This window comes from Anomaloglossus baeobatrachus, chromosome 6, assembly GCF_048569485.1.
Source record: "Anomaloglossus baeobatrachus isolate aAnoBae1 chromosome 6, aAnoBae1.hap1, whole genome shotgun sequence".
Classification (NCBI taxonomy): domain Eukaryota; kingdom Metazoa; phylum Chordata; class Amphibia; order Anura; family Aromobatidae; genus Anomaloglossus; species Anomaloglossus baeobatrachus.
In genome coordinates this window covers 99,658,721-99,730,809 of record NC_134358.1, presented here as the reverse complement: position 1 = coordinate 99,730,809, position 72,089 = coordinate 99,658,721, and the positions used below count along the sequence as shown (strand labels likewise).

General features: G+C 49.6%; 1 long non-coding RNA gene across 1 annotated transcript; it reads right to left on the bottom strand.

Annotated features, from left to right (window-relative positions):
* Positions 1-24,541: 24,541 nt before the first annotated feature.
* LOC142244091 (uncharacterized) lies at positions 24,542-69,337 on the bottom strand. The gene is made up of 3 exons (XR_012724435.1): positions 69,267-69,337; positions 27,736-27,886; positions 24,542-27,650 (listed from the first exon to the last, which is right to left on the bottom strand). It is a non-coding gene; the product is annotated as an uncharacterized LOC142244091 (long non-coding RNA).
* Between the last annotated feature and the right edge of the window lie 2,752 nt (positions 69,338-72,089).

Sequence of the window (72,089 nt, the reverse complement as noted above, 5' to 3'; positions counted from 1 at the left end):
CCTGCCGTGTGACGTCGCAGTGACGCCGCATGACCCGCCCCCTTAACAAGGAGGTGGGTCGCCGGCCAGAGCGACGGTCGCAGGACAGGTGAGTCCATGTGAAGCTGCCGTAGCGATAATGTTCGCTACGGCAGCTATCACAAGGATATCGCTGCTGCGACGGGGACGGGGACTATCGCGCTCGGCATCACAGCATCGGCCTGCGATGTCGCAGCGTGCAAAGTACCCATTAGATCCACCCCCTTAACATTTGCTACTTGTAGCTACTAGTTAGAAAGAAGTTCCTAGACAGTCTCCAGAGATTGTGTACTAGGGAAGCCCCCTACAGAAGAGAACAATGTATATGCAACCCCCACCAAATCAAGGACAATAGCTACTGCTGAAGCCTGATTGCAATATGATACAGGCTGGGGGGATATAATGTTACAATATGCACTCGAGCATCTTAGGCTATGTGCCCACGCTGTGGAAAATGCGCGGATTTTGCCACAGATTTCTCACGGAAAAGCCGCGGATTTTCCAGAAATCTGCAGCACAGCTACTCCCCAGCCATTTCTATGGCATTTGGGAAATGCTGAGCCCACAAAAAAAATGGGAAATCATGCGGATTTTCGTGCGGAAAAATCTGCAGCATGTCAATTATTGTTGCGGATTTCTCCGCAGGGTCCCATATACTTACCTGCCTCACCGGAGTCACTTTCTCCGTCCGGTGTACAGCAGCGCGGTGGATCCAGGTATAGGAAGGAAGAGGTGGGCGGGGCCTGCACGAGCACCGGTCATGTGACAGCCGGAGCTAGTTCAGGCCTGCCCACCTTCTCCTGCAGACGCTGACAGAGTGACCCGGCCGCCGGAAAGCGAGGTGCTGCGTGATGGAGGTGAGTATGAACTCCCGATCACTGCAGCACTTGTTCTGCATTGAGGATGCAGTGCCAAAGCCATGGTACTGTATCCTCAATGCAGAATGCCCGCACTATATCCGCAGGACATTCCGCAGAATGGAAACAGACAAAAGTTGTGGTGCAGTTTCCTGGGAGCTCCTGCGGAATGTCCTGCGGATATATCCGCAGGACACTGTCCCCATGGGCACATAGCCTAAAGCGGGCTTTACACACTGCGATATCGGTCCCGCACAACATCGCCCAGACCCGTCACACATACTTACCTGCCCGGCGACGTCGCTGTGACCGGCGAACCGCCTCCTTTCTAAGGGGGCGATCCGTGCGGTGTCACAGCGACATCACTGAGCGGCTGCCCAATAGCAGCAGAGGGGCGGAGCTGAGCGGGACGTAACATCCCGCCCACCTCGTTCCTTCCGCATAGCGGCCGGGAGGCAGGTAAGGAGAGTTCCTCGTTCCTGCGGTGTCACACTGAGCGATGTGTGCTGCCGCAGGAACGAGGAACAACCTCGTTACTGCTGCAGTAACGATTTTTGAGAATGGACCCCCATGTCACCGATGAGCGATTTTGCAAGTTTTTGCAACGATGCAAAATCGCTCATCAGTGTCACACGCAACGGCATCGCTAATGCGGCCGGATGTGCGTCACCAATTCCGTGACCCCAACGAGTTCGCATTAGCGATGTCGTAGCGTGTAAAGCCCCCTTTAGTGTCCACTCATCACTAGCAGGCAGACATTATTTCAATATTATTTTTCTGTAAATTTTACTATATTTGCAGGTAAATAACATTTTTGGAGGTGACAAGTTTCCTTTAAAGGGAATCTGTCAGGTCCAATATGAACCTAGAACAAGGAGCAGTTCTGTGTGCATATTGCTAATCCCTGCCTAAAGGTACCGTCACACTAAGCAACATCGCTATCAACATCGCTGCTGAGGCACAACTTGCTAGCGATGTTGCTGTGTGTGACATCCAGCAACAATCTGGCCCCTGCTGTGAGGTCGCTGGTTGTTGCTGAATGTCCTGGACCATTTTTTAGTTGTTGCTCTCCCGCTGTGAAGCACACATCGCTGTGTGTGACAGCGACAGAGCAACAACTAAATGTGCAGGTAGCAGGAGCCGGCTTCTGCTGACGCTGGTAACCACGGTAAACAGCGGGTAACCAAGAAGCCCTTACCTTGGTTACCCGATAGTTACCTTCGTTACCAGCGTCCGCCGCTCTCACACTGCCAGTGCCGGCTCCCTGCTCTCTGCACACGTAGCTGGAGTACACATCGGGTAATTAACCCGATGTGCACTGTGGCTAGGAGTGCAGAGAGCAGGGAGCCGGCACTGACAGCTGAGAGCGGCGGATGCTGGTAACGAAGGTAAATATCGGGTAACCAAGGGAAGGTCTTCTTGGTTACCCGCTGTTTACCGTGGTTACCAGCGTCCGCAGAAGCTGGCTCCCTGCTGCCTGCACACGTAGCAGAGTACACATCGGGTAATTAACCCGATATGTACTGTGGCTATGTATGCAGGGAGCCAGCGCTAAGCGATGTGCGCTTGTAACCAAGGTAAATATCGGGTTAGTTACCCGATATTTACCTTAGTTACCAAGCGCAGCATGCTTCCACGTGTAGCGATGCTCCAGCGATCCCTGCCAGGTCAGGTTGCTGGTGGGATCGCTGGAGCGTCGCTTAGTGTGACATCTCACCAGCGACCTCCTAGCAACTTACCAGCGATCCCTATCAGGTTGTATCGTTGTTGGGATCGCTGGTAAGTTGTTTAGTGTGACTGGGCCTTAACTGTCCCTGTATACACTAGCATAGATAAAGAAATCTTTAGAAAAAGTATTTCTAAAGATCTTATATTGTATGCTAATGAGCGAGGGGACTAGTCCCCTGGAGTTAGTTCCCCTGGCTAGTAGGTTCCATTAGCATGTTAGTAGACCCCTGTGGGCATGCTAACATGCTAATGAATGTGTGTTGCAGATGGGGAACAGACCATAGCAGAGGGCTGCTCAGGATGCTCGGATATGGGATCATTACTATGGCTCGAGAGGCAGCCGGATCCGGGCTCATGCAGCCGTCCATCCTCACAACTGAATAAAAGGGTTATTTACAGGGGAGAGTTTGTCAGTGACGCTACCCATGGGTTGCGGTGATTGTTGGTGACACCGCCGCTGCCTTGGTATGGGGCACCCGGGTAGGGAAGGTGTTGTCCCGGGGCCCAGGTGTAGGTGGAGTGCTATGCTGGGACACAGTCTGCAGGCTGGACCGGATGATACCGGTGTACTCACTGTTTTTGAATAACTCACACAGAGTCCAGATGGTAAACCAAGTGCCGGATACCAGTAGCCTCCGGAGGGGTGTGCTCGGGTTCCGCACACCGGGGTAGACAGGACAGGGGCCCTTCCTCCTGCACTTCTATGTTGTTCTCTGGTGTGTTGACTAGTCTGCATAAAACAGGAAAAGTCCACTCCCGGTGTCTTTGCTGTGGGAGCTGTGGCCCGCGAGATCTGACCCTTAGGATTTTTACAGGCTCTTGCAGACGCCCTATCCCCACGTTGGGTTTCCGTCTCGCTCTATCTGGGCTGCTGGTGGGACAAGACGTGGAATCTTGTCCCCTGCTGGCTAATTGACAAGGTGCTTGAAGCTGTCCTTGCCCCAGGGTCTAGGCACCCCGACTATGCACGGCCTCCGGCCCGGATTCCCGCTGTTGGCACCGGCGGGCTTCAACCCTGCCCCGGTCCACTTAAGGTCTCCTGCGACCGGATCTCCGTCTTTTGTGGCCCTGCTCTGCCGTCTGCCTCCTAGTTAGCTCAGGTAGTCTGTTAGTCCGGGAGCTACAACCCCCGACTACCACTTCACTCCTCTCACTTCCTCACTCCACTCTAACTGACTTGTTCCCTCCCCGCACACCTCAGGACCCCTAGGTGGGCGTCACCATCTGCCTGGCCCCGCCCACTGGTGTGTCTCTATTGTTCTGGGGGGGTGACTAGGCTTTTGTGGCTGGTGCATGTACCTGTGTGTGATTGTGTTGGAAGGTCAAGGAGGATGGAGTCCTGCACCTCGTAGATGGATGCAGTTTTTTGTGACAACCTGATTTTGTCAGGGTGTCACATGTGCAGCATCAGAGGATGATCCCACTCACCTCTCCGACTGCCATCGCAGCCCGACACTGGATTTCGGCTCAGTGAGCATGACCCTGGAGTTTCAGTCATGGGCACTACTTCAGTTTAAAGCCAGGACATGTACACCCGGCTTCATGGTGCGCATGACCGCTACTCCGGGGTCATGTGCACTGAGGCAAAATCCAGCATCGGGCGGCGATGGCAGCAAAGAGGTGAATGAGATCATCCTCTGATGCTGCACATTCATTAGCATGTTAGCACGCCCACAGGGATGTACTAACATGGTAATGAAACCAGCTAGCAAGGGGAACTAATGCCCACGCTCATTAGCATACGATATGAGATCTTTAGAAATACTTTTTCTAATGATCTCGTTATCTATGCTAGTGTATACAGGAACGGTTAGGCAAGGATTGGTCCTGGGTGTGTGCCGAACCCCGTGCCAGCAGCCATCGCTGCTCGGATCCGGGCCTGCTGGGGTGGTGGCTCGAGGGTCTCCGGACCCGGGGGTCTCGCGGACACACCAAATAAATGGGGCGACGTAGATGTATGGGCTAGGCCGTATTAAGTTCGTGACGCCAGCCACAGTGTGTGGTGAAGTGGGACACCACCGCTTCTGTTGTAGGGCACCCGGGGGAGATGTTGTGCAGCCAGTTGTTAACCCCTCCGTGGGTAGGGATGGTGGCCCCGGGACCCGGTGACTCGGTGCAGGGGATAGCGACCGCAGGGAGTGTTTGTGTACTCACAGTTAATAAACCACACAAGTCTCTGGTGAACCAAGGTGATGGTGGCTGGTGCCGCGGCCGGTTGCATTCAGGTCCCCCACCCGGTTGGTGGTCTCTATCCTTTTCTCTACACTGTTTTGTGTTTGTGTAAGGTGGACTTTCCTAGTGTGAAACTCAGGAGTCTGCTCCCGGCTGGATGTGGCCTAAGGAGTCGTGCCCGCAGACGCTGGCCCGTGGGATCTATGGGCCCTGGCGGTGACCTCTTATCCCTATCGGTGGGCTGTTGTCTTCTATGAGGGACTTTCAGTGGGACAGGTCCTCTAGTCCTGGCCTCAATCGGTGAATTAACCAGTCCACTTGGTTCCGGTTCTGGCTTCAGGGTCCGAGTACCCCCCTTTGTTCTACGGTTTCCGGGTCGGTTAACCGTGTCAGCATCGGCAGGCTACGATCCTGTCCCGGTCCACCTCAGTTCTGCCGAGCCGTCTTCTCGTCTCCTGCTGACGGAGACCACCGTCTGCCTCCTAGCCAGTGGCAACAGGGCTCCTACCCTGGTACCGTTCAACTTGAGCTTTCCTGGTGGAGCTACACTTAGCTCCAGCCCACACTCCTCTCCAAACTGAACTACAAAGCTTAACTGCCTGTTTCCCGCCCAGGGCTGTCTAGACCCCTGGGTGGGCGTGTCCCAACTGCCTGGTCACACCCACTGGTGTGTCTGTCTTTCCCTAAGGGGCGGTTACTAGGGTTTTCTGTTGGCTGTGTGTTTCCTAGTGGGGAAGGTGTTGTGCGGGGGTCTATTTGTGACTACCTGGTTTTGCCAGGGCGTCACATTCCCCCTTGGTTTAATACAGACCGTCCGCGGGCTGTCCGACCACCACCATTTATTGAAGTGGAAAAGATAAAAGAGTAAACAGTTTACAATTATAATAACATATTTACAATTAAGTATATTTTAGTTTCTTCCCTTACGGGATCCATGTTACTTTCACGTTGCACATTTAAAACCGGAACGGAACGGACCGGGTCCTTCTCACCTCACCCACCCAAAACAACCTAGCCCTGATGCCACCTCTAAAACACAGGTTGGCACCCCTTGCCCAAGTCCAGGGTAGGTCCGGGTGTTGCCCAAACGGGCCAGGTAAAAAGTTCCTTACCCGGCAGTCCTTTTCAAGGGCCCCACATCCAGGGGACCCCTGACCTGGAGGGTCGTCACCGGTTTTGCTGGAGACAGGGCCTCAGCCGACTCTACCGCAGGGCCATCCTCCAACCAGCCTCTCCAGACACTGCGGCATGGTGAGAAGGTTGGTCGGGGGCTATTTACAAAATCGAAAAGTTTATGGGCTGGCCTGCAAGTTCAAAGCCATTGTCTTTTTAACTGAAACACGGAACTGTAACGGGTTCAACAGTCCCAACAGGGGCTTTGCAGGGGAGTTAGCCGGGAACCGCTACCACTGCTGCATTGGGCCGTATGGCTCACTTGGCCCCCGGGGGAAATTCCATCGGGAATGGAGGTGGTATAGCAGGTGATGCCGCTGCTCTGGGGAGCAGTGCCGGGCGGCACTCTCCCATCACGTAGGAAACAGGCTCCAGCTCCGGATAGGTCAACGAGGACGAGACGGTCTGGGTACCTTTCTCCCGTCGTGACACTGCGCGGGTAGCTCGGCTCTCACGGGTCCACACCACGGCCACCATTCTCCGGACCTCCGCTTTCCACTTCAGCACCTGTTGCAGAGACTGCGACCGCACCCGGACACAGAATCTCGCCAGCTCCCGCTCCAGCCAGGCAGCGGTCCCTATCGGTAAGCGACCTGACTTGCATTCCTCCGCAGGGAACTCCACTCCACTCTGGGGCGCCGCTGCTCCAGCGGTCGGTGCGGGGACGGCACCAGGTTTAGGAGCAGACATCCTCCCGCTGCTCCCCCTTGGTCTTTTTGCTGGCACTTCTTTCTGTGGCCTGTTAGATTCGTTTTTCGACTTCCGGCTCACTTTCAGGCCACGTTACCAGGGGGCGGGGCTTTGGCTTTCATGCACTTTTCTCAGGGAAGAAGACGCTGGGCTGTAGTTTTTGCGCCCAAAATGGTGGCAAAATGGCGACTTCTGAAAATTTTTCAACGGATCACCGCTGACTATCCAATACAAGGCGCACTTCCACAAGGTAAGTGGATGGGTAAGTATCCTGTTCATGACGCCAAGTTTCGGGGTGTGCCGCCCCCGTGCCAGCAGATCCAAGCCTGCTGGGGTGGTGGCTCGAGGGTCTCCGGACCCGGGGGTCTCGAGGACACGCCGAATAAATGGGGTGGACGTAGATGTAGGGGCTAGGCCGTATTAAGTTCGTGACGCCACCCACGGTGTGTGGTGAAGTGGGACACCACCGCTGCTGTTGCAGGGCACCCAGGGGAGATGTTGTGCAGCCAGTTGTTAACCCCTCTGTGGGTAGGGATGGTGGCCCCGGGACCTGGTGACTCGGTACAGGGGATTGCGACCGCAGGGAGTGTTTTTGTACTCACAGTTGATAAACCACACAAGTCTCTGGTAAACCAAGGTCATGGTGGCCGGTGCCACAGCCAGTTGCATTCGGGTCCCCCACCCGGTTGGTGGTCTCTATCCTTTTCTCTACACTGTTTTGTGTTTGTGTAAGGTGGACTTTCCTAGTGTGAAACTCAGGAGTCCGCTCCCGGCTGGATGTGGCCTAAGGAGCCGTGCCCGCAGACGCTGGCCCGTGGGATCTATGGGCCCTGGCAGTGACCTCTTATCCCTATCGGTGGGCTGTTGTCTTCTATGAGGGACTTTCGGTGGGACAGGTCCTCTAGTCCTGGCCTCAATCGGTGGATTAACTAGTCTGCTTGGTTCCGGTTCTGGTTTCAGGGTCCGAGTACCCCCTTTGTGCTACGTTTTCCGGGTTGGTTACCCGTGTCGGTATCGGCGGGCTACAACCCTGTCCCGGTCCACCTCGGTTTTTCCGAGCCGTCTTCCTGTCTCCTGTTGACGGAGACCACCGTCTGCCTCCCAGCCAGTGGCACCAGGGTTCCTACCCTGGTACCGTTCAACTTGAGCTTTCCTGCTGGAGCTACACTTAGCTCCAGCCCACACTCCTCTCCAAACTGAACTACAAAGCTTAACTGCCTGTTTTCCCGCCCCCGGGCTGTCTAGACCCCTGGGTGGGCGTGTCCCAACCGCCTGGTCACGCCCACTGGTGTGTCTGTCTTTCCCTAAGGGGGGGTGACTAGGGTTTTCTGGTTGGCTGTGTGTTTCCTAGTGGGGGATGGTGTTATGCAGGGGCCTATCTGTGACTACCTGGTTTTGCCAGGGCGTCACAGGTGCATATTGGAACTGACAAGTTCCCTTTAAACTGTAATAAAAACTCTAAAAAATGTTGTCATTGACGCCTATGGGTAAGTCACGTGTTACTTGTTTACGTCTATATTTCCTATTCTTCTGATGTAGTTCAGAGACTTAGGCGGGCTTTGCACACTACGACATCGCAGGTGCGATGTCGGTGGGGTCAAATTGAAAATGACGTACTTCCGGCATCGCATGCGACATCGTAGTGTGTAAATGTTCGATGATACGATTAACAAGCGCAAAAGCGTTGTAATCGTATCATCGGTGCAGCGTCGGCGTAATCCATAATACGCTGACGCGATGGTCCGATGTTGTTCCTCGCTACTGCGGCAGCACACATCGCTGTGTGTGAAGTCGCAGGAGCGAGGAACATCTCCTACCGGCGTCACCGCGGCTTCCGTAGGATATGCGGAAGGAAGGAGGTGGGCGGGATGTTTACATCCCGCTCATCTCCGCCCCTCCGCTCCTATTGGCCGCCTGGCGTGTGATGTCGCTATGACGCCGCACGACCCACTCCCTTAATAAGGAGGTGGGTCGCCGGCCAGAGCAACGGTCGCAGGGCAGGTGAGTGCATGTGAAGCTGGCGTAGCGATAATTTTCGCTACACCAGCTATCACAAGATATCGTACCTGCGACGGGGGCGGGGACTATCGCGTGCGACATCGCAGCATCGGCTTGCGATGTCACAACGTGCAAAGCCCGCCTTAGTGTGAATGGGACATAAACGTGTGCTGCTTTGGAAGATCTTAACATTACATTTTAGCTGATATTGGTTTCTTAAAACTTGCAGAAAAAAAAACTATTTGCGTTTTTTTGCTATCTCAGGTCCATTCCTCACAACATGATTTACACTCCAGTTTTTTTTTATATATTTCATTTCTACATTCACATAAATGAAATGACATATAGACCTTCTGGTAACACAATACGGGAAGTAATATGAGCAATTTGATTCAGTGGCTATGTCAGCAAATTCATGTCAGCAGTTTTCTAAACTGTATGATGGAGGCACCTTACAGGAGCAAGTGGCAATACCTCTCAGTCCTATTTCACTGTGCATTTGGTTGGAAATTCAGGCAGAAATAAAACGTGTCAGCAAGGTACAAAATAGATCAGCAGAGAATTTAACAGATGCAATTGGCTTTTTGGAGGCTTCGACATTTCCTTAGAACAGGTAATTTTAAACCCAATGGAACTGAAAGACAGATGCTGAGGGATTTACTTGACCTGTGAAACGCAATTTCCAGTAGGCAAAAGTCGCTTGTGTAGGTGCTGGAGCTCTCAGTTCATTTGTAAGAAATGAAAGCAGCTTGTTTTGTCCTTTATTCCTGTTTTTTCCGACTGGGCAGAGATTACACTGTGATCAAAAAATCAAACCTTCATTACTACCTGGCTGTATTTAAAGGGATTTTCCAGGCACCAGGCAAATTTCTGCAGTCCCCCTGTGTGATCACAGATTGCAATGCACTGCACTATCACAATTTACCTTTATTCTCAGCACAAATGGCGATCACTAGATCACGAGTGTGTGATTTGCATGTTTCCAGTCTTCTGCTGACGAGATTCTTCTCCAGTACCCACAAAGGTCTTTTAAAAGAAGCGCTTGAGAATTTAGGGACCAAATGTTTTTAGCTGTCTTGCGGTAAGGTAATGATGTGTCGGTTTGTTTGCGACTAACAGATCACCATCTTACAGCAAGGCAGCTAAAAAAAAAAGATCCGGCTCCCTGCTGTGACTGACAGGAACTGGATCCCCAGTGAGAGCCAATAAATTCTTTTAACAGCTCTCCCTGGGCGTAAAATTTTGGGGTTTTGGTGGGGAAACCACGCCCACCTGAACAAACCCCCGCCCACTCAGCAAATTAATTGGCCTGTTGTGAGTGGGTGGGGTTTATCCACGGGTGGAAGGGGTTTCAGCGGCGTTAACACAAGCTTAAATATGTGTTTAACTGCGGTGAACACATATGTAATAGGGAGTGTGACGCCCTGGTCACGCCAGGTAGTCACAAATAGGGCACCGCATTACACCTTTCCCTTACAGGTAACACACAGCCAACCTTAAAAACCCTAGTCACCCCCTAAGGGCTTGATAGACACACCAGGGGGTGGAACTAGGCAGTTGGAAGACGCCAACCGAGGAGGTTTAGACAGCCCGGGGCGGGGAAAAGAAGAGTTCAGTGGAGTGGAGTTCGGGGAGAGCAGTTTGAGAGTTCGAAGAGAGTGGAGGTCAGGCCTGTGTTTGGACCTGGGACAAACTGACAGGTACCAGGGTAGGAGCCCTGGTGCTTTTGGCTAGGAGGCAGACGGCGGTCTCCATCTGCAGGAGCTGGGAAGACGGCTCGGTGGAACCGTGGTGGACCGGGACAGGGTTGTAGCCCTCCGATACCGACCCGGGGAACCGACTCGGAAACCGGAGCACACAGGGGGGTACTCAGACCCTGAAGCTACGTCCAGAAGCGACTGGAACTGGTTAATTAACTGATTGCGGCCAGGACTAGAGGTCCTGTCCCACCCAAAGTCCCGATTGAAGGCAACAGCCCACCGAGGGGGATAACAGGCCACCGCCACGGCTCAGAGATCCCACAGGCCAGCGTCTGCAGGCAAAGGGCTCCTTGGGCGACAACCAGCCGGGAGTGGACTCCTGAAGTTGCAAGCAGAGGCAGTTCACCATTATAAACAGGTGCAAGAGAAAGACAGAGACCACCAGATGGGTGTGGGAACCCGAACGCAGCCGGCTGCGGGCACCGACCACCATCACCTTGGTTTACCAGAGACTCGTGTGTTTTCTAATAGTGAGTACACCAGCACCCTGCGGTCGCCCATCTCCCTGCGCCGTCAAACCCCAACGGGTCCCGGCGCCACCATCCCTGCCTATGGAGGGGTTAACAACTTGCTGCACAACATCTCCGCCGAGTGCCCCGTAACTGCAGCGGTGGTGTCCAAACTCACCACATACCGTGGGTGGCATCACGAACTCCGTACGGCCCAGCCCGTACATATACATCCTACATCCACCATCCCATCACCCCCCTTTTTACTTGAAGTGACTGCGAGACCCCCGGGTCCGGAGACCCTCGAGCCACCCACAGAAGGACCGAATCCGAGCAGCTCGGCTGCCGAGAGCGGGGTGGTACACCTCAATTTCTGGCGTAACGAACAGGATACTTACCCATCCACTTACCTTGTGGAAGTGTGCCTTGTATTGAAGTCAGCGGTGATCCATTAAAAAATTTCCAGAAACCGCCATCTTGCTGCCATCTTTTGACGCGAAGATTCCCACCTAGGGTCTTCTTCCCCGCGAAAAGAGCGCGAAAGCTGAAGCCCCGCCCCCTGGGAACACGGCCGAAAAGCAAAGCCGAAAGTCGCAAAACGAAACTTACCGGCCAAAAAGAGGAGTGCCAGAAAAACACCAAGGGGGAGAAGCGGGAAGATGTCGGCGCAGAGGGAGGCCGGCGGAGCGGTGCCCGCCACCGGAGTGGCGGGGTCCAGAAGTGGTAGAGGCAGAGTGGCTTTTGATGCGGAGGACCGGAGCCCGAACCAGCTACCTGCCGGAACCGCTGCCTGGCTGGAGCAGGAGTTAGCGAGATTCTGCATTCGGGTAAGAGCCCAAATGCTGCAGCAGGTGCTCGACTGGAAGGCGGAAGTCCGGAGGATAGTTGCCATTGTGTGGGCCGGTGAACAAAGGGCTGCCTCAGCCATGCCGCATCAGGATAAAGCTACGCAGACCCCCGTGCCGTCCCTCATTAGCTGGGAGCTTGGAGCCTGCCAGCACTGCGACGAGTGAGCCCCGTGTAGCGCAGCTCCTGGAGGAAGCGGTGCTGTCCATGATTCCACCACCATTCCCATTGGAGGCTCAGAGTCCAGGGATGTACTGCACCTGAATGGGGAGCCTGGTGTCCCGGCGAGGATGGAGCAGTACGGCACTCTGCAGTGGTAGCAGCACCCTGTAAGTTAACTCCAAGTTTACAAGTTTTAAAGTTGGAAAGTTTTAAGCAAAGGACTCACTCCCATTATGCAGCGTGACCTTTGTTGAACGTCTCCAAGTTCCCGGGAGATGCCATCCTGCATACAGGGTGGAAGGAAAGGAGGATCTTGTCTGATTTGTTGAACACCGCTGCAGTCGGAGCCTCAGAGGGCGCCATCAGGGGTCGGAGCCCCTGGTGGGGGACGACAAGAAGTTGAGTTGGAGTGAGGACAGTCCCGTTTGCAGAGTCCGGTATGAAGGAGCAATCGTACCCGCACTGCAGGCAGTGGAAGACGGGATCTTTATGAACAGTGTCGCCCGTGGATGACAGTGGCATTGGGGACCTGTGCTGCCCTGTAGTGGACTGTGGGAAAGTTGCCAGGAAAGTCGCACCTGCAGTGAGTCAAGTGTTTTAACCAGACCACCCTTTTCATCATCCTGCAGTCCCCGGAGAGGCTGGTTGGAGGAAGGACCTGCGGCAGAGTAGGCCAAGGTCCCGTCACCATGGCAACCGGTGACTATCCTCCAGGTCAGGGGTCCCCTGGACGTGGGGCCTCTGAGAGAGAGACTGCCGGGTAAGGAACTTATTATCTGGCCTGTGTGGGCAACACCCAAACCCGTTTCCTGGACTGGGAAAAAGGGGTGCGCACCAGTGCTTAGCGGTGGCACTAGGGCTAGGTTTGCTTGGGTGGGTTAAGGTGAAAAGGACCCAGTCCTGTCCCGGTTAAAAAAAAATGTTTTATGCAACTTTTAAGCAACCCGCCTCCCATAAGGGAAGAAAAACAAATATTCATATAATGTAAATATGTTAGTATAATTGTATATGTTTTCTATCTTTTTCAGTTTAAAGCAAAATAAACCGGTGGTGGTTAGACAGCCCGCGGACGGTCTGTGTTTAACCAAGGGGGAGTATGACGCCCTGGCTGGGCCAGGTAGTCACAAATAGGGCCCCACATTACACCTTTCCCTCACAAGGTAACACACAGCCAACCTTAAAAACCCTAGTCACCCCCTAAGGGCTTGATAGACACACCAGGGGGCGGAACCAGGTGGTTGGAAGACGCCCACCGAGGAGGTTTAGACAGCCCGAGGCAGGGAAAAGAAGAGATCAGTGGAGTGAAGTTCAGGGAGAGCAGTTTGAGAGTTCGAGGAGAGTGGAGATCAGGCCTGTGTCTGGGCCTGGGACAAACTGACAGGTACCAGGGTAGGAGCCATGGTGCCTTTGGCTAGGAAGCAGATGGCGGTCTCCATCTGCAGGAGCCGAGAAGATGGCTCAGTGGAACCGTGGTGGACCGGGACATGGTTGTAGCCCACCGGTACCGACCCGGGGAACCGAGGAACCGACTCGGAAACCGGAGCACACAGGGGGGTACTCAGACCCTGAAGCTACGTCCAGAAGCGACTGGAACTGGTTAATTAACTGATTGCGGCCAGAACTAGAGGTCCTGTCCCATCCAAAGTCCCGATTGAAGGCAACAGCCCACTGAGGGGGATAACAGGCAACCGCCACGACTCAGAGATCCCACGGGCCAGCATCTGCGTGCAAAGGGCTCCTTAGGTGACAACCAGCCGGGAGCAGACTCCTGAAGTTGCAAGCACAGGCAGTCCACCATTCTAAACAGGTGCAAGAGAAAGACAGAGACCACCAGACGGGTGGGGGAACCCGAACGCAGCCGGCTGTGGGCACCGACCACCATCACCTTGGTTTACCAGAGACTCATGTGTTTTCTAATAGTGAGTACACCAGCACCCTGCGGTCGCCCATCTCCCTGCACCGCCAAACCGCAACGGGTCCTGGCGCCACCATCCCTGCCCACGGAGGGGTTAACAACTTGCTGCACAACATCTCCCCTGGGTGCCCCATAACTGCCGCGGTGGTGTCAAAACTCACCACATACCGTGGGTGGCATCACGAACTCCGTACGGCCCAGCCCGTACATATACGTCCTACATCCACCAACTGTTAAGGCCAGGTGGAAGGGCAGACCCAGGAGGTGGATCCACTGGGCCGAACTCCTTGATGATGGTAAGGGGTCCGGTAGCTGGAGCACTACAGGTAGCAGGGCAGTCCGTGCACAAGAGTATAATGGAGAAGTCCCTGGGACCACGGAGTCACTGATGGTAGTCCGGGTGACGGAGCTCAGGTTCGGAAGCCGAGATGATGTCAGGCGGAGTCCGGAACCGTTGGAGCGAGATGACGGGTCACCACAGGGGTCAGAGATGGTACGGACTGTCAGGATGGCAGATAGGCAGCGTTCGGGGTGCGGGATTCGGCAGGACCGGATGGCGAGGCAGGATCGGCTCTAGAAGAGAGATACGTAAGTATGGCAAAGAGACACAAGGAGACCTGACTCCTAGCTTGGAAAACACGAAGATCAGGCCCCGCCCACTTGGACATTCAACCCCTTTATACCCTGAACCTGTGTGCTTCATTTCCTGTCAATGGACGCTGGGCCTTTAAGAAAGGGTCAATGACCGCGCGCGCGCCCTAATGCGCATGCGCGCGGCCCGGGTGCCAGAAGCCAGAGCAGGAAGCTGGGAGGAGGAAGCAGCAGAGCCGGGCTGGGGCTGAGACGCCGACGGGCGCCGGGAGCGGGGACCAGGACGCCTAGGAAGCGCCGGCAATGGGTGCTGGAGAGTGGGGAGCGGCGGAGACCGGACTGAAGAACCGGGGAGCGAGCCAGGGGAGCCGGGGAGCGTGACAGGTGAGCCGGGGAGCAGCGCAGGGGACCCGGGGAGCGTGACAGTACCCCCCCCACGCCCCCCTCCCCGCAACCGGGACAGGAAGGCACGGATCAGCGGAGTACCCACATTCTCCCGGGGCTCCCAGGACCTATCCTCAGGACCATACCCTGCCCAGTCCACCAGGAAGAACTGTCGACCCCGTACGGTCTTCATGGCCACGATATCCCTTACCGCATAGATGTCGTCATCGGCAATAGGAGGAGGAGCCGAACTGGCAGCAGCGGAGAAGGGACCAAGGACAACCGGCTTGAGCAGGGAGACGTGGAAGGAGTTGGGTATCCTCATCGTGGCCGGGAGCTGTAGCTTGTAGGAGACCTCATTGATCTTGCTGAGGACTTTAAACGGCCCGATGTAGCAAGGACCCAGCTTGTAGGATGGTATCTTCAATCGGACGTACTTGGAAGCAAGCCAGACTAGATCTCCAGGAGAGAAACACGGAGGGTCCAGACGTCTCTTGTCTGCATGTCTCTTCATCCGCAGGGAAGCACGCCCAAGGGACGCCTTGACAGAGTCCCAAATGGTTGCAAAGTCACGGGCTACAGCATCAGCAGCAGGGACATCCGAAGAAGGAGATACAGGCAATGGGACGGAGGGCTGGAGTCCGTAAACGACATGAAAGGGAGAGCTGGAGGAGGACTCACTGACGTGGTGGTTATGGGAGAATTCAGCCCAAGGAAGAAGCGTGGACCAGTCGTCGTGATGGGCGTTGACGTAGTGTCGTAAGAAGGAGGTCAAGATTTGATTGACCCTTTCCACTTGGCCATTAGACTGAGGATGGTAGGCAGAAGAAAAGTCCAGAGTCACTCCCAGATGTTTGCAGAGAGCCCTCCAGAAGCGGGAGGTAAACTGTGTTCCTCTGTCGGACACGATGTGTGATGGAAAGCCATGCAAGCGGAAGATGTGATGTATATAGGCGTCCGCGAGGTCCTGAGCAGAGGGCAGTCCAGCCATAGGGACGAAATGAGCCATTTTAGAGAACCGGTCCACCACGACCCATATGACTGTGTGTCCGGAGGACAATGGCAAGTCCGTAATAAAGTCCATTGCAATGTGTTGCCACGGAACTGAGGGTATAGGCAGAGGCAGAAGACGGCCATATGGCAGGTGTTTGGGCGTCTTGTTCCTGGCACAAGAGGAGCAGGCAGAGACAAAAGCAGCGACGTCCGTGCGAAGGGATGGCCACCAGTAATGACGTACAATCTCACTCCATGTTCTCTTTTGACCGGCATGACCGGCTGTTTTCGAGGCATGGCCCCAGTGTAACACTTTTTGCCTATCAGTCTCAGAGACATAGGTCTTTCCGGGCGGTATCTGGGCCAGGGTGACAGGAGCCACTGGAATGATTTTACTAGGACAGATAATGGGCTGGGATGTCTCCTCCTCCTGCTCCATGGGCATGAAAGACCTGGACAAGGCATCAGCGCGTACATTCTTGTCCGCGGGTCGGAAATGGAGCTGGAAATCGAACCTGGCAAAGAACAAGGACCACCTGGCTTGCCGTGGGTTCAGTCGCTGAGCGGACCGCAGGTATTCCAGGTTCTTGTGGTCCGTGTAAATGATTACGGGGTACACTGCTCCTTCCAGAAGGTAGTGCCATTCCTCCAGAGCCAGTTTTACTGCCAATAGCTCTCAGTCACCGATGGTGTAGTTGCGTTCAGGCGCTGAGAAGCTCTTGGAGAAGAAACCGCAAGTCACCATCTTCCCGGAGGAGGACTTCTGCATGAGCACTGCTCCGGCTCCCGAGGAGGAGGCATCCACCTCCAAGGTGAACTGGCGGTTTAACTCCGGACGGTGGAGCACAGGAGAGGAGGCAAATGCCCGCTTCAGGGAGCCAAACGCGGCGTCGGCCGCAGGTGACCAGTCCTTTGGATTAGCCTCCTTCTTGGTCAAGGCGGAGAGAGGAGCGGTCAGAGCAGAGAAGTGAGGAATGAACTGGCGGTAGTAGTTGGCGAATCCCAGAAAGCGTTGGATTGCCTTCAGTCCAGAAGGAGGAGGCCAGTTGAGAACGGAGGAGACCTTCTTTGGATCCATCTGCAGTCCGGTATCGGAGATGATGTAACCCAAGAAGGGGAGAGAAGACTGCTCAAAGACACACTTCTCATACTTGGCGTACAGACGATTCTCTCTCAGTCTTTGTAGAACCAGCTGCACGTTCTCTCTGTGGGTCTGGAGATCCGGAGAGAAGACAAGGATATCATCCAGATACACCACCACACAGACGTAAAGTAGGTCCCGGAAAACGTCGTTCACCAATTCTTGAAAGACTGCTGGTGCGTTACACAGGCCGAAGGGCATCACGCAGTATTCATAGTGCCCATCGCGAGTATTGAACGCGGTCTTCCATTCGTCCCCAGAGCGGATGCGGACCAGGTTGTAGGCACCTCGAAGGTCCAATTTGGTGAACACACGAGCTCCTCTAAGCTGGTCAAACAATTCGGGGATGAGCGGCAGAGGGTACTTATTTTTTACGGTGATTTGGTTCAATCCCCGGTAGTCTATACATGGGCGTAGGTCGCCCTCTTTCTTCTTAACGAAGAAGAAGCCTGCTCCAGCAGGAGAGGAGGATCTCCGAATGAATCCCCTTGCCAGGCTCTCTGTGATGTAAGTAGACATGGCCCTTGTTTCGGCTGGAGACAATGGATATATCTGTCCTCGAGGTGGTGTTGTTCCAGGGAGCAGGTCGATGGCACAATCGTACGGACGATGTGGCGGAAGTACCTCAGATTCCTTTTTATCAAAAACGTCCGCGAAGGACCAATAGGCCGAGGGCAGTCCCGGTAGGTTCTCTGGAACCGGAGGTCGTCGGATGGGTTGTATGGTCTTCAGACAGTTCTCATGGCACGAAGAGCCCCATCGGGTGATTTCACCAGTGCCCCAGCTGACTGATGGCTCGTGTGTCCGTAACCAGGGAAGTCCCAGCAGGATTTGATGGGACATGTGTGGGAGGACGTAGAGAGCGATGTTCTCGGTGTGCAGGGCACCGATGCCCAGTTCGACCGGCCTGGTGATCCAGGAGATGGTGTCAGAGAGGGGTCTCCCATCCACAGAGGCAATCACGAGGGGTTTGTCGAGTGGAGTAACAGGCACCTGGTACTTGTCCACCGTGGCCTGCTGGATGAAATTGCCTGCTGCCCCAGAATCGAGGTACGCCTCAGCCGTGAACCGCGTCTCTCCCGTTGTCACTTGCACAGTCCACGTAACCGGGTCTGAGAGAGTCCCAGCACCTAGGGTGGCCTCTCCTACCAATCCTAGGCTTTGGAGTTTCCCGGCCTCTCTGGACAGGAGCGTAGCAGGTGTGTGCCCTCTCCGCAGTAGAAGCAGAGGCCCTTGGCGAGCCGCTCTGCTCGACGTTGTTCAGACTGCCGCACACGGTCGATCTGCATGGGCTCGTGGATGGAGACACCAGATGCCGTTGACTGTAGTACGGCGGGCTTCTGCGGGGGAGAGGAATGCCGTACCGGACGTCTCTCACGGGACACCTCTTTGGATCGCTCCTGAAAGCGGATGTCCACTCGAGTCGCTAGGGTAATCAGGGCATCCAGGGTGGATGGTACGTCACGACCCGCCAGCTCATCTTTAATTCGACCCGAGAGTCCTTCCCAGAAGGCGGCAGTTAGGGCCTCGTTGTTCCAGCCAAGTTCCGAAGCCAAGGTGCGAAAACGGATTGCGTATTGACCCACCGTCAGAGTCCCCTGACGTAACCGGAGAAGAGATGAAGCAGACGCGGAGGCGCGTCCGGGCTCGTCAAAGGTGCCACGGAATGCCTGCAGGAACTCCTGGATGTTCGTGGTCATAGGATCCTCCTTCTCCCACAAGGGGTTCATCCACGCCAGTGCCTCACCCTCTAGATGGGACATGATGAAGGCGACCTTGGCTTGGTCGGAGGCAAACAAATGCGGCAGCTGCGTGAAATGGAGGGAGCATTGGTTTATGAAACCCCTGCAGGTCTTGGGATCTCCGGTGTACCGAGGTGGTGAAGCCAAACGAAGTCTGGAAGCATTCGAAGAGGCTGCCACGGGGGCTGGAGCCGTGGATTGGCTAGTGGAAGTCGGAGATGCTGAAGATGTAATTGACACTTGTAGCGTGTTCAGGCGGGCGTCCACCGAAGTCATGAAGTTCAGCATGCGGGTCTGGGTCTCACGCTGGCGTTGGAGTTCCTCCTGCAAGGCCGCTAGTGCTTCAGTGGGATCCATGGCCTGATCTTACTGTTAAGGCCAGGTGGAAGGGCAGACCCAGGAGGTGGATCCACTGGGCCGAACTCCTTGATGATGGTAAGGGGTCCGGTAGCTGGAGCACTACAGGTAGCAGGGCAGTCCATGCACAAGAGTATAATGGAGAAGTCCCTGGGACCACGGAGTCACTGATGGTAGTCCGGGTGACGGAGCTCAGGTTCGGAAGCCGAGATGATGTCAGGCGGAGTCCGGAACCGTTGGAGCGAGATGACGGGTCACCACAGGGGTCAGAGATGGTACGGACTGTCAGGATGGCAGATAGGCAGCGTTCGGGGTGCGGGATTCGGCAGGACCGGATGGCGAGGCAGGATCGGCTCTAGAAGAGAGATACGTAAGTATGGCAAAGAGACACAAGGAGACCTGACTCCTAGCTTGGAAAACACGAAGATCAGGCCCCGCCCACTTGGACATTCAACCCCTTTATACCCTGAACCTGTGTGCTTCATTTCCTGTCAATGGACGCTGGCCCTTTAAGAAAGGGTCAATGACCGCGCGCGCGCCCTAATGCGCATGCGCGCGGCCCGGGTGCCAGAAGCCAGAGCAGGAAGCTGGGAGGAGGAAGCAGCAGAGCCCGCCTGGGGCTGAGACGCCGACGGGCGCCGGGAGCGGGGACCAGGACGCCTAGGAAGCGCCGGCAATGGGTGCTGGAGAGTGGGGAGCGGCGGAGACCGGACTGAAGAACCGGGGAGCGAGCCAGGGGAGCCGGGGAGCGTGACAGGTGAGCCGGGGAGCAGCGCAGGGGACCCGGGGAGCGTGACACCATCCCATCACCCCCCTTTTTACTTGAAGTGATCGCGAGACCCCCTGGGTCCGGAGACCCTCGAGCCACCCACAGAAGGACCGGTTCCGACCAGCTCGGTTGCCGAGAGCGGGGCGGTACAGGAGCTATGAACGATCCTAAAGAGACGGCTCTTTTTGGAAGCTGCTCATCTGGGTCTTTATCCGGCTTCTCTTGATCCTGTTCACTCTGACCAGCATCACACGCTGCACTATCAGTAATAAGTCCACCACCAGTTAAAACTGTAACAACGTTACTGACAATTTGCTTACAACACAGCTTCCACCTCTTAAAAAGGCAGTTTTTACACCAAAATCTTTCACAGGCATTGCTTTCTTCACAGAACCCAGCGCTTTTGCTACAGCCATCAAGTAGGGGAGGGAGGGGCACTCTGTCTTACTCTTTATTAACATTCCGGTTTCGTTCAAACGAGAGGACTTCAAGAACCCTTGCTCCCACCGTGTCAGGGACCCCACTGGCCCCATTTCCTGTCAGCACTACAAACAGCAGCCGGCTAAGGAAGGTAGTGCACTTCTCTTTTCCCTCTGGCTTTACCTTCTGTAACTGAGGGGTTATCACTTTACTTCAGTCCACTTTATCCTTTCTCTCTTGTCTCCTTCCTCTGCCTGGACCCTCCACACCACACTGCTCCACTCTGCTACATCTGACCCTGTACGTCCTCTCACTTATCTCATTCCTTCCCTATCTCCCTGGAACAGGAAGTTCCTTTTTCCTATATCTCCTCCTGTGCTGGGGAGAGTCCTCTTGTTTGAACGGAACCAGAATGTTAGTAAAGAGTAAGACAGAGTGCCCCTCCCTCCCCTACTTGGTGGCCGTAGCGAAATCGCTTGGTTCTGTGAAAGATTTTGGTGAAAAAACTGCCTTTTTAAGAGGTGGAAGCTGTGTTGTAAGCGAATTTTCAGTAACGTTGTTACAGTTTTAACTTTTGGTGGACTCGTTACTGATGCAGCGTGTGATACCGGTCAGAGTGAATGGGATCAAGAGAAGCCGGATAAAGACCCAGATGAGCAGCTTCCAGCAGATACCGCCTTCACACCCACTCCATACACCACTCTTCTCCCGTGTCTGTAGCATGCTGGGGTGGGTTGAGGACTGCAACCGTCACCCAGGATTGTCCCTCCCTGGTAGATTACATTTGGCGCAGTCGGCAGAATAAATCTCCTCCTGTGCTGGGGACTGTCCTTCCCCTTTTAACCCATACCAGCCTAGCACTCCCTTACATTCCCTTACACTGCAGGACCAGGGACCCAGTGTCACCTAGTGGCGGCCTGCTAAATTTACCAGGAAAAACACACATAAAAATACATTACTCTAAAATGTTTACGTTCAGATCATAACATCTTAAGGGGCAGCAGGACACTGGACACCCTCTTACAAAATAAACACAACATGTAAGAAATTACAGAGAGACACTGCTTAAGTGCAAACGAGTTTATACGAGGGGCTGCTGATAAGTCTTTGGCTTTGTGATTTTTTTTGTTCCTATGTTAACGAATGTTACATCGCATGAAAGCCTTATGTGTCTAATATATGTGTTCAAAATTTTGTGTTTGTTGGTTATGGCAACAGTATTCTACGCACATGGGAAAACAAAATTGCGGAGTATATTGCGATATTCACAGCAACTGAGAGCAGAGGAGCGATAAAATTCTTTTTTCTGCAAGGAAAGTCCATGAAGGATATTCATAGGGATATGTCGCAGACATTTGGAGATCAATGCCCTTCATATTTCACAGTTAAGAACTGGGTTGCCAAATTTAAAAGGGGCAACTTCAGCACCAATGATGAGGAATGTCCTGGACGACCGAGAGTAGTTGTTGTTCCAGAGATCGTCGATGCTTTGCACAACCTCATACTGGAGAATCGACAAATTTCAGCTAAAGCAATAGCAGACATCATGGGGATTGCACGTGAACGTGTTTGTCAATGAACATTTGGACATGAGGAAGCTGGCTGCAAAGTGGGTCCCCATATGTTTGACAACAGATCAGAGAAGCATGTGTGCCGTCCCCGTGTCAGCAGCCGTGCAGCTCGGATCTGGATCCGCGGTGGCTCGAGTGGTCTCCGGACTCGGGGGTCGTGCGGCCACCCAAATGAAGGGGGTATTTACAGGGGATTGTGTTAAAGTTCGTGACGCCACCCATGGTGTGTGGTAATTAGGAGTACCAGGCAGGCAGGTGTTAGAAGAACCCTCCACGGGTAGGGCGGAAATGCCCCGGGAACTCGGTGATGGTGCTTGGGGAGTGCCGTGGGGAGTGAAGGGGTCACTTGCGTACTCACTCAGTCCACAGAGCTGACACCGACAATTGGATAAACCAAGTTCTGGACACCGCTGCCGCCGAGGGGAGCTAGTTTGGGTCCCATCCCCAATGGTGTTGCCTGGTGATCTGTGACCTTACTCCTGGCACTAAGTTCTCTTTTCTTGTGGTCCCAGTAGCATAAAACTAGTTGGGTCCCGCTCCCCGGTGTGGCTAACTGTGGGAGCTTGCTCTCAGGGTTCACGCTTGGTATTTTCTGGAACATTTTTGTGGAAAGTCCTATCTCCCTCATTGCGCTAGTACCCCGATTTTGGAGCGGGTGGAGAGCGGATCTTGAAGGCTCCGTTCTCGTCGGGTAAATTGTCAGGTTGCCTGAAGCTACTCCCTGACCTAGGGTCCACGTACCCGTCGTGCCCTGGCCCCAGCCCAGTGATGGTACAAGACCGCCGGCTGTCCTCCTCGACAGTTCCATGCCCCTTGTCACGATCCCCTGCGACCGGGGGTCCAGCTCCTACTAGGCCCATACCACCATCTGCCACCTAGTTGCTTCCAAGGAGCCCGGCTTCTGTCCTCCTCTCTCAAACTCCAAACTTCAACTGAACTCCCTCCTGACACTCCTGCCCCCCCCCCCTTAACTAACCCCCCAAGTGAACGACCCTATTCCACACAGGCTGTCTACTGGTGTGTCTGGTGGGTGTGGTGCAGAGTTTACCTAGGACTTTAATTGACTGATGTTGGCAACAACATGTAGTGTGGGACCCATAACCAAGGAGGAGGTGGATATTGCACAGAAGGGTAGATTGCACAATACCCTCTGACGACCTGATAGTCCAGGGCGTCACACATGCGTCACACATGCGAGTGATAACTTCCTGGTCCCTGGTCCATTTGTCAGCATTTCCGCACTGATAAGAACTTCCTGGAAAGACTGGTTACTATGGATGAGACCTGGATTTATTTGTATGACCCTAAAAACAAGGAGCAGTCAAAAGAGTGGAGGCACAGTGGTTCTTCTCCTCCAAAGAAGTTCAGGGTGCAAAAATCAGCCACTAATGTGATGGCGTCTGTGTTTTTGGATAAGGAGGGCATGCTGCTAGTGGACTACCTTCAAAAAGGTTTCACCATCAATGCAAGGTATTACATTGAACTTTTGGACCAATTGAAGGCAACTCTAAAGGCCAAAAGATGCGGCAAGCTGTCCAAAGGAATCTTGTTCCTGCAAGACAATGCCTCCGCTCACACTGCAAAAGTGACTACAGCAAAACTGGCAGAGCTGGGCTTCCAGCTGGTTGTCCACCCCCCTTATTCACCAGATCTAGCTCCTTCCAACTATGATCTGTTTCGAAACCTGAAGAAACATCTCAAGGGTACCAAATTTCACACCATTTCTGATGATGGCTGCTACGGATGCCTGGTTTGAGGCACAACCGAACTCTGTCTTTTTGCTAGGCTTACAGAACTTGGAACACCGATGTAGGCTTAAAACACACTTCCGCAAAAAAACGTACGTGTCTTACGGTCCGTTTTTCGGGTCCGTGTTCCATTTTTTAGGGGCGTTTCTCCGGTATGTATGGCATCCGTGTGATGGCGTATGTGAGTCGTGTGTGCGTGTGGAATGTCCGTATTGACATTAAATACGTACGTGTGCAGTCCGTGTGCCGTCTGTTTTGTCAGATCTGTATTTTCACACAAATAACCTTGTTAGACCATCATAATGTGCTCCTGGTGTGTTAAATTGGTCAATTAACTTCCCAATTTGGTTAGTTTGCGTAAAAAACCTTTAAAAACATGGATTCTGAGCTCATGCTCACATTATACACACTCCAAAATGTCTCTCTCCAATGAAGCAACCATGTATTTGCTCTGGTTGATATCTAGGAGATTTGGGGTTAGGCGACATATGATTGAAGAAGAGCCACCACTGGAGAGAAGGATGTGGATTCACCCCCTTGTGAAGCTCAGGAAAACACATAGGCATTTTAATATTCTCTATGGCGAAATGCGGAAATTTCCACCAAAATTCCAAGCCTACTGCCATCTCACCATGAATTCATTTGACAACATCCTTGGCCTTGTGTACCATCATTTGAAGCATCAGGACACGTGTATGCGCCTCAGCATCTCCCCTGAGGAACGACTGCTGGTGACTTTACGGTAGGTGTTGTCATGTATACTCATGCTTTATCTGATATTTTGGAATACATGTTAAATCTCAAAGGCATCATTTTGTTGAAATTATGTAATTTTAAATTTAGGTATTTGTTGAAAACTTATATAGATCAAATAACCTCATTGTAATCTTAAAATATGATCTGATAGCTCACATCTACCATTTTAACTCTACCAAAATTAAAGAAACAATAGTCATAAATCAAACAATCTTGTTTATTAAACAGAAAAGTAAATATTTTTCCAATATGTAAAGTAAATATCAACACGTATGTTTTTCCAACAAAAGCAATAAAATAATAGTTATACACAGTATCTCGCCAGTCATTGGATGACACAAATATTAGTTTTGGAAAACAACTTTCATGAATAGTCAAAGTAATGTCATTTTTTTTTCTATTTCAGTTACCTTGCAATTGGGCAATCCATCAGCAGTCTACATTTCGAATTCTTATTGGGAAGGTCTACAATTGGCAAGATTATCCTGCATACCTGCACTGTGCTATGGGAGACCCTTAGGCATCATGTCATGCAGCTACCTTCAACACAGGAATGGATGCACATGTCAGATGAATTTTTGGAGAAAACAGCGTTTCCTAATTGTATTGGCGCCATTGATGGAAAAAACATTAGAGTGAAGAAACCACCGAACTCTGCATCAAGATATTTTAATTATCATAAGTTTTTTTCTGTAGTTATTTTGGCCATGGTAGATACAAACTACTGCTTATTATTTGCTGATATTGGGGCCTATGGCAGTGCCTCAGATGCACGCATTTTCAGAAGCTCACGTCTAGCAAGACGATTAATGTCTGATAGTTTAAGTTTGCCTGCACCAAGACCATTGCCTGGTAATAATGGCCCTATTGTTCCTTTTGTCATGGTTGCAGATCAGGGGTTTGCATTGTCTAGGCATTTGATGCGTCCATATCCCAGAAGGGGGCTGGACAGATCAAAAGCCCTATTTAATAGCAAATTGGCCAGAGCACGTTGCTATGTTGAATGTGCCTTTGGCATTTTGGCCTCAAGATGGCACATTTATCAAACCACCATCCAACTCCAACCAACCACCATCAAGGCTGTCATTAAAGCTACAGTAGTGTTACATAATTACTGTAGATAACATGAAAGCAATGACGAAGACATTGAGGAGTTGCCTGCATTAAATGCACCATTGGTAGAGAATGGTATTGTTAGAACCAATGTGTCCACTTCTGGTCTACAAGTGAGGAATCAGTTTAAAGATTACTTTAGTTTAAATCGCCAAAGTCATGTATAAATTTGACATTGTTATAGTTTATATCACTTGTTTACATAAGCACAAACACATATGTAATACAAAAGAGAAAATGACCATACATAGGTATTCTTTGTGGTTTTTTGGTTGGTTGGTTGTGTTTGTGGTCCCAATAAGCTATTGGGATTTTACTTTATTGCTATAAAATCAGGTTTGGGTTTTTTTTGCAAGTAACTGAAGAAGTGGGAAACGCGCGTCGGGATAAAGGACGGTCACGCCAATCTACATCACAGTCAGGTCAGTGTATCTCTACATTGCCGTAGATTTCCCCAGTCACTCGGTGGAGGTGATTGTCTGGGGCACGGACGCTGTTGCCACTGCTTGCTATTTTACTCGCAGTGGAGCCACTAGAGATTCACTTTAAATATATTGGCAGGATGATCCTTGTACGTTTTGGTAGGAATCCCTATGAATCTGGGATGCATAATATCATCTGCAGCAATAATTAACTAGTCCATTGCACTTCAATATAAATTACATAGCCAGATGTTTGCACAGCGGTTATGGCAGGGACTGTAGGAGAGCTTTAACAATACAAACACAGGCTATTGGATGTATTATCGTTAATTAGACAGCAGTGTGGAGGCCACTGTCATAATGTTGGTATGTTGACATGTCCAGTGTGATAAATCTGATATCTCTTGTTTTGACACATATGATTGTTAATTTTTATCTGATTCAATAACGTTAAGCTTTTCAGGTTAAAACACGGTCCCTAATGGTTCTTTGTGGTTACAAATTCTAACAGGCAGGTAATGTTATTGAAGTGATAGAGTAATTGCTATTGAATTTTTTAAAAGGAAAACACAAATATGACCCCATGCATATAGAGTAAGTAATGTGTTACATTTTGAAATGTTTTCCGACCAGCAATACCCTAGAAAACATACCAAAATGTATAATAATACATACAATATCACATTATGATTCAACTAAATCCTCTAGGCTAGTGATGCTTTCCTGTGTAGTCTCTATTGCATTGACATCTACAGAATATGTTTGCTGCACAACACTAGATGTTGTAGTGAGTGACTGATCAGTGTTTCCACTAGTAACAGTTGTTGTACTTGGAACAAATAATGATGCAGTTGTTTGAGCAGATGGAAGACCAAGTGTAGGTGGTACATATTGATGTGTTGGAAGAGGCTGAGTATGTGTGTATGTGAAGTTAGTTGGGTAAGTCTGATGTTGAAAGTACTGTTGTTGTAGATTATTAGGAACATAGTAGGATGTTGGTTGTTGAAACATTTGAGGTAGTCTATGAACATTACTAACAATACTAGGATAGTTCAAAGAGGTTTGCATTGGTGTCTGTTTGGGTACTTGTGGGACAAATGATGGCTGTTGAGATGGCCTTTGTGTCATTAATGTACCTGTTTGGTGTTGGACAATTGTTGGCCTAATTTGTACATCACTTCCCATAGAAGAAGATGGACACTGTATATGTATTTGTTGCACTACAGGATTTAGTTGAAAATTAGAGAAATGTTCTTCAGTTTGGGTTTCCACAGTTTGTTGGGTTGTGTTTGTGTGTGGACCATGTGGATTAGCTCTCCATTGCTCTATCACTTCAAAACAATATATGGGTTCTGGCTCACGTTGGGTAGCAGATATTAGTGTTATTAAGGACGCCCTCAATCTGTCCTGCCTATCAGGTGCAACCAATGCAAGAGAGGGAGAAAGGGAGCTGCAAAATTTCTCTCCATCACTCTCTGGTATCAGTGAATTCATCATGTGTATTATTCTGGTATCAATGATATCTGGCAGGGAACGTAAATCTTCATAACGCCTATGTCTGCGACCACGGATAGATTGTGCTACTGTGCGCATGGTATTAGTTGATATTCTTGGCTGTATGCCTGCATGTTGCTGTGGACTACTCTCTGCAAGAACTGGTGAAGGGCCACTTTGTTGCCCTGTAGACTGGCCTGGAATTACATTAGTGGATTGACTTGTTCCCAAACCTAAATCAGAGGACATTTCTTCTGCGTCTGGCTGGCTGGTGTTGGGGATTGTTGGTGGTTGATATGAGGTAGGCTCCATCTCAGAAGCAGAGGTTGCTGTAATACTGCTGACTGGGCTTCCTCACTATGTTCAAGGTTATCCTCTGTACTTTGAAGAAAGAAAAAAAAAATAAATAATTAATGTGTGCATTTAGAAAAAAAAAATACCATGTGATGTAATGGTTTAAACTTACTTTGGTACTTCCATAATGGGCATGAGGAAGGTGAGTCTTTCATAATGGACATATTTTTTCTTTTTGGCTGCGGCAGCTGTGGTTGCCACTGGGTTATATTCTCTTCTGAACTGGTCACGTGCTGAGCGCCATCACCGTTTAACAAGATCCACTGTTTAAAAAAAAAAAAATTGGTATACTAAGGTCACAAATTATAACAATTGAATAATAAAAAACCCCAAAAACATTATTCTTCTATTGCAGCAATTTAAATAAAATGGAACACACATCCATGTGTATGAAAACAACAACCCATAACACTCATTTAGTGACATAATAACACAATAAGCATGAGAAAGAAAACAAGATCTCCAGTAAAAAGATTAAACCACTGTATAATCATTTATCTCCTTTTTTACTTACAAAAATAAATACAAAAAAAACCTACAGTAAGCCATGAGAAACAAAATGTCTATAAACCCATGAAGTGCCATACGTTCCTCAAAGATTTACCATTATACACTACACATTACTGTTACCATTCCAGACATGGTGACACCAAGGGACATGCATAATAAACCAAACATGAAAATACAACTCAAAATGTATAGACATTTCACAGCACATTTAGAATAGAAGTAGCAAAAAATTGAACACAAAAATCTAAATCAAACATGTTTAATAATTTTTGCTTGACCACCCTGAAATGCCTTTTGTACACGCATAAAATGCTTTGCAGGCCACATATATGTCGCGGGCGGAGGAGGGGACGCCACGCTCTCCCTCTGCTCGGGTCCGGCTGGCGCTGCGGCTGCTGCGGCCTGCCGCTGCTCGGTGGCTCGAGCGATGGGCCGGATCCTGGGGACTCGAGCGGCGCTCCCTGCCCGTGAGTGAAAGGGGATTGGTTTTTTGGATAGTTTATTGTCCGTGACGCCACCCACAGTTGTGGTGATTTGTTGACACCACCGCTGCTCTGTATGGGGATCCCGGGAGTGATGGTATGGAGCAGCTAGATGTTAGTCCTCCACTCCGTGGGTAGGGGGTTGGTTGTCCCGGGGCCCAGTGATGAGGTGGGTGATGAGGGATGGCGGGGCCGGTGCAGGGCTTGGTGGGGTGCAGGGACGCGGGGGCAGCGCTGTGCCTTGCGGCACTGTGGTACTCACTCAGCCTGAGACAGGGACACAGTTCTCGGTAAAACACACGGCTGGAAAGACGGTTCCCACGGACGGCTGCACTTGCTGTTCCCCAGTAGTTGACGGTAACGGTCCCTTTTCCTGCACCTGAGATGATGATGGTAACGATGGGTTCCCACCGGTAACCCGCTCCCCGTCTTGGATATGGGCCGGAGGAGCCCTACTTTGCCCGCAGGCGCTGGCCCTGAGAAACTGGTGCCCTGGCGGTGGCGGTGTCTCTCTCCAACGGTTGGACTGTTGCCTTCAATCGGGACTTGGTTGTTGGGAGACCCAGAGGTCCCCTTCACTAACGGATTTGGCAAATTCACGGTGACTCCTAGCCTTGCCGGGATCCGAAAGGCCCCTGCCACTGGTGCTGGCTTCACTTTGTATACCGCTCCGGTACCGCCGGGCCACCACCCGTCCGCGGTCCTTTCGGCAACCTCCAGTCAGCCGCTCCTGCGGACAGTCACCGCCGTCTGCTGACCTTGCTGTCTCAGTCCGGGGCACACACCCGGACCAGCTTCAGGCTTTACAAACTGTCACTTTTTACTCCTCTCAAGCTCCTCTACTACTTCCCTTCCTTCTACTTCCACTAACTTTTCTTAACTGTCTGGTTCTCCCGCCTCCAGGGCTGTGTACTCCTCGGTGGGCGGAGCCAACCGCCTGGCCCACCCCCTGGTGTGGACATCAGCCCCTGGAGGAAGGCAACAAGGATTTTTGGTTAGCCTTGATGTTCCTATCTGGGGTGTAGGGTGTGGTGGTGTTATGACCTGTGACCCCTGGCTTGCCCAGGGCGTCACATTCCCCCTTAGCAAAATGCAGACCATCCGCGGGCTGCCCGTCCAACACCGGTTTTATTTTCTGAAAATATATAAAAGGTAAACATAATACAATTTATGACATCATCCCACATCGGGAGGTTCAGTACTTAAACGTTGCTAACAGTTTTAAACGGTTGTTACTGCCGCTCTCTCCCACCCAAGTAACCTGGCCCTGATGCTGCCCCTAAAACCCAGGCAGCACCCCTTGACCCCAGTCCAGCACAAGTTACTCGAGCGGGATCTGTCCTTCCCCTCCAGAGGGTAGCCACCGGTTCCTGTGGTGGCTGGGCCCCAGCCTGCTCCACTGCGGGCCCTCCCTCCAACATGCCTCTCCGGAGGCGGTAACGGTCAGCTGTAACAACAGATTTTTATTTACAACCCACTTAACGTTTGTGGTTGCCCTGCAAGTTCTCGGGCCTGTTCATAGAAGTTTCTATGCAAAACAACTTTTTCAAGCGGTCCCCACGGGGACAACGGTGCCGGCAATGGCCGGTTTCCAATCACGGTAGACAATCAGGTGAGGCTTCGGTAATCATTTTTCATTCTCAAAAACTTTTTCAAACACACGCTTTCTTCCCCCTCTCTTCTAAAGAACGGTTTCCCTGTACCTAAGTGGGGGCCTACCTAGGTTGGGACGGGTGGACCTCCGGGGTCCGGTGTCAGTGGGGCTAGGCAGTGGGGCAAAGGGAACAATCAGTTCCTCCTCCCTGCTAACGTGTGGGGCAGGCGGAGGCATAGGGGAGCTGGGCGCAGGTTCATCCCTGGGCACTGGCACTGGTTCTGGCTCACGGTTGACCGCCTCCATCACTTCTTCATCCACAGGTTGTGGGAACAGTATCACTGGAAGAATCACCGCGCCGTTCTGTGTAGGCCAGTCTGCTGGGAAGTCACCCATCACAGTGTGGATCACCTCTTTTGCCTTCTCTGCTGGTAAAGGAACTGGTACTTCAACCGTTGCCCTCAATGCTGGTGGGCACCTTTTCAGATGGTCCCGGGAAACCGTGGCCAAAGTGCCCCCTTGGTCACGACTGATCTGGTAGGCCTTCCCATCTTCCCATCCTGTGGGCTGTATGACGTATGGGGTTTGTTCCCATTGATCATCCAGCTTGTGGGTCTTCCTCTTCCGCTTTAAAACCACATCTCCAGGCTGGAAAGGGCCCGCAGACGCCTTCTGGTTGAAGCGCCGCTCCTGTTGTTCTCGACTCTGACTTCAATTCTTCTCCACATACTCCTGAATCTGTTGGTACTGCACCCTCCGCCGGGTGTCCCATTCAGCCGTCGAGGGGAGTGTCTCCGGGGCTTCCAGTCCCATTTCCAGGTCCACCGGCAGTCGGCCGGGACGAGCCCTCATCAGATATGCTGGGGTGCACTTTGTTGAGCTGGACGGGATATTGTTGTACATATCGACCAAGTCAGGCAGCTTCTCCGGCCACAGGTCCCGCTCTTCCAGCGGCAACGTCTTGAGGAGGCCAAGGACCAAATGGTTCATCTTCTCACACATACCGTTGGTCTGGGCATGGTAAGGCGTGGTCCGGATCTTCTTGCAGCCGTACAGCTGACAGAACTCATGGAATACCTCCGCTTCAAAGGCTGGGCCTTGGTCAGTAAGCACCTTCTCAGGGTATCCATGGGGTTGACAGAAGTAAGCTTGGAACGCTCTAGCGGCGGTACGGCCGGTTAGGTCTTTGACCGGGACAACCACCATGAACCGGGAGTAGTGATCCACTATGGTCAGAGCGTAAGTGTACCCACTTCGGCTGGGGGTGAGCTTTACATGGTCCAAGGCGACCAGCTCCAGCGACTGATGTGTAATGATGTGTAATGATCGGGTGTTCTGGCCTTCTGGCTAGCTTCGTCCTTCCTCCTCAGCGTACAAGGACCGCACTCTCGGCACCAGGCCTCCACAGACTCCCGCATCCCACTCCAATAGAACCGCTCCCTCAACAGCATCTCCAGCTTTTTCCATCCAAAGTGTCCGGCACCATCATGGTATGCCTGCAGAACAGTGGGTACATCAGCTTGGGGAATAACCAACTGGCGGATTTTCTCATGAGTCTTCGGGTTGATCAGCTCACGGTACAGCTTCCCTTGATGTAGAAACAGCCAGGTCCGTTCCTTCCACAAGCGTTGAGCTTCAGCTGGGGCGGCAGGGTCCATCCCAATAGCGCCTTGCTCCACCAGGGTCTTGACTAGGCGGACAGCGGGCGCCTGGTTTTGAGCTTCCTGCCACTCCTGACTGGTCCGTGGATCCAGGTTCACCCTTTGTTGATGGACATGTACTTTCTCAGTTGGTGGCTGGTGAAATGCAGGCAACTTGATCTCTTCGAGGTCATCATCCTCGTACCCTCCTTCTGACAAGTGGGTCATCCGAGAGAGTGCATCAGCATTAATGTTGACACGACCGGCCCTGTATTTGATAGTGAAGTCATAGTTGGCTAGCCTGGCCACCCACCGCTGCTCCAACGCGCCCAACTTGGCCGTGTCCAGGTGAGTCAACGGATTATTATCCGTGAAAGCGGTGAATTTTGCTGCGGCCAGGTAGTGGCGGAACCGCTCGGTGATAGCCCATACCAGTGCCAGGAGCTCAAGCTTGAAGGAGCTGTAGTTCTCAGGGTTCCTCTCGGTCGGCCGGAGTTTTCGGCTAGCATAGGCAATCACTTTCTCCTTTCCGTCCTGGACCTGGGACAGGACTGCCCCCAAACCCACATTGCTGGCATCTGTATAAAGGATGAATGGGCTGCCATAGTCAGGGTATGCTAGGACCTCTTCTCCGGTCAAGGCCGCTTTCAGCTGGCGGAAGGATTCCTCATGCCCGTCTTCCCACACCAGTGGGGCTCCGATGGGTCTACCACCTTTGGTCTGTCCCACGAGGAGGTCTTGCATGGGGGCAGCCATCTTCGTGTACCCCTTGATGAAGCGTCGGTAGTACCCCACCAGACCCAAGAACTGCCTTACTTCCCTCACTGTGGTTGGTCTCGGCCAGTCTTGGATGGCAGTGATCTTCTCAGGGTCGGGGGCGACACCCTCCGCACTCACCACATGCCCCAGGTACTGCACTCTGGGTTTTAGTAGGTGACACTTAGAAGGCTTCAACTTCATCCCGTATTTGGCAAGGAATGCGAACACCTCGGCTAGGTGCTCCAGATGGGCTTCATACATCTAAAAGTACACGATCACATCATCCAGGTATAACAGGACGGTCTCGAAGTTTAGATGTCCCAGACAGCACTCCATCAGCCGTTGGAAGGTTCCAGGGGCATTACACAGCCCAAATGGCATACTATTGAATTCACAGAGCCCCATTGGGGTGGTGAAGGCTGTTTTCTCCCGGTCCTCCGGTGCCACTGCCACTTGCCAGTACCCACTGGTGAGGTCCAGGGTAGAGATGAGCGAACCGGTCCCGGTTCGGCTTGAGGTCGGTTCGCCGAACGGACCTCCCGTTCGAGTTCGGCTCGTCGAACGTTCGACGAACCGAACTCGAGCCAATAGGAAACAATGGCAGGCAATCACAAACACAGTAAAACACCTAGAAAACACCCTCAAAGGTGTCCAAAAGGTGACAAACAACTCAAACACATTGGAAAGTGACAAGGACATATACTCATGCGAAAACAAAACAGCTGGACAAGGAAAAAGAGGAGGACACACAGATATAGGCATGGCACGCCATTCTAAAATCATGTAAAACACCGCAAGGTGACTCCAAGCATAGTCTCCCTTTTTTTCCAAAAATTGGGCCCCACACCCACCCACCCATTCAGTGGCAGCAGTTGGGCCCCAGTTGTACAATTCACAGCTAGATTTGCAGCAAGCACATTCAAAAATACGCCATTCTTATCCGTCCCCAGGATGACACCGGGGTAGGTAGCAAAGTCTTTCCTGATCCCAGCTCTGTTCATCTTGGCTTCTTTTAAAAACACAGCAAGCAAGGGTTACTCCAAGCGGAGTCTCCCTTTTTTCCAAAAATTGGGCCACACAGACACCCACCCCATCAGTGGCAGCACTTGGGCCCTAGTTGTACACTTCACAGCTAGATTTGCATCAAGCACATTCAAAAATACGCCATTCTTATCCGTCCCCAGGATGACACCGGGGTAGGTAGCAAAGTCTTTCCTGATCCCAGCTCTGTTCATCTTGGCTTCTTTTAAAAACACAGCAAGCAAGGGTTACTCCAAGCGGAGTCTCCCTTTTTTCCAAAAATTGGGCCACACAGACACCCACCCCATCAGTGGCAGCACTTGGGCCCTAGTTGTACACTTCACAGCTAGATTTGCATCAAGCACATTCAAAAATACGCCATTCTTATCCGTCCCCAGGATGACACCGGGGTAGGTAGCAAAGTCTTTCCTGATCCCAGCTCTGTTCATCTTGGCTTCTTTTAAAAACACAGCAAGCAAGGGTTACTCCAAGCGGAGTCTCCCTTTTTTCCAAAAATTGGGCCACACAGACACCCACCCCATCAGTGGCAGCACTTGGGCCCTAGTTGTACACTTCACAGCTAGATTTGCATCAAGCACATTCAAAAATACGCCATTCTTATCCGTCCCCAGGATGACACCGGGGTAGGTAGCAAAGTCTTTCCTGATCCCAGCTCTGTTCATCTTGGCTTCTTTTAAAAACACAGCAAGCAAGGGTTACTCCAAGCGGAGTCTCCCTTTTTTCCAAAAATTGGGCCACACAGACACCCACCCCATCAGTGGCAGCACTTGGGCCCTAGTTGTACACTTCACAGCTAGATTTGCATCAAGCACATTCAAAAATACGCCATTCTTATCCGTCCCCAGGATGACACCGGGGTAGGTAGCAAAGTCTTTCCTGATCCCAGCTCTGTTCATCTTGGCTTCTTTTAAAAACACAGCAAGCAAGGGTTACTCCAAGCGGAGTCTCCCTTTTTTCCAAAAATTGGGCCACACAGACACCCACCCCATCAGTGGCAGCACTTGGGCCCTAGTTGCAAACAGGATGTTTTGATTTGCATCAAGCACATTCAAAAATACGCCATTCTTATCCGTCCCCAGGATGACACCGGGGTAGGTAGCAAAGTCTTTCCTGATCCCAGCTCTGTTCATCTTGGCTTCTTTTAAAAACACAGCAAGCAAGGGTTACTCCAAGCGGAGTCTCCCTTTTTTTCCAAAAATTGGGCCCCACACACCCACCCATTCAGTGGCAGCACTTGTGCCCTAGTTGTACACTTCACAGCTACATTTGCATCAAGCACACTCCAAAATACGCCATTCTTATCCGTCCCCAGGATGACACCGGGGTAGGTAGCAAAGTCTTTCCTGATCCCAGCTCTGTTCATCTTGTCTTCTTTTAAAAACACAGCAAGCAAGGGTTACTCCAAGCGGAGTCTCCCTTTTTTTCCAAAAATTGTGCCCCACACACACCCACCCATTCAGTGGCAGCACTTGTGCCCTAGTTGTACACTTCACAGCTAGATTTGCATCAAGCACATTCCAAAATACGCCATTCTTATCCGTCCCCAGGATGACACCGGGGTAGGTAGATAAAGTCTTTGCTGACCCATGACTTGTTCATCTTGGCTTCTTTTAAAAACAATGTAAGCAAGGGTTACTCCAAGCGGAGTCTCCCTTTTTTTCCAAAAATTGTGCCCCACACACACCCACCCATTCAGTGGCAGCACTTGTGCCCTAGTTGTACACTTCACAGCTAGATTTGCATCAAGCACATTCCAAAATACGCCATTCTTATCCGTCCCCAGGATGACACCGGGGTAGGTAGCAAAGTCTTTCCTGATCCCAGCTCTGTTCATCTTGGCTTCTTTTAAAAACACAGCAAGCAAGGGTTACTCCAAGCGGAGTCTCACTTTTTTTCCAAAAATTGTGCCCCACACACACCCACCCATTCAGTGGCAGCACTTGTGCCCTAGTTGTACACTTCACAGCTAGATTTGCATCAAGCACATTCCAAAATGCGCCATTCTTATCCGTCCCCAGGATGACACCGGGGTAGGTAGCAAAGTCTTTCCTGATCCCAGCTCTGTTCATCTTGGCTTCTTTTAAAAACACAGCAAGCAAGGGTTACTCCAAGCGGAGTCTCACTTTTTTTCCAAAAATTGTGCCCCACACACACCCACCCATTCAGTGGCAGCACTTGTGCCCTAGTTGTACACTTCACAGCTAGATTTGCATCAAGCACATTCCAAAATACGCCATTCTTATCCATCCCCAGGATGACACCGGGGTAGGTAGCAAAGTCTTTCCTGATCCCAGCTCTGTTCATCTTGGCTTCTTTTAAAAACAATGTAAGCAAGGGTTACTCCAAGCGGAGTCTCCCTTTTTTTCCAAAAATTGTGCCCCACACACACCCACCCATTCAGTGGCAGCACTTGTGCCCTAGTTGTACACTTCACAGCTAGATTTGCATCAAGCACATTCCAAAATACGCCATTCTTATCCGTCCCCAGGATGACACCGGGGTAGGTAGCAAAGTCTTTCCTGATCCCAGCTCTGTTCATCTTGGCTTCTTTTAAAAACACAGCAAGCAAGGGTTACTCCAAGCGGAGTCTCACTTTTTTTCCAAAAATTGTGCCCCACACACACCCACCCATTCAGTGGCAGCACTTGTGCCCTAGTTGTACACTTCACAGCTAGATTTGCATCAAGCACATTCCAAAATACGCCATTCTTATCCGTCCCCAGGATGACACCGGGGTAGGTAGCAAAGTCTTTCCTGATCCCAGCTCTGTTCATCTTGGCTTCTTTTAAAAACAATGTAAGCAAGGGTTACTCCAAGCGGAGTCTCCCTTTTTTTCCAAAAATTGTGCCCCACACACACCCACCCATTCAGTGGCAGCACTTGTGCCCTAGTTGTACACTTCACAGCTAGATTTGCATCAAGCACATTCCAAAATACGCCATTTTTATCCGTCCCCAGGATGACACCGGGGTAGGTAGCAAAGTCTTTCCTGATCCCAGCTCTGTTCATCTTGGCTTCTTTTAAAAACACAGCAAGCAAGGGTTACTCCAAGCGGAGTCTCACTTTTTTTCCAAAAATTGTGCCCCACACACACCCACCCATTCAGTGGCAGCACTTGTGCCCTAGTTGTACACTTCACAGCTAGATTTGCATCAAGCACATTCCAAAATACGCCATTCTTATCCGTCCCCAGGATGACACCGGGGTAGGTAGCAAAGTCTTTCCTGATCCCAGCTCTGTTCATCTTGGCTTCTTTTAAAAACACAGCAAGCAAGGGTTACTCCAAGCGGAGTCTCACTTTTTTTCCAAAAATTGTGCCCCACACACACCCACCCATTCAGTGGCAGCACTTGTGCCCTAGTTGTACACTTCACAGCTAGATTTGCATCAAGCACATTCCAAAATACGCCATTCTTATCCGTCCCCAGGATGACACCGGGGTAGGTAGCAAAGTCTTTCCTGATCCCAGCTCTGTTCATCTTGGCTTCTTTTAAAAACACAGCAAGCAAGGGTTACTCCAAGCGGAGTCTCACTTTTTTTCCAAAAATTGTGCCCCACACACACCCACCCATTCAGTGGCAGCACTTGTGCCCTAGTTGTACACTTCACAGCTAGATTTGCATCAAGCACATTCCAAAATACGCCATTCTTATCCGTCCCCAGGATGACACCGGGGTAGGTAGCAAAGTCTTTCCTGATCCCAGCTCTGTTCATCTTGGCTTCTTTTAAAAACACAGCAAGCAAGGGTTACTCCAAGCGGAGTCTCCCTTTTTTCCAAAAATTGGGCCCCACACAGACACCTTATCAGTGGCAGCACTTGTGCCCTAGTTGCAAACAGGATGTTTTGATTTGCATCAAGCACATTCCAAATCAACAAGCATTTACTCTCCCCAGGATGACACAGGGGTAGTAAATTCCTTCTGGATCCATGACTTGTTCATTTTGATGAACGTCAGTCTGTCCACATTGTCACTGGACAGACGCGTGCGCTTATCTGTCAGCACACACCCAGCAGCACTGAATACACGTTCAGAGACAACGCTGGCAGCTGGACACGACAAAATCTCCAAGGCGTAAGTTGCGAGCTCTGGCCATTTTTCTAGGTTTGAAGCCCAAAAGGAGCAAGGCTCCAGTTGCACAGTCATGGCATCGATGTTCATTTGGAGATACTCCTGTATCATCCTCTCCAGCCGTTGACTATGTGTCAGACTTGTTGTCTCTGGTGGCCTTGCAAAAGAGGGTCTAAAAAAATTATGAAAAGATTCCATAAAATTGCTGTTACCGGCACCAGATACGGTCCTACTGGTACGGGTAGACTGTTGAAGATGACGAGACCGTCCCATGTTTGTCAAGTTACAACTGGGAGATTCACTCCCTGCACCTGCACGGTTGTTTGGTGGAAAAGCCGAGCTAAGATCTAGTAACAGCTTCTGCTGATACTCCTGCATACGTGCGTCCCTTTCTATGGCTGGAATTATGTCACAAAATTTGGACTTGTACCGGGGATCTAATAGTGTGGCAATCCAGTAGTCATCATCACTTCTAATTTTGACAATACGACTGTCATGTTGGAGGTAGTGCAACAAAAAGGCACTCATGTGTCTTGCGCAGCCATGCGGACCAAGTCCACGCTGTGTTTGTGGCATAGAGGTGCTACCCGTTCTTTCTTCCTCTGACATCTCCCCCCAACCTCTTTCAACTGAAATTTGACCAAGGTCTCCCTCATCCGCTGAGTCTTCCATGTCCATGGACAGTTCGTCCTCCATTTCTTCATGTTCTCCTGCACCTTGCTCAACATTTCGCCTGCTACTATGCGCCCTTGTCGATCCCTGTCCCCCATGGTCCCATGCCTGCTGCGTTGGTGATGATGAACGTCTGGACCTTGGTGATGTTGTTGTCCCTTGCGCATATGAATCCTCCTGTAGTTCCTCCCCTTCATGTTGTCCCACCCCCTGACTCCGAATAGTGTTTAGCGTGTGCTCCAGCATGTAAATGACTGGAATCGTCATGCTGATAATGGCATTGTCAGAGCTAAACATATTCGTCGCCATGTCGAAACTGTGCAGAAGGGTGCATAGGTCCTTGATCTGAGACCACTCCATCAGGGTGATCTGCCCCACCTCTGCATCTCGTTGGCCCAGGCTATACGTCATGACGTATTGCACCAGGGCTCTGCGGTGCTGCCACAGTCGCTGTAACATGTGGAGAGTTGAATTCCAGCGTGTCGCCACATCGCATTTCAGGCGATGAACCGGCAGGCCGAAAGACTTCTGGAGCGATGCAAGTCGCTCTGCTGCGGCGCTTGAACGGCGGAAGTGAGCTGACAGTTTTCGTGCCCTGTTCAGAAGGCCATCTAGGCCGGGATAGTGTGTTAAAAATTGCTGGACGACAAGGTTCAACACGTGAGCCATACAAGGTACGTGTGTCACCTTGCCCTGGCGAAGTGCTGCACCCAGGTTTGCAGCATTGTCGCACACGGCCTTACCAGGCTGCAGTTTGAGTGGAGACAACCATTTATTAAACTCGGACCGCAGAGCTGACCACAACTCCTCAGCTGTGTGACTCTTATTCCCAAGACATGTCAAGCTAAAGACCGCCTGATGCCGTTGCGCTCTGCTGCCAGCATAGTAATGAGGCATGCGTGATTCCTTCTGCGCAGTGAGAACGCTGGTGGCCTGACCAGGCAGGCTTGGGGCGGAGGTGGAGGACCCAGATGAGGTGGAGGATGCAGAAGCTGTGGCGGAACTTGGACAGACAGAGGATTGACACACAAGTCGTGGGGACGGCAAGACTTGTGCAGCAGACCCTTCACCATCTATCACCATAGTTACCCAGTGCCCAGTCAGCGACATGTAACGTCCCTGTCCATGCTTACTGGTCCAAGTATCGGTGGTGAAATGCACCCGTTCACACACAGAGTTTCTCAAGGAAGCGGTGATGTTGTGTGCGACATGCTGGTGTAGCGCGGGCACACCTTTCTTAGAGAAGTAGTGGCGACTAGGCATCTGGTACTGGGGCACAGCGACAGACATAAGGTCTCTAAAATCCTGTGTGTCCACTAGGCGGAAAGGCAGCATTTCGGTAGCCAACAGCTTACAGAGGGATAGAGTCAACCTCTTAGCTTTGTCATGGGTCGGAGGAAGTGGCCTTTTATTTGACCACATCTGAGGGACAGAGATCTGGCTGCTGTGTGTAGACGGTGTTGAGTAGGGTGTCCCTGGAAAAATGCAGGTTTGTGAGGAAAGTGCAGGCGGAGACATGATGTTGCCTTGATCCAACGTTGGTGCTATCGATGTCTGAGAGAGCTGTACACACTCACTTGTTTCCCCTTCCAAACCAACTGACGACCTACCAAGCAAACTGCCTGTTGCGGTTACAGTGGTGGAAGTTTTGCGTGGAAAAACAGGTGTGACAGCTGTCCCCACAGTCCTAGAAGATGAAGAGCGCGCGGATGCACTGGAAGGGGCGGGCGGTGGATGGTTCGCTCCGCTAGGCCGCATTGCAGCACGGTGAGCTTCCCACCGGGACTTATGATATTTATTCATGTGACGATTCATGGAAGAAGTTGTCAAACTGCTGAGGTTTTGACCTCTACTAAGAGAATCATGACAAATGTTACATATCACATGAGTTGGGCGATCTTTTTCGATGTCAAAAAAGGAGCAGGCTAGGCAAGGCTTAGAGGCCATGCGACCTGTTGATCCACCCCGAATAATGCTCATAGGCAGAGTGGTGGCTGAGGATGCAGTTGTAGACGTGCTACCAGTGCTCGGACTCTGTCCAGGAAGGCGCAAGGTAACTTCGTCGTCGGTTGCATCCTCCTCCACCGCCTCTGTTGACCTCCTCGAGTGCCTGACTGGGGGTTGACAGTAGGTGGGATCTAGAACGTCATCATCAATTGTTGTGTTTGCACTCCCCTCCCCCTCAGACCGAGCCTCTTCTTGCCCTGACCGAATATTTAAGTTGTCATCCCAATCGGGTATCTGCGTCTCATCTTCATCAGTATGTTCCTCATTGTCTATAACCACAGGTGTTACAGTTTGTGACAAAGGGTCAACATTATGCTCAGAAACTTGGTCCTCACGGCCTGAATCAGAGTCACAAAGGTTCTGGGCATCACTGCAGACCATTTCCTGTTCTGTACTCACTGTAGCTTGGGAGCAGACCTCTGATTCCCAGGCTATAGTGTGACTGAACAGCTCTGCAGACTTAGCCATCTCAGTTCCACCATACTGTGCAGGGCTGATGGAGACTTCAGAGCTGGGAGAAATCAAGTGTGATTGGGATGACAACTCAGAGGACTGGTGTTTTTTGGATGCGGTACTTGAAGTGGCTGAGAGGGCACTTGTTGGACCACTTGAGATCCATTCAAGCATTTTCCTTTTTTGCCCATCATCTACCTTTCTTCCTGTTGTTCGTGTCCGTAAAAAAGGGAGCACATCGGATTGTCCACGGTAAGTAGTAGACATCTTACTTTTGCTGGTAGATGGTCTATCTTCAGCAGATGATAATGGAGCTTTGCCACCTTCCCCACGGACAAAACCTTTTTTGCCTTTTCCACCACGCCTCTTCCCCTTTCCACCAGCATCTGTCATTTTGCCACTCATGTTGATTGCGACAAGATTGTGGACTGAAAATGTGGTAGTAAAAATTGAGAGGTGGTGAAGATTGCAGTGGTGGTCTAGCTTTATTAACAGCAGAATAATAAAGAATAAATATCCCTGACAATGCAACTTAGTTATAATTAGTTGGAGTGTGCAACGCAGGCAGACGTGCTGCAAATGTCTTGGCACTAGTGGGACTATAGCAAAGTCCAATAGCCACGTATAGGATGCCACTAGGTACACTGAGTGTTTGCTAGTATAATGGCTTAGTTATAATTAGTTGGAGTGTGCAACGCAGGGAGATGCGCGCTGCAAATGTCTTGGCACTAGTGGGACTATAGCAAAGTCCAATAGCCACGTATAGGATGCCACTAGGTACACTGAGTGTTTGCTAGTATAATGGCTTAGTTATAATTAGTTGGAGTGTGCAACGCAGGCAGATGCGCGCTGCAAATGTCTTGGCACTAGTGGGACTATAGCAAAGTCCAATAGCCACGTATAGGATGCCACTAGGTACACTGAGTGTTTGCTAGTATAATGGCTTAGTTATAATTAGTTGGAGTGTGCAACGCAGGGAGATGCGCGCTGCAAATGTCTTGGCACTAGTGGGACTATAGCAAAGTCCAATAGCCACGTATAGGATGCCACTAGGTACACTGAGTGTTTGCTAGTATAATGGCTTAGTTATAATTTGTTGGAGTGTGCAACGCAGGCAGATGCGCGCTGCAAATGTCTTGGCACTAGTGGGACTATAGCAAAGTCCAATAGCCACGTATAGGATGCCACTAGGTACACTGAGTGTTTGCTAGTATAATGGCTTAGTTATAATTAGTTGGAGTGTGCAACGCAGGCAGATGCGCGCTGCAAATGTCTTGGCACTAGTGGGACTATAGCAAAGTCCAATAGCCACGTATAGGATGCCACTAGGTACACTGAGTGTTTGCTAGTATAATGGCTTAGTTATAATTAGTTGGAGTGTGCAACGCAGGGAGATGCGCGCTGCAAATGTCTTGGCACTAGTGGGACTATAGCAAAGTCCAATAGCCACGTATAGGATGCCACTAGGTACACTGAGTGTTTGCTAGTATAATGGCTTAGTTATAATTTGTTGGAGTGTGCAACGCAGGCAGATGCGCGCTGCAAATGTCTTGGCACTAGTGGGACTATAGCAAAGTCCAATAGCCACGTATAGGATGCCACTAGGTACACTGAGTGTTTGCTAGTATAATGGCTTAGTTATAATTAGTTGGAGTGTGCAACGCAGGCAGATGCGCGCTGCAAATGTCTTGGCACTAGTGGGACTATAGCAAAGTCCAATAGCCACGTATAGGATGCCACTAGGTACACTGAGTGTTTGCTAGTATAATGGCTTAGTTATAATTAGTTGGAGTGTGCAACGCAGGCAGACGTGCTGCAAATGTCTTGGCACTAGTGGGACTATAGCAAAGTCCAATAGCCACGTATAGGATGCCACTAGGTACACTGAGTGTTTGCTAGTATAATGGCTTAGTTATAATTAGTTGGAGTGTGCAACGCAGGGAGATGCGCGCTGCAAATGTCTTGGCACTAGTGGGACTATAGCAAAGTCCAATAGCCACGTATAGGATGCCACTAGGTACACTGAGTGTTTGCTAGTATAATGGCTTAGTTATAATTAGTTGGAGTGTGCAACGCAGGCAGATGCGCGCTGCAAATGTCTTGGCACTAGTGGGACTATAGCAAAGTCCAATAGCCACGTATAGGATGCCACTAGGTACACTGAGTGTTTGCTAGTATAATGGCTTAGTTATAATTAGTTGGAGTGTGCAACGCAGGCAGACGTGCTGCAAATGTCTTGGCACTAGTGGGACTATAGCAAAGTCCAATAGCCACGTATAGGATGCCACTAGGTACACTGAGTGTTTGCTAGTATAATGGCTTACTTATAATTAGTTGGAGTGTGCAACGCAGGCAGACGTGCTGCAAATGTCTTGGCACTAGTGGGACTATAGCAAAGTCCAATAGCCACGTATAGGATGCCACTAGGTACACTGAGTGTTTGCTAGTATAATGGCTTAGTTATAATTAGTTGGAGTGTGCAACGCAGGCAGATGCGCGCTGCAAATGTCTTGGCACTAGTGGGACTATAGCAAAGTCCAATAGCCACGTATAGGATGCCACTAGGTACACTGAGTGTTTGCTAGTATAATGGCTTAGTTATAATTAGTTGGAGTGTGCAACGCAGGCAGACGTGCTGCAAATGTCTTGGCACTAGTGGGACTATAGCAAAGTCCAATAGCCACGTATAGGATGCCACTAGGTACACTGAGTGTTTGCTAGTATAATGGCTTAGTTATAATTAGTTGGAGTGTGCAACGCAGGCAGACGTGCTGCAAATGTCTTGGCACTAGTGGGACTATAGCAAAGTCCAATAGCCACGTATAGGATGCCACCAGGTACACTGAGTGTTTGCTAGTATAATGGCTTAGTTATAATTAGATGGAGTGTGCAACGCAGGCAGATGCGCGCTGCAAATGTCTTGGCACTAGTGGGACTATAGCAAAGTCCAATAGCCACGTATAGGATGCCACTAGGTACACTGAGTGTTTGCTAGTATAATGGCTTAGTTATAATTAGTTGGAGTGTGCAACGCAGGCAGACGTGCTGCAAATGTCTTGGCACTAGTGGGACTATAGCAAAGTCCAATAGCCACGTATAGGATGCCACTAGGTACACTGAGTGTTTGCTAGTATAATGGCTTAGTTATAATTAGTTGGAGTGTGCAACGCAGGGAGATGCGCGCTGCAAATGTATTGGCACTAGTGGGACTATAGCAAAGTCCAATAGCCACGTATAGGATGCCACTAGGTACACTGAGTGTTTGCTAGTATAATGGCTTAGTTATAATTTGTTGGAGTGTGCAACGCAGGCAGATGCGCGCTGCAAATGTCTTGGCACTAGTGGGACTATAGCAAAGTCCAATAGCCACGTATAGGATGCCACTAGGTACACTGAGTGTTTGCTAGTATAATGGCTTAGTTATAATTAGTTGGAGTGTGCAACGCAGGCAGATGCGCGCTGCAAATGTCTTGGCACTAGTGGGACTATAGCAAAGTCCAATAGCCACGTATAGGATGCCACTAGGTACACTGAGTGTTTGCTAGTATAATGGCTTAGTTATAATTAGTTGGCGTGTGCAACGCAGGCAGACGTGCTGCAAATGTCTTGGCACTAGTGGGAGTATAGCAAAGTCCAATAGCCACGTATAGGATGCCACTAGGTACACTGAGTGTTTGCTAGTATAATGGCTTAGTTATAATTAGTTGGAGTGTGCAACGCAGGCAGACGTGCTGCAAATGTCTTGGCACTAGTGGGACTATAGCAAAGTCCAATAGCCACGTATAGGATGCCACTAGGTACACTGAGTGTTTGCTAGTATAATGGCTTAGTTATAATTAGTTGGAGTGTGCAACGCAGGCAGATGCGCGCTGCAAATGTCTTGGCACTAGTGGGACTATAGCAAAGTCCAATAGCCACGTATAGGATGCCACTAGGTACACTGAGTGTTTGCTAGTATAATGGCTTAGTTATAATTAGTTGGAGTGTGCAACGCAGGCAGACGTGCTGCAAATGTCTTGGCACTAGTGGGACTATAGCAAAGTCCAATAGCCACGTATAGGATGCCACTAGGTACACTGAGTGTTTGCTAGTATAATGGCTTAGTTATAATTAGTTGGAGTGTGCAACGCAGGCAGACGTGCTGCAAATGTCTTGGCACTAGTGGGACTATAGCAAAGTCCAATAGCCACGTATAGGATGCCACTAGGTACACTGAGTGTTTGCTAGTATAATGGCTTAGTTATAATTAGTTGGAGTGTGCAACGCAGGCAGATGCGCGCTGCAAATGTCTTGGCACTAGTGGGACTATAGCAAAGTCCAATAGCCACGTATAGGATGCCACTAGGTACACTGAGTGTTTGCTAGTATAATGGCTTAGTTATAATTAGTTGGAGTGTGCAACGCAGGGAGATGCGCGCTGCAAATGTCTTGGCACTAGTGGGACTATAGCAAAGTCCAATAGCCACGTATAGGATGCCACTAGGTACACTGAGTGTTTGCTAGTATAATGGCTTAGTTATAATTAGTTGGAGTGTGCAACGCAGGCAGATGCGCGCTGCAAATGTCTTGGCACTAGTGGGACTATAGCAAAGTCCAATAGCCACGTATAGGATGCCACTAGGTACACTGAGTGTTTGCTAGTATAATGGCTTAGTTATAATTAGTTGGAGTGTGCAACGCAGGCAGACGTGCTGCAAATGTCTTGGCACTAGTGGGACTATAGCAAAGTCCAATAGCCACGTATAGGATGCCACTAGGTACACTGAGTGTTTGCTAGTATAATGGCTTAGTTATAATTTGTTGGAGTGTGCAACGCAGGCAGATGCGCGCTGCAAATGTCTTGGCACTAGTGGGACTATAGCAAAGTCCAATAGCCACGTATAGGATGCCACTAGGTACACTGAGTGTTTGCTAGTATAATGGCTTAGTTATAATTAGTTGGAGTGTGCAACGCAGGCAGACGTGCTGCAAATGTCTTGGCACTAGTGGGACTATAGCAAAGTCCAATAGCCACGTATAGGATGCCACTAGGTACACTGAGTGTTTGCTAGTATAATGGCTTAGTTATAATTAGTTGGAGTGTGCAACGCAGGCAGATGCGCTCTGCAAATGTCTTGGCACTAGTGGGACTAAAGCAAAGTCCAATAGCCACAGATAGGATGCCACTAGGTACACTGAGTGTTTGCTAGTATAATGGCTTAGTTATCAGTTGGAGTGTGCAGAGGACAAGAGGGTACAGTGGCAGGATTGTGGTGCTCTGGGTAGAGGAATGGAAGCCTGCCTTTCTATTCCCTCCTAATGGTGAAATGCAGGGAGGAAATCCCTGACCTTGGCTGCACAGACGCTGACGCTGTTTTCAGGACCTGTCACCTTAACTCTGACCCTGCCGGTTTGAGCCCTTAAAAGGACTGCTATAAAGTGCTCTCCCTATGCTGTCCAGCGCTGTGTATGCAGCGCATACAGCTGTATCGGCTATAGGACTCAGGAGGACGGAGCTGCGACACTGATGTCTGACACCAAAGACGCAGAAGGCAGATAATGGCGTCCGTGAAGAAAATGTCCGGTTTTATAATGCAGGGACATGTGACATGCAGATCCTATCACACATGCCGTTGCTTCTCTGGCTCAAAGTCCACTTAGCTGTGTGTGTGTCTGTGATTGGCTGACATGCTGGCCCGCCCCACAAGACGCGCGCGCTTAGGGAAGGAAGACAAGAAAAAAAAAAAAAAAATGGCGATCGCCATTATAGAAACAGCAGTGATCTGAAGGCGCTGTTCACGCACACTATACACTGAAATGTGATAATAGTTTGATTCACAGAGTGACTTACACTATTACAGCAGAAACCAAGCTATGATTTAGCTGTTTTTTGGCTGCTAGAACCGTTCTCAAACGTTTCTAGAACTATCGAGCTTTTGCAAAAAGCTTGAGTTCTAGTTCGATCTAGAACATGCCCCAAAATCACTCGAGCCTAGAACTGGAGAACCACGAACCACGAACCGCGCTCAACTCTAGTCCAGGGTAGAGAAGTAATTTGCGGTTCTCAGTGCGGCCAAAGACTCTTCAATACGGGGCAGTGGGTAGGCATCCTTATGCGTTATCTGATTAATCTTCCGGTAGTCCACACACATTCGCATGGTGCCATCCTTCTTCTTGACCAGTACCAACGGAGCGGCCCAGGGACTACAGCTGTCCCGAATAACCCCTGCCTCTTTCATGTTCCTCAACATATCTTTGGCACATTGGTAATGCGCAGGGGGAATAGGCCTGTACCTCTCTTTGATAGGCGGGTGCTCACCGGTGGGGATGTGGTGTTGGACCCCTTTGATCTGCCCAAAGTCTAGTGGATGTTTGCTAAAAACTTGCTCATACTCCCGCACCACCCTGTATACCCCTGCTTTGTGATGTGTAGGGGTATCGTCAGTGCCCACGTGTAGCTGTTGGTGCCACTCGTCTAACTCCCCTTGGGGCGGGGGTGTGCTGGTAGTAGGTGGGGAAACTGGGGGTGTTGCCTCGTGGATGGTGTGGGGATCCAGGGTGAGCAGCTTGGCAAGGGTGGCATACCGGGGAAGCCTGACTTCTTACTCCCCACAGTTCAGTACTCTCACGGGCACTCTCCCCTTCTTTACGTCTACCACCCCTCGGGCGGCCATTACGGTGGGCTAGTGGTCGAAGGGCATGGGCTCAATCATGGCAGGGTAGTCACGCCCCTGAGGCCCTACTGCTGCTCTACACCAAATCATCATCTCACTCCTAGGGGGTACAATCAACGGAGCAACATCCATCACTCTCACTCCACCAATCTCTCCTCCTGTGGAACTAACATGCTGGCGGTACATCAAGGCTCAGATCTCACGCTGCACAGCTCGCTGTCGGCTCCCCGCCGCTGTGGCGGCCAGCTGCTGCAGTAGGGCCAACACATCACCCATACAGTGCTCCATCACATTGGTTCCTAGCACTATCTTCGAGTTATGATCACTGGGTTCATTCATGATCACAATCATACCCTGGTGTTGCAGTTCAGCTCGCCCCACTGTCATAGCCACTTGTTTATACCCCACTTGGGTCAATGGGAGTCCATTAGCAGCAATCAATGTTATACTAGTATCTGGGGGTGCCAGCTCGTCTGTCCCCCAATACCGCTGGTACAATGTGTATGGTATGGTGGTTACCTGTGATCCAGTGTCCAAGAGAGCCATCCCCGGTATGCCAGCCACAGCCACGGGGATGATGGGCCGGGCCTCGATATACCGGTCCCGCCAGTCTGGGGGGCCACGGGGTTCTACTCCTGAGGACTGGCCCGTGGCCCCAGGGGTTGCTCGTTTAACGGGCACTGTCGGAAGTAATGCCCAGGCTTACAGCACTTGTAACAGGTTGGAGGTCTGCTCCACGAGTTGTTAGTACTTCTCCGCTGCATCCAGGGGACATCCTCAGGGCTGTCGGCAAGCTGTATCTGTGCTGGAGGCTGGGATCTGGTCAAAGGTTGGAGTGCAGCAAGGATCTTGGCGAGGTCTCCGTCCATGCGACGGACCTGAACTGCCAGTTCTTCCATTGTGCTGCTTGGGGCCGTAGGTATTGAAGAGGTTGGTAGGGCAGGGGCCACCACGACGGGGGCCGTCTCAATGGGCTACGGGGCTGGCTCCACGATTTCTGAAGCTGGGGGTTGCAGTGCTTTAATGGCCCGTTCCTTTAACACAGCAAAGTCCACATCAGGGTGTTCCAGGGCCCACAGCCGGAGTTGTTTGCGATCCTCAGGGGACCTCATCCCCTGCACAAATTGCTCTACTAACATCTTGTTGCTGTCCGCCTCATTGATAGGATTCACCCGCTTTAGCGTGCGGAGGGCGGTTTGCAGACGTAAAGCATAGTCCCGAATGCTATCCACAGGCCGTTGCCGGCACTGGTAAAACTGCATCCTCAGCTCAGCTTCGGTACGGGTCTCAAAGGCAGTCTGTAGCTTCTCAAAGATGGTGGCTACAGAGAACCGGTCCCCCTCGGCCCAGGTCTCCGCCTCCTGCTCAGCCGCGCCGGTTAACTGGCCCAGCACTACCGCTGCACGTTGCTTATCAGTCAGGGGGTACAGTTCTAGCAACGGATTAAGCTTTTTCCGGAAGACCTGCAAAGCATCAGGTTTCCCGTCATACTGCGGTAGCCAGGTAGCTCCGGGCGCATAGGGCAAGGAGAACGGCATCACCTGAGCGAGAGCGGGGGCCGCGGCACCTCCTGCCAACACGGCCGGGACCTGGGCAGGCCCATTCCCATCCCCGGGTGCCACTGCGGCTGCAACCACCGCTCCTCCAGCGGCTCCGTCAGGCGCAGACATCTTGTTTCCGTCCCCCTTAGCCTCTTTCCGGCCCCTCCTCTATCGGGGCGGGGTTTTGGCCTTCGCGCCTCCACTACTCGAGAAGACGCTCGAGCGGGAACTTTTCGCGCCAAAGATGGCGGCTTCTGAAATTTTCCGGCCGGACACCTCCGGCGGTCACAAGGCGCACCTCTACCCAACGGCAGAGCGGTAAGATCCTGTTCGTGACGCCAAGTTGTCGCGGGCGGAGGAGGGGACGCCGCGCTCTCCCTCTGCTTGGGTCCGGCTGGCGCTGCGGCTGCTGCGGCCTGCCGCTGCTCGGTGGCTCGAGAGATGGGCCGGATCCCGGGGACTCGAGCGGCGCTCCCCGCCCGTGAGTGAAAGGGGATTGGTTTTTGGGATAGTTTATTGTCCGTGACGCCACCCACGGTTGTGGTGATTTGTTGACACCACCGCTGCTCTGTATGGGGATCCCGGGAGTGATGGTATGGAGCAGCTAGATGTTAGTCCTCCACTCCGTGGGTAGGGGGTTGGTTGTCCCGGGGCCCAGTGATGAGGTGGGTGATGAGGGATGGCGGGGCCGGTGCAGGGCTTGGTGGGGTGCAGGGACGCGGGGGCAGCACTGTGCCTTGCGGCACTGTGGTACTCACTCAGCCTGAGACAGGGACACAGTTCTCGGTAAAACACACGGCTGGAAAGACGGTTCCCACGGACGGCTGCACTTGCTGTTCCCCAGTAGTTGACGGTAACGGTCCCTTTTCCTGCACCTGAGATGATGATGGTAACGATGGGTTCCCACCGGTAACCCGCTCCCCGGCTTGGATATGGGCCGGAGGAGCCCTACTTTGCCCGCAGGCGCTGGCCCTGAGAAACTGGTGCCCTGGCGGTGGCGGTGTCTCTCTCCAACGGTTGGACTGTTGCCTTCAATCGGGACTTGGTTGTTGGGAGACCCAGAGGTCCCCTTCACTAACGGATTTGGCAAATTCACGGCGACTCCTAGCCTTGCCGGGATCCGAAAGGCCCCTGCCACTGGTGCTGGCTTCACTTTGTATACCGCTCCGGTACCGCTGGGCCACCACCTGTCCGCGGTCCTTTCGGCAACCTCCGGTCAGCCGCTCCTGCGTACAGTCACCGCCGTCTGCTGACCTTGCTGGCTTTACAAGCTGTCACTTTTTACTCCTTCTCTCAAGCTCCTCTACTACTTCCCTTCCTTCTACTTCCAATAACTTTTCTTAACTGCCTGGTTCTCCCGCCTCCAGGGCTGTGTACTCCTTGGTGGGCGGAGCCAACCGCCTGGCCCACCCCCTGGTGTGGACATCAGCCCCTGGAGGAAGGCAACAAGGATTTTTGGTTAGCCTTGATGTTCCTATCTGGGGTGTAGGGTGTGGTGGTGTTATGACCTGTGACCCCTGGCTTGCCCAGGGCGTCACATATACACATGCTGACATTACTAGAAAACTGCAACGAATAGTTCAAAAGGCCAAAAAACTACACTCTCCTGTTTGTGAGTCTCCAGTGTATCTCAACATGAGTCAGGCCCATTAATACATGCCAAACAAACTATACAAATATGGATATAATCTGCCTACAGAATGAGCCCATGTAGGTAAAGACAGAAGCAAGGCAAATATCTGTACTCACCATATCTATTTTTCTTTCCAGGGGTACATTGAGACCATCCATTCCTAGGGTAGACTATCTCTGCCACAGACATCCATGCTCGTTCCACCATTAACCTGTCATGGTAGCCATCAACACGTGTGTCCCACAGCTCTGGATGCCTCTCTACTTCTCCAATCAGCCTCTCTGTATCGATTCTGGGTGCCATGCTCAGTACCTGTGTTGTTCTCTGTGCTCAAAGTTTCCCTGCAGTGAGAGGACAGGTGCCCAGCTGCTGTCTGGCGTGCAAATGAGACAGGAAATGTATGTTTGGCGCCAGAATTAATGGCCTACAATTGACCTAATAGATTGGTAACAAGTGTTTCAGATTTTGTGATGAAAAACGGACACGAACGATACATGCTGAACACGGAGATACTCCGTGTGCGGTCCATGCAGGCACGGACCCATAGACTAAAGCGGGTCCGTGCCTGCATGTTGCCGGCCAAAAACAGACATGTCATCCGGGTAGAAAAGCGCACACATGTACTTACCACACGAACACACGTTCCGTGTGATTTTACGTGTGTGTGCCATCTACCATTGAATAACATGGGTCTCCATGTCTACGTGTCTCCGGTACGTGCAAATACGTACCGCACATGCACAAAAAAAACGGATGTGTGTTGCGGGTTGTAAGAAGTGTATTGAGATCAGTGGAGAGTATGTGGAATAAATGTGAAGCCTCATCTTCCTATCTCGCTTCTTTCTGGGTAAAGCCAAAGACTTATCAGCAGCCCCTCGTAGATGTCAGTGCCAGGGAAACATTGAAGGTAATTTGGTAAAACAAGTTTCTGGGCGGTTATACTATTACTTTGTTCTACATTCCTGATTTTTCTGCAAAAGAAAAAAATAACTGAGCTGCCATTTCTATCATATTATTTTAGGCTAGCAGCAAACTTTATAGTAATGAGAGACATGTCCCTGATGTTTTCACTGGAAGCGATCTCTTGGCTTTGGTTCATCAAATCTCCACATTTATGTTGACTGGAAGAACAGAAAAGCAAATGTGGCCGTATGCCAACTATAATTTATGAATATGAAGAATATTAATTAAATTGGTATGGAAAGAGAATTTACAATTTCTCCTTAATATTGCTGAGATATTTTTCATTTGTGATAATAGATTCATAGTTTTATAGTTTTTAAGGTGTAAGATAGACTTAAGTCCATCTTGTTTAACCCATAGCCTAACATGTTGATCCAGAGGAAGGCAAAAACCCCATGGGACAGACAATAAGCTCCACATTAGGGGAACAATTTCTTCTTGACTCCACATACGGCAAGCAGACTAGTTCCCTGGATCAATGCCCAATCACCAAATCTAGTGCACATGATCAATAATATTATATTTTTCAATAAAAGACATCCAGGGCTCTCTTAAATTTTAGTAATGAATCAACTATTAGAACATCATGGGGCAAAGCATTTCATAGTCTTACTGCACTTACAGTAAAGAATCTGCACCTGTGATTATGATGTCCCCGTCGCAGGCCTAGGTGTAAAAAGATCATTAGAAAGATGTCTGTACTGTCCCCTTATATACAGTGTGTCCACCCATATCCTGTCCACCGCCATGAACTTGAGAACGGCGGCAGCTATAGGCATAGAAGTGGTGTCTAGGTATAGTAAAGTAGCCATGCGCTACACAATGAAATCACCTATTGCGCCACCTGGTGGAAAACAACGGAGTTAGCATTTTTATCTCGAAAATGGAACAAGATAGAGAAAAAAAGTGAATTACAAAGTTGTAGGGCATCATCAATTCAATACGAATTGACACCTTCTATACAGAAATGCTATGATTAGAACGTGTAAAACTCCATGATTTTGCCGTGCTTTTTGTATTGGTATCTGCTGTGGAACCCTGAACCATGAAATGGGTGAGATCATTCCTTTTTTCATATATTTTATTATTGCCTCTACTGAGTTACTTGGGCAATATAAAGAGCTTATGCTGAATTAGTTGGGCAAAGTTGGTATTATTTGGGTATTGTATATTGGTATTTTATGGTTGGTATTACGTGAGCACTTGAATTTTTGATTTGCACTACTTGAGCAGTATAAATTGGTATTATTTGAGGTATGCAGCAAAACTGTAATGAGAAGATTGTTATTGTGTAGTTTTCTGCGGACACCTGCGGAAAAATAAAGGAAACAATATTTATGCAACATGTGAACATGGCTTTAGAGGAATAAAAAATGTTTTTCATATAGTGAAGCTTACATAAAGATGAGAACGTTTTGGCCGCTACGATCATGAATGAAAGAATAAAAACAGGACTGAATGGCAACTCTCATGCACAAGGAGACCAACTGTTCATTTTAAACCACAACCCTTTTTGGACGGTTCCTTGTCATTCCCAACTTTACACTCCAGATAACGGCACATATATTCCAGTACTTTACATTTTCACTTTACATTAGCAGAAACAGTTCAGCTTCCCACTGGATTCTGTCAGATCTAACTCGGCCAGTGAGTCCTAAGGGTAACCCAATACAGCCTATTAGTGCACACTGTAACTGTCACCTTCCCCATCCTAGAGTCACCTTCCCCATCTTACAGTCTCCTCAGGGGTCTGGAGTAAAGCTTTGCACACCCAGACTTCTAGCAGGACATCACTAGTTGGTTGTCTACATCACACACCAGACGAGGATATCCGATACCTTAATGCTTAAGGGGCCTGGATGTTAGGGTTCTGTTTTCTGTTTCCCACAGTTTTGGGCCTCTGCGTTCAAGGATCGGTCTGTAGTTACAATGTCGTTTGCACCCTGTGTTTCCGGCCTGTCTTTCAAATCATGCTATCTTGCTTTCTGTCTCCTTTGCTCCATTGCAACAAACCACCCATTGTATGTGACCTCCATGACTGACTGGCTATAAGTCTGTCAAGTTTGCTCACTAGGCCTTCACTGACTCTTTCTAGAATTAACCGTCCTTTTTTTGTCAGCTGATCTCTCCCAGGGTGAGCTAGTCTCTATACTTAACTGTTTCTGTGTCAGTGTCTGTTGCTTGGCATACTTAACCTTTGATCGACATAAACAATCTAATACTAATACTATACATTTCACTTTCATTAAATTATGCACTGTGCATTATATCATACATTACACAGGACTATATCACATTACAATACAATACATTACTCTTCACATGACACAATATTTACAAAACATGCAAGACATTTGTTACATTATAGAACACTGACACAGTTGATATCTTCATGAGCAGAAACGCAACAACTATTGTTCACCACTCTTACATTCCTCCCTTCTTTAACCATGATCGTCCTCGACCATGTGATGAACTGGAAAATACCAATGACATCATACAAAACATAAATAATATTAGTCGTTGCTGTGGGAAGGAGATCATATCCTCCCCACTTCTGGTAAGCCCAATCCCAGTCCCCGGATTTTGGATCCGGAACAAGAGTTCAAGTCATTTAACTGGGGGGCCCATTAGACAATGCAGCACACATCCATCCTGGTTTGAGGGCACAGTCCTAAAAGGGACAAGGCCATGATGGAATGGGGCAGAGTCTATCAGGAAAGGCTTAGAACCTGCAAGGGAAATTTAATATTGCAGATTTTAAAAAAGCACTGCAAGTCAGTCCAAGCAGCATAAAAAACCCCACACAGTCAGCATGAGATTTCTTTAAATCTCATCCACTTTGCTGGACTGTAAAACTTTGTATTTTTTGCTCAGCGAAAATATTCAGCTTGAAAAACTCACCAAAAGCTAATTTGGGCACACAGCCTAAGGCACCGTATAACTGTAAAGTTGTATTGAATCATAATAGGGCCATATGTATGGCTCCTAAAGAAGAGGGGTCTTCAATTCTTCAAAGAGATGTAAAAACACTGGGATCACATTTCTCTGTCTTTCAGGAAGCATTGATCGCTGGTGTTGCATCGAACATTGTCACTATCACTTAGGTGTAAGGAGGCAGAAACTTTATCGCATGGCTCATATAAGTTATAGAAATGTTATAAAAATGCCTCAATGATTTTAACACGTGTTTATCTTGTTTCCTTTGTTAGTTTTACATTTTCAAAGCTTACAATCCATTCAGTTTGACATTTCTGCAATAAACCAGGACATCTGGGAAAGGGAAAAACACACAATCCGCAGACACACAATGTTGTCGTTTGTTTGTGAAACGCTAGGATCTCAGATATCTGCCAACACTTTTTCTCCTTAATTGGGAATAAATAGCCTGACAAGAGGAACAGATGTAGCACAGATTTAATTAAAGAGAACATCACATTTGCATAAATCTACAATTATCCAGGAAAGGTTTTTTTAAGTCCAAAATGCTGGCGAAAGCAGCTACTAAGTACAATAAACATTCACTGGTTAGGAGGATGATATAACTTCTAATTACCTAAGTAATTTCATCCAGTTAACAGAGCGGCATCTTACTGCCATCTTATGCCATTAAGCCCTGCTGCCCATTTAAAAAAATATGTATGGCGAGGCGTGGGAAGGGGTTAATTAAAAAAACAAAAACAGAATCAAATTGATTTTAATATGATAGTTTGGTTTCTGTGCAGTTTGCATTTTGTCGGCAGCTCATGCCCTGATTACATGAGTCAATGTGCTGCCGACAATAAGTATTTGAAGGTGCCATCCAACCAACCACATTTGCACGTTAAAATCCCCTTCCTAACTAGCCATGTATAATATTATTTTCTAAAACCAATGTGTTAAAAAAGGATTTACTATCTCCGTTTTTGTATGCAAATTAGGGCCTTGACTAGTCAAAGAGGTGTTGTTTCTCCAGACTAGTTGGCCCTCTTTCTGTGTTATCACTCCCCTTTGGGTGTAATGACATGATTTTTATGAGCTGGCCTTATCTCAGGTCCTGGAAATCGAGTGCATGCCCACAGCTCATTTCAACAGTGTCAGTACACCTCTCAAGCCGTATGTACGCGTCCCAGTATCAGAGAAGCATGATTGTGAGTGCAGAAGCTGTTTTCCGATCATGTCAGGACGTGCACACCCAGCTTGAGAGGCACACTGACACTGCCAAAAGGAGCTACATGCATGCATGAGATATTCAGCACTGCAGAATATGTTAGCGCTATATAAATAAAAATTATTATTCAGGAGCTAACTATGAAGCCAGCTCATGGATATCATGTCATCATGTCCATAGGGGTGTGATAACATGGAAAGCGGGCTGACTAGTCTGGGGAAACAACTAGTCAAGGCCCTACTTGGCATAATAAAAAAGGTGGTAATAAACACTTTTTTTTAACACATTGATTTAATAGATGTAATAATTTTATACAGGGCTGTTTAGGAAAGAAAGTCTGATTTGCAAATGTGAATGCTGCTTGTTTGGATGGCGTATTGCACAATTTTCCCTTCCGTGCAGTATCTCCTCCTTGGTTCCAGGTGCCACCCAATGGTATTGCAAACACCAGCATGTAAATTCCAGTCATACACACCAGTGGGGAGGTCCAGTGGAGAAAGGGCAGCCCACCTTAGAGTCAGGCAGACTGGGGGGAGGTGACTGGGCAGAAGTCGGCAGGTGGGCAAGGAGAGTAGTAGCTCTCAAGTAGCTCTGAGGGGGAGAGCAGGCTGGGAGAGTTGGAGCTCCCAGGACAGCGAGACAGCAGCCCTCAGAGTGTGAGGGGCTGAGTAGTAGAAGCTCCTGGAAGGTCGGACTAGACTGGAACACACCAAGCAATATCATTGGGAACGGTCACCTGGACGGGCTCCCCTCCTCAGCAGCAGCGGTACTCTAGGACTTTTGGTTTAATTACAGTCTGTGTGTTTACTGGCCTTCCAAAGCAGCACCAGCCTCATCCAGCACCACGACTCCCAACTGTGAGTTCCCTGTTCCCTGCCTTCCAACCCCCTTGCATTTAACGGCACTCTCTTACCATCACCGAGCCTCGGGGCATCCCCCCTACCCGTGGAGGGGTCTAACACCTAGCTGCCCACTCCATCGCCCCTGGGTACTCCCAGCTGCAGCAGTGGTACTCCACCTTACCACAGACCACGGGTGGCATCACGAACTTTAGACGCTATCCCCTGTAAATACCCCCCTTAATTTGAGTGGCCGCACAATCCGGATCCGAGCAGCCCGGCTGCTGGCCCTTGGGTGGCACACCTGCAGCAGACAGGAAGTATCTTGCACTGACCCAGGGGATGCTGGGAAGCAGGGAGAATGTATCTGCCTCTGCAAAAGGGAAAGAAGTGTCTGTTTGTCTCTCTACAAAGAAGAAGGTGCAGTGCTGAAAAGTATAGTATATGTATCCTGACAAAAGTGAAGCTACAGAGATCTGCCAGTTCAGGACAAAGACTGCCAGGAGTGGAGAACAGCTCAGGATGATTCAAAAGCAAACTCTGTGCAGCAAAAGGATAGAGAAGAGTGGACCAGCACAGGATTCACCCTTCCCCTTGACCTTACTACAATGATAAGGTACAGTATTCTGCTCTGTGTACATCACTGTGTAAGGAGAAAGACTCTGTGTATGGAGAGAAGATAATCTGTGAACAAACTGTTATGTAAGTTATTCTGGAAGCCTTGTATGAATAATATTAAAGCCTTCTATCTAGTGGAACAGTGTTATAGCTCTTTGCCTTCTGGAAAACATTACATCATCTCATGTATGGAAGATGCTAGTTAAGTGTGCTCTGATTTAATCCTCCAAATTTCCAAAGAACTCATGTTTACTTTGCCCAGCCTTCCCCTATACAGAGTGGCGGACATAAAACATGACACATTCCCTTTAAGGCCAGAAATGAACCAATAAGCTAAATAAGAAACATTTTGTTGGATCCCTAGCTTATACAAAGATGGTCAGAAATGATTATTCGTGCAAATCCTCATTCAACTGATTATTAGTGATGAGCGAGTATGTTTGTCACTACTCGGTACTCGCACGAGTATCACTGTACTCGGGCTACTCGGCGGGTACCGAGTAATTTCGCGATACTCGTGCTGTACTCGTGGTCTTCATCCCTGCATGTTGGCGCTCTTTTGAGAGCCAGCTCTCATGCAGGGATTGGCTGGCAGACCACTGCAATGCCACAGCCCTGTTAGTTGTGGAATTGCAGTGATTGGCCGGCCTGCACAGCGTGACCGAGCCTTTATACCGGCGGGCGCGCTGTGCTCTGCACACAGCCATCTCATATTCCCTGCTTTCCCCGCCCACAGGCGCCTATGATTGGTTGCAGTGAGACACGCCCCCACGCTGAGTGACAGGTGTCTCACTGCACCCAATCACAGCAGCCGGTGGGCGTGTCTATACTGTGCAGTAAAATAAATAAATAAATAATTTTAATTATTGGTCCCCCCAATTTTAATACCAGACAGATAAAGCCATACAGCTGAAGGCTGGTATTCTCAGGATGGGGAGCCCCACGTTATGGGGAGCCCCCCAGCCTAACAATATCAGTCAGCAGCCGCCCAGAATTGCCGCATACATTATATGCGACAGTTCTGGGACTGTACCCGGCTCTTCCCGATTTACCCTAGTGCGTTGGCAAATCAGGGTAATAAGGAGTTAATGGCAGCCCATAGCTGCCAATAAGTCCTAGATTAATCATGTCAGGCGTCTCCCCGAGAAACCTTCCATGATTAATCTGTAAATTACAGTTAAAAAACACACACACCCGAAAAATCCTTTATTACAAATAAAAAACAATAACAAAGTCCCTCATCACCAATTTATTAACCTCGACAAAGCCCTCCATGTCCGGCGTAATCCACGGACCTCCAGCGTCGCGTCCAGCTCTGCTGCATGCAGGTGACAGGAGCTGCAGAATACACCGCCGCTCCTGTCAGCTTGACACAGCAACTGAGGTGAGTAGCGCGATCAGCTGCTGTCAGTCAGGTAACTCACGGCCACCGCTGGATCCAGCGGTGGCCGCGATTAACCTCAGTGACAGCTCAGCTGATCGCTATACTCACCTCAGTTGCTGCGTGGAGCTGACCGGAGTGGCGGTGAGTAGCGCGATCAGCTGAGCTGTCACTGAGGTTACCCGCGGCCACCGCTGCATCCACCGCTGGATCCAGGTAACCTCAGTGACAGCTCAGCTGATCGCGATACTCACCTCAGTTGCTGTGTGGAGCTGACCGGTGCGGCGGTGAGTAGCGCGATCAGCTGAGCTGTCACTGAGGTTACCCGTGGCCACCGCTGCATCCACCGCTGGATCCAGGTAACCTCAGTGACAGCTCAGCTGATCGCGCGGCTGTCTTCAGTTGCTGTGTGAAGCTGTCAGGAGCGGCGGTGTATTCTGCAGCTCCTGTTACCTTCATGCAGCACAGCTGGATGCGACGCTGGAGGACTGTGGATTACGCCGGACATGGAGGGTTTGTCGGGGTTAATAAATTGGTGATTAGGGACTTTGTTAGTGTTTTTTATTTCTAATAAATGATTTTTTGGGTGTGTGTGTTTTTTAACTGTAATTTACAGATTAATCATGGAAGGAATCTCGGGGAGACGCCTGACATGATTAATCTAGGACTTATTGGCAGCTATGGGCTGCCATTAACTCCTTATTACCCCGATTTGCCAACGCACTAGGGTAAATCGGGAAGAGCCGGGTACTGTCCCAGAACTGTCGCATCTAATGTATGCGGCAATTCTGGGCGGCTGCTGACTGATATTGTTAGGCTGGGGAGCTCCCCATAACGTGGAGCTCCCCATCCTGAGAATACCAGCCTTCAGCCGTATGGCTTTATCTGGCTGGTATTAAAATTGGGGGGACCGCACGCCGGTTTTTTTAATTATTTAATTATTTATTTCACTGCACAGTATAGACACGCTCACCGGCTGCTGTGATTGGGTGCAGTGAGACACCTGTCACTCAGCGTGGGGGGCGTGTCTCACTGCAACCAATCATAAGCGCCGAAAAGCAGGAAAGCAGGGAATACGAGATTGTTTAATGAGCGGCCGGCTTTTTCAAAAGAGGAAAAGCCGCCGGAGTTTAGTGAACAGCTGTGCAGCGTCGCGGCAGTGATCGGGGAACGGTAAGTAAGAGAGAGGGGGGAGACTGACCGACAGACTGTGAGAGGGGGACAGACAAGACAGAGAGAGACAGACAGAGCGAGACCGACCGACGGGAGATAGAATGAAAAAAAAATGACCGACATCACTAGTAAAAAGCAGAAAACGTGCGTTTTGGACATCGGAGTGCCACACAATGTTTTTACGTAAAATCTTTCATGTAATAATCTCAAAAAGTAACATACACCAGCTCTATCTCACTATTGGGTATGTGCCCTAAACATTTCCGCCATGAAAATTCATTTTGGTGTCATTTTGGAAGGTTTTCTGGTGAGTCCGTAAAAATGGCGTAAAACTCAGACAAAATTGTTCACAGCTGTGACTTTTGGATGATAAATGCTTCAAGGGGTCTTCCCCATGCTGTTGCCATGTCATTTGAGCACTTTTCTGAGACTTTTGTGACATTTTTAGGGTTTCTACATGCTGCCGGGGGTCATTTCAGAAAAATACTCTGGTCTCCCATAGGATAACATTGGGTTCGGTGCTCAGGCCGAGTACACGAGTATCTTGGGATGCTCAGCCCGAGCCTCGAGCACCAGAGCTTTTTGGTACTCGCTCATCACTACTGATTATAACTCCATTTAAATGGAACTTTAGTTCTTCATACACTTGATACATTGTTGCTTACTCAACTTGTTCCTTCCTATTCCATGTCTATATCAGAAACATGTATATTAATCTGAGTGTGCATATTTTTAAAAGGAATCTCTCAGTATGAGTACTCTTCTTAGCCATCTTCATGGGCATGAAGGTTCTAGAAAGTTGAATAAAATGGCAACTGGTGGTGTTTGATATGATAGATCTCTCTCCAGTACCCAACTGGAGTAACATTTGTGGTGAGGCACATATGGAGGTGAATACCACCGGTTGCATTAGGAGGCATCTGCTTTACTCCAGCATGCCTCCTCAATACTGTTATGAAAAGCGTCAAACTTGATTAATTGGAGCCAATGTCGTTACTTCATCTTATCTACTTTAGTATGCAGTAGTAACACATGCTTTCTGACACTTTTTACTAGACTTACGAGTATATATACTCTTGTTTCAATTATTTTGCTCATGTGTACTCTTCTATTGTCATCAGCACGGTCCACTCTTTTTCACTTCCACATAGTTTTAAAGGGCGTCTGTCCACAGGTATTTGCTATATAATCTGACAGTCACATAACATAGGGCAAGAAAGCCTGATCTCTCAGAGATGTATCACTTACTAGGATGCTTGGTCTAGATTTCATAGAATACAGTGATACCTCGGTTTTAGTTGACATTGGTTATCGTTGGTTTCGATTTTTGTTGATATTTTCAACTAAAAATTTGTCTAAGTTTTCTTTGTTGCCTCGGTTTTTGTTTGTTTTTTTCTGCATGCCCACGTGACTACTCTGCTAATTTTGCAACAAAAAAGGGTGATCCATGCATTTTCCTGCTGTGTGTGGTGTTCTGAGTATCGCCCCGCTCGTCAGTTTCAAAATATATGTAATAAATGTAAGATACAATGTATTTATTCTTTACATTAGCGTTTTATATTCATTTTATATTAATTTTATATTAATTTCTTGCTGTTTTCAGTATTAATCACTATCGTTATTCTCTATAAAGTGTGTTTTTTGTATGTATCTAAAGAGTGTCTAAAACAAATTCATTTGATTTACATTGATTCCTATGGAAATAATTGCTTCGGTTTTCATTGATTGTATTCAGACGGATTATAACGAAAACCGAGGTATCACTGTACCTGTTTTGTCTGATGTAAACATGGCGCCCCTGAGGCTTCCGTCGCCACAGAGGTACTGCACCTCAGCCAGAGGTGTAGTATCTCATCCTGGGTAAAAAGGGGGTCATCTACCGGTTCACAAACAAAACCTGCACACACCAATTGTTAGGTCACACACCGGGTCAGGGTTTAAGGCAGCTACTCCATTAATACTAAGAAGCAGCGACCAGTATATCTGGTTATGGAGCCTTAAGTCCCACTCACTGTCCTAGAGGGCTGGAGCCTAGCAGATGGAGTGTGGGAGGAGTCAGTGGGGTAGTTGAAGAACCGGTTAGAACCAGCCAGGTCTGGTCTGAGTGAGTTGTCAGCCAGAGAGAAGTGACAGTTGACAGGAGTTCAGTCAGTCAGGAGTGGACAGGAGTTGAGTCAGAAGGAGTAAGAGGCTGTGGCTCATGGTGAAGACCCTGGGGTCTTGCTAGGCCCAGGTGACACAGAGAGAAGGGGTTCCAGAGTGCCACAGATGTGCGAGAGGCCTCCGTGGGCTTGTTCCACCAAAAACACCGGGGTGGAGGAATCTGGCTGCAATAACAGGGATGGTCCCCAGGCAAAAGGAAGAGAGACATTTATTTTAGCAATCCGACGGCCAGGGTGATTGCTGTAGACAACAAAGGCCACAACCTGTCACCCATTCTCTGCAAGGGAGGCTTCAAAATTACCACGGTCAGCCACCCTTTAGACAGGGCTCGGTGGCGGAGGTGCAGGACAGTTCAGCGAAGGTCTGCGCTAAGAGACGGCAAGGAAAGACACATTGAGGGGTGCACCGATACTAACCCTTGACCTGTTCAGGATCGGCGGAGGCCCACAACAATGAATCCTAGCACACTGGTCAGCTGCAGTTTTGGAACAGACTGTGAGTAAAACATCTTGACTGCAAAGCCTCGTGCCATCTGCTTCTTCCTGCGCCCCATCCACATACATTTCCATCAGAGACTTTCCTAACGGTCGCCCTCGGGTACTAGCTCCACCTGTGGGGAGCAGAAACACCTCAGGTGCCACAACACCAGCCCCGGGAGTCCCGCAAAAACCACAGGTGGCATCGCGAACATTATTTAATATTAAATGCAACTCCCATCATCATTCATCTCTCCTTCATTTATTAAAAGACACCGCCAGGGTCACAGAGCAGGACCACCGCCACCGCTGACATGCCAGGACTAGTCCGGCCCAGTTCCGAGTGCCCCTGGCCCTGGGGCGGGTGTGTCATAAATGTATCAGATGTAATATTTCTGCTCTGTGTATGACCACACCCATATCTCTGACTGACAGCTTCCTATGTACACTGTGCATTATGAGCAAGCTGCTAATCAGTGGAGGGGTGGGGTTACACAGAATAGCTGGTCTGCTCTGCATATAACATACAGACTGCTGAGACCCCACCACCGCATCAATCTCCCATGCCCGAACAAAACACACAACCCCGGAAATAAGAGGGATTATATAGGGGAACCAGTAATAAGGAAAACAGTGGGATTGGACAAATAAAAAGGGGGAAGGGTTCGGGCACAGGAAAGGGATTTTAACCCCTTACATACCGGGCTCAGCAGTCAGGGTGCATTTAGTTCAGCCCCACTGACATGCCCTACAGTATAGTCTGGCAGTGTTAATCTCCTGCTAATTGAACACTCATTGTATTGAAACTACAACTCACAGACTATTAAGTGACACATCCCTGAAATCAGTGTCTCGTGCCCTATGTTATACTACTCTCAGACTAAATAGCAAAAACCGATTCCCTTCAATGGTGTATCAATTAGCAATTTTTGATTTGTGCGTTTCTTGTTCATAATTTATAACATATTTGCTGTGTTTCCCTCATTGTCACTTCTCCCGAGCTTTGTACAGCCTTTTCCATTAGAGTGACTCACTTATTATACATTTAATATGCCAATAGTGCAATTCAATAAATATTTCATTTTATCTTTAAATTTTGACTATTTAAGTACAGTGGAACCTTGCTTAACGAGTAACCCACTTAACGAGAATTTCACTTAACAAGCAAAGCTTTCTGTAAATTTGTAACCCGGTTTACGAGAAAGCTTTGCTGGATGAGCAAAATCCTCACCGCACACACTTCCGGTTTCGTACGTCCACCGCGCTCTAACCCGCACTTGCAGTCCACACAAACACACACATGTACGCACAAACACACACAAACACGCACACACACACATACAGTATTATGCTTACCTTACCTTCCATTCCATCGCCGGGCTCATGGTTCTTGTAGTTCCCGGGTACATCGCGACGTCCTCGCTGCGAACTACAAGTACCATGAGGCCGGCGGTGGAACGGAAGGTAAGGTGAGCAGATAATATGTGTACCTTCCGTTTCATCGCCGGTCTCCTGGGTCCTGTAGTGCGCTGCTCCGCTCTGCTCCACTCCAGGCATCGGCATCCACAGCAACGAAGCAGGAACTTCCTGGTTCCTGTCACCTCTACTCAAAGGCAGCGCGCTGGCCAATCAGAGGCAACCGGCTCTGCCTTTGACGTCAGCGCTCTGGCAGAGGAAGTTCTGTCCTCGTTGTTATGGTTACCCGATACACAGCCTGCACCAGAGAACAGCAAGTCCCAGGAGACCGGCGATGGAACAGAAAATAAGGTGAGCATATATGTGCGTGTGCATGCAGGATGGGACATTTAACAAGTTGTGGAACGAATTGTCTGCATTGCAATGATTTCCTATGGGAAATCTTGCTCTGCTGAATGAGTAACTTGATTAATAAGCACAGTCCCAGAACGGATTGTTCTCGTTAAGCAAGGTTCCACTGTACTTTTTTTTCTAGGATTATATAGTTAAAAATACAAGATGGTGCTGTTGCTTTCTAGTAAGTATTTTATCTCCACCCGCAGCTGGGTTTACAGCTACACTGCTCACTATTTCTGTATTTCACCTTCTTGCTGTTGCTTCTGAATATGTGCAACAGAGATACAAAAAAAGCAGAAATCTATCATGTTTGTGAACACTGTGTATGTGAAATATTATAGCAGCTACTATCTTACAGATAGCTGAAAATGACAGAGCCTGCAGAGATGACAACTGATGAAAACGCAAAATACAAGTGGCTAGAAAATGAATGTTATTCCTCATGTATATCTCGCAGGCGGGGAGGACGCCGTTGCCACGCTCGCTAACGCTTGGGTCCGGCACTGCTGCGGCTGCTGCTGCTCGGTGGCTCGAGCGGTGGGCCGGATCCGGGGACTCGAGCGGCGCTCCTCGCCCGTGAGTGAAAGGGGTGGTTGGTTTGGGGGATTTAGTCCGTGATGCCACCCACGGGTTGTGGTGAAGATAGGCAACACCGCTGCTGGTGACGGGGATCCCGGGAGCGATGGTAGGGAGCAGCTGGGATGTTGTTTTCCCCCTTCGTGGGTAGGGGTCAGTGGTCCCGGGGCCCGGTGGTGTGACGGGGAGGCTGGGTTGGTGAGGTGCAGGGTTGCAGGGACAGCGCGGCGCGGTGCCGGATGGCACGGGTGTACTCACTCAGTAAGAGATGCACAAAGTCCTTGGTAAACCAAACGGCTGGATGGACGGGTCCCGCAGTCGGCTGCAGTGTCTCTCCCCGGACAGGTGATGGCGGCTGTCTTTCCCTGCACCTTTGTGTACTTTTTTGACTACGGTGGATCCCCAACAGTAGTCCGCTCCCCAGTATATGGATGCCGGAGGAGCCCGTTTGCCCGCAGGCACTGGCCCTTGGGTCTCTAGCCTTAGACGGTAGCTGTATACCCTCACGGTGTGGGTGGTTGCCTTCTAACGGGTCTTTGGCTGTTAGGAAAACCCTGGGGTTCCTATCACACTCGGATTTGACTGTTGACGGCGACTCCAAGCCTAGTTGGGGTCCGATGGACCTGCCTGTGTGTGCTGGCTTCACTTCGCTCCCCGGTCGGTACCGGCGGGCCAACGCCCGACCCCGGTCCTACGGTTCCGCGTCGATTCACCACTCCTGCAGACGGCCACCACCATCTGCCAACCTTGTTGACAGTGCCTGGGCCCCGAACCCAGACACTCTTCACTTCAACCTCCTCCACTGAACTCCTGATCTCAACTCTTCCACTCCTAAAACTGAACTGTCACTTTTCCCGCCTCCAGGCCTGTGAACTCCTTGGTGGGTGGGACCAACCGCTTGACTCTGCCCCACCTGGTGTGGACATCAGACCCCCAGAGGGAGGCAACAAGGATTTTATGTTTGGCTAATGTTACTGTCTGGTGGGGGTGTATGAGTGTTACCTGTGACGACCTGGCTAGTCCAGGGCGCCACATATATATGACAATTTCTTCTGAACAGTTATCGGAAATGATTTAAGAGTGATCATGTGGTTTTGGAGGGTTTTATGACATGATAATTTTAACCCTACAAATCTTGGAAGACCACAATGAAGCATTGTAGTGGCAATTTATTAAGAATGGAGTTGTACACAACATTCTTAACTAAGTGGAATAGTGACACGATGCAACAAATTCATTAGGAGACGCATGCCACCTGATGAATTTGGTGCAACTTCTTAGTGGTGTTTGCTTCCAGATGTCACATCAGAAATACTACTCCAGCCAGGTACTGAAGTAACAGTGCTGGCATAAGTAATATTAGAATGGCACGGGGCAGTTGTCGTGGGTGAGGTGTAGCTTCCTGACTCCCTGGCATGCTACATGAAAGATTTGATCCTGGCTGGGTGTGTTGACTTGTGTAGTGTGGGCCGTTTGCCCATTCAGGCTACATGTTTCCAATTGCTTCGACTGGCCATGACCAGATGACATCTGGTTCCAACAAGGAGACCACCAGTTCAGTTCAAAACTTTACTTAACAGTTCCTCAACAACTTTATACATGAGATAATGGGAACACAACTTCTAGTTCATTTCAGCAATACAGAGCATGTTCAGACACACTACACTTTCAGTTTCATCTGGATTGTTCCTGTTTATTCTAACACAATCCAGCCCAGAATCACAATCCAGTCTGTGACAGTCATTTTCATTTTTACGACAGCATATCTTATTGTTATATAGAGGAGGGGGCAGGGCCATTTCCCAATATGGCCAGTCGAGCCTTGAACTATCAAACGCTTAGGGAGACTCTACCCGGGAAAGTCAACTTTTCACACGTACTATTCCGTCTCGGCCCGTTGCTTTGAGCTGTAAGCTTGGGCACCATTCTGTTGAAAGATCAGTCTCTAGTCTCAACGCAGTCTTACATTCTGTGTCTTTGTCAGTACTTCAACACACGCTACCTGAGATCTTGTCTCTTTTCTCCTTCTCCACAGGTCACCCACTTCATGCAGCCTGGTTGATATTCATACTATATGTCTGCTTTCATCACACCCTGGGTCCTAACTAACATTCTAGAAGTTATCGTTTCTTGCCCTATCAGCTCACCTCTCCCATTGTGGGCTAGTCCCAATACTTAACTCTTTCTTACTCTATAGTCTGGCCGGTAACCACATATAATACTACTATAGAATATACATGGCATCACAATTTACATATCCAAGTATTTATAGAATCATAGAATCATAGAATGGTAGAGTTGGAAGGGACCTCAAGGGCCATTGGGTCCAACCCCGTGTGAGTGCAGGTTTTCCTAAATCATCCCAGTTATATGTTTATCCAGTTTACACTTGAAGATTTCCATTGATGGAGAGCTCACCACCTCCCGTGGTAGCCTGTTCCACTTTATGACTGCCCTCACTGTCAGAAAGTTTTTCCTAATGTCTAATATGAATCTCCTTCCTTTAGGTTTCATCCCATTGCTTCTTGTACTTCATTGTGCTAATGAGAATAGGGTGGTTCACTCTGCACTATGACTACCTTTCAGATATTTGTAGACCGCTATTAAGTCTCCTCTCAGCCTTCTCTTTTACAAAGACACAATTCACATGACCAGGACATCGCATTAACGCCATTGGTGTCTTCAGGGAAGGAGACGCAACAGCAACCAGTCCTTCTCCTTACATAATAGCATAACTTTTGATGAATTGGACAGCCAGGAAGAAGTGACTGAAGCTAGTGTGAAAATGCCAAAAGTTGCAAAATATACAGTATATGTACGACTTTGCATTGCGCAAAAATGTGCGACATTTCAAAGCGTTTTACTCCAGAAATCTGGTGTGAGCACTTTGATGAATTAGCACCGAAGAATCTGCTATGATTACAGCTCCCCGTTAAAGGTTGTTGACAAGGAATAATACATTTACTGCAAATTGCATGAAAGTACAATTCTAAGTACCGCCAACTTAATGTTGTTTTCGCCTTCCATTAAATTAATAGAGATACTTTCTGCTTTTTCAACATAACCTTCATTATTGATGTTTTTGATGGGAAAAATAAAGATAAACCACACACCAGACACATGCGACAAGGAAGATTTCACCTTGCAGGAAATAAAAGCTCATTATTACACTTGTCAACCAGAGATGAAGCTGAACCTTTGCGCTGTCTCTTCAGACTATGGGGAAAACCCAATGACAGGGGAATAAAAACAATTGTAAATACTTAACAAGACTGACGACTAATAAGCATATTTAGTCCTGGCCCTGCCAAAAATGGCAATATCTAAATAGTGGGTCACATAAAATTGTCATTTTATCTATAAAAATCCAGGATATCCACATATAATATGAAAACATGTTCCTACATCAAAATGGGTTTCTTTCTACAGTGTGCTTGGGAGTTTTAGAAATCCCATTCAGACACTGTATATGAAGATGGCATTTGCTGCAGGAATTGAAGTTGCAGAAATCTGCAATGTGAACATGCCATAGGGTCACAAATTATCACACAGTGACATCCGGGGTTCCGCCAGGTACACGGGAACCCCCAGCGAGTGCCGCACCACACAGGGTACACGTTACAACGGTGGGCCCTGGTGCTAGAGAAAGGGGGAGCAAAGTCACCTCCTAAACTCACCTGAGGCTGAACCCCACACTCCCTAAAGTCCATATAAGGGTTCTTTCACCCCATCGTACCTATCCCTGTCTTTCCCTGGGCTCAGCCCTATATAGTGCGTAGGGCAGCGGGAGCACTAGCCCCGCTCTAGACTAAAGACACAGAGAGGATAGACAGACATGGGTAAAATAAATGGCAATCATACAAAGCACTCCAAACAACAAAAGGTAATAATGAGGAACAGACCAGAGGGTAAAAAACAAACAGGGTAAAAGAAGGAAAAACAACACAGCTTTCACATAACAAACGTTCTCTGAATGGCTTCCTGGTTTTCAGCTCACAGGTTCCCTCTAGAGGCAGTATAGCAGAAACTATCACCAGCAATTTACCTGGAATACCACTTTGTCTTGCATAAGTAATCAACAATGTTTCATCTGCTTTTTGTGGTGTAAAAGAAGACAGATGACCTCCAGATGTAGCTAATAATCATGAAGGCATAACCACCTGTCCGAGGAGTATCACTGATGCTGAAATTATGTATCCAGTGAACCGTGAAACTCATGTACTGCCATAGTTGCTGCTCCAGGTATCTATACTGCAGTGCACTTTAGAGTTCAAATCACAAGTCCAAAGAGTGGCCTAGGTTTTCTTTCACTTGAAATCAGGGACCAGGCACATTTTTTTGCAAGAAATAATAGCAGGTAAGGTTCTTCTAGGGAGACTGAGCGCATGCCATCATTTCTCAAAAGGCAGCACAATCTGTCGCAGCCCGGCACCGTACCTGTTTCTCAACTGAGTTTCTCGGATAGTCCCTCTGCTAAGCTCTCCTCTCTCAGGCGACCAAACTTCTCCTATTCCCGCCCCAAATTCTTTTCTCACTCTTTCTCTGCTTCCCACACTTTTTGGGCAGGGTTAGTCCAACTGCACTGTACAGAGGGGAGCGCTGACTCTGCCAGCAAGTCCATACAACATAAAACACAGGGGAGCACTGTCACTTAAAGCGTGCTTGATCATTTGTAGGGGTGACACCCTTACACATGCAGTTTGACTATAAGTATAATGTTTAATTTGTTTATAAACTTTATTAGCAAACTTAATATTTAAAATTAGTTTACAATTTTGTCACTCTTGACAAAAAAGCTTAACATTATAAATAAATAGGCCACTATATAAATATATGCAGACATTCAGTAGTGGGTATACCCTGACTCTAAAAGTCCTGACCCGTGAGGGTTCAAAGGTACCCGAGTGCCGGGCTTGGGCCGTAGTTCTCAGGGAATTCCGGATACTCGGGTAATAAAAAAATGAAGGAAAAATAAAGTAGAAGAAATAAAGCAAGCGTGCTGTACTTACCGAGTCTCTGGTGCGGCTGTAACTGCTTTCAGGTCCAGCCATTCTACTTCCAGGGCTGCACATTATCCTTCATGCATATGCACTGCTTCCCCCACCCATCGGCATCTTTGATTGATTGCAGTCAGACAGCACCCCCACGCTGAGTGACAGCTTGTCTGATGCTTCCAATCACAGACCCTGTCTGCATGTCTATGTTGTGCAGTAAAAATAAAGAAATGGCGTAGGGTCCCCCGCTGTTATGATACCCAACACAGATAAGGCACACGGCTACAGGATGCTGCCCCCAGCCCTGCTCTTATCTTGGCTATGCATCAAAATAAGAGGAACCGCATGCGACTATTTAAATAAATAATCAAAAAAACTGGCATGTGGTCCCCCCTTGATACCCAGCTAAGATGAAGCCCAACAGTTTGGGGCTGGTATTCTCAGGCTGGGGAGACCCTTGTCATCCTGTAGGCGTGTCTCAGTGGAATGCAAATGCATTTCACTGAATTCTAGCGTGGGGCCTGGGGGCGTCTTGGGCACATGTTTCAAAGGTACGTGGGTTCTGCATAGGTTTATTATTAAGTAGACATACTGGGCCCCTCCCTTTGATTTTTATTGACGCCCATCTATTGTGTGCAAAAGCACAAGCCTCCAAGCCTCATTCCCAAATACCACCTGGCTTAAAAAGGTGGGAACTGTTCCTGTTTACTCAGATATCGTACTCAGACACAGGCACTGCTACTCTTCATCTTACTTGGAGGTTTCGACATCCTGGACACCTATTTACTGCTATACTGACCCCTGATGAACCCCGGGATACCAATGACTGGGGAGAAATGCATCAGGACTTGATGTTTGGACAGCTGAGCTAAGTACTTTTTACTTAACATATATGTGCTATCTGCTTATGTTTTTTTTTTTTATCTTGGTGGTGGTATTTACTGATTTTAGTGTGAGTAGGGTCATTGTAGGGATGCTCTAGAGCCAGTAAATGGGGGCGCCACTAAAATTTAGGACATCATACCTCTATTGATGGGTATGGAAGTCTAGGGGCTAGTAGGGCCAGCTTTTCAAGATGTTATTGTCTTATTTACCCTGATATGGCTTTCCTTAACTAGTTTATACCTACTGCTTCCAGAGGTTTTCACTTTGTGTATATTCCATGTTGAATAGGTCAATCCTTGTAATTAAACATGTTAAATGTTATATTTTATTAGGGTTTTTTCTTTTTTGGTTCTAAACTATATATTTAAGCTTTCATATCTGCTATGGTCTTGAATTTTCTCTACATTGGCAAAGCCCCTCTAGGTGGTAGAACAGCAGAAATCCCCCTACAAGTGACACAATTTTACAAACTGCACCCTTCAATGCATTCATCTAGGGGTGCAATTGTGACGCCCTGAACCAGCCAGGTAGTCACAGATAGAGCCCCGCACAACACCAGTCCCCTAACATGGTGTCAGCAGCCTTACCATTAAAACCTCAGTCACCTTCCTCAGTGCTGGATGGACACACCAGAGGGCGGGGTCAGGTGGTTGGCATGCCCACCGAGGAGTTCAGAGAGCCTGAGGCAGGAAACACAGTTCAATTTAGTCTGGGAGTCTGTTAGTGGAGGTGAAGTAGAGTGGAAGTAGGAGCCTATGTGTCAGGTCTACAACAAACTGACAGGTGCCAGGTTAGGAGCCCGGGCACCTTTGGCTAGGAGGCATACGGAGGCCTCTGCCTGCAGGAATCGGGAAGACAGTTCGGTGGAACCGTGGTGGACTGGGTCAGGGTAGTTGCCCGCCGGTACTGACCCGGAGAACCGACTGGAAACCGGAGCACAGAGGGGGAGGGGCACTCAGACCCTGAAGCTAGGTCCAGAAGCTACTGGGGTCTAGCTAATTAACTGATTGCGGCCAGGACTATAGGTCCTTTCCCACCCAAAGTCCCGACAAAGATCCCACGGGCCAGCGTCTGCGGGCAAAGGGATCCTCCGACAATGACAAGCCGGGGAGTGGACTCCTGTATTGCAAGTTCAGGTAGTGCATCATCACACAAACAGGTGCAGGAGAAAGGCAGAGACCACCAACCGGGTGGGGGACCAGACTGCAGCCGGCTGCGGGCACCGATCACCAGCACCTCGGCTTACCAGAGACTTGTGTGTGTTACTAATCATGAGTACAAACAGTGCCCTCCGGCCGCACATCTCCCTGCACCGCCCAACTACCCCCCCAACGGGTCCCGGGGCCACCATCCCTACTCACGGAGAGGTTAACATCTTGCT